Source organism: Pristiophorus japonicus, unplaced genomic scaffold (assembly GCF_044704955.1).
Source record: "Pristiophorus japonicus isolate sPriJap1 unplaced genomic scaffold, sPriJap1.hap1 HAP1_SCAFFOLD_785, whole genome shotgun sequence".
In the NCBI taxonomy this organism is placed as follows: Eukaryota; Metazoa; Chordata; class Chondrichthyes; family Pristiophoridae; genus Pristiophorus; species Pristiophorus japonicus.
Window position 1 is genome coordinate 53,753 of NW_027254702.1, and position 72,089 is coordinate 125,841.

General features: G+C 47.0%; 1 protein-coding gene and 1 pseudogene across 4 annotated transcripts; one reads left to right on the plus strand and one right to left on the minus strand.

Moving 5' to 3' along the window:
• Nucleotides 1-23,879: 23,879 nt before the first annotated feature.
• Nucleotides 23,880-45,905, minus strand: LOC139256824 (zinc finger protein 436-like). Of its 4 annotated transcripts, XM_070874330.1 has the most exons (4): nt 45,795-45,905; nt 44,675-44,905; nt 38,599-38,702; nt 23,880-25,817 (listed from the first exon to the last, which is right to left on the minus strand). In XM_070874330.1, exon 4 carries the CDS (start codon nt 25,460-25,462, stop codon nt 24,536-24,538), a length of 927 nt encoding a protein of 308 aa, XP_070730431.1. In that variant the 5' UTR covers nt 25,463-25,817; nt 38,599-38,702; nt 44,675-44,905; nt 45,795-45,905; the 3' UTR covers nt 23,880-24,535. The 4 variants fall into 4 exon arrangements, with proteins under 4 accessions (XP_070730431.1, XP_070730430.1, XP_070730432.1 ...); XM_070874329.1 differs by lacking the exon at nt 38,599-38,702 and having other exon boundaries at nt 45,795-45,904; XM_070874331.1 differs by lacking the exons at nt 38,599-38,702; nt 44,675-44,905; nt 45,795-45,905 and adding an exon at nt 44,222-44,668.
• A 21,354-nt stretch (nt 45,906-67,259) lies between these two features.
• Nucleotides 67,260-72,089, plus strand: part of LOC139256825 (zinc finger protein 229-like) — a 17,789-nt pseudogene continuing 12,959 nt past the window's right edge.

Below are 72,089 nucleotides of genomic sequence, written 5' to 3' on the forward strand. Positions count from 1 at the left end.
ACTATGGGATATGAGTGTGTGTTTTACACTGTATTGTTCAGACTATGGGATATGAGTGTGGGTTTTACACTGTATAGTTCAGACTATGGGATGTGAGTGTGGGTTTTACACTGTATTGTTCAGACTATGGGATGTGAGTGTGTGTTAATTTTTATATGAATGGAAAAGCAGAATGTTTAAAAGAGAGACTAGTAAATGTAGTTATTCAGCGGGATTTGAGTGACATTGTACACGGATCACATATAGTTAACTTGCAGCTACTGCAAGCAATTAGGAAGGTAAAGTATATGTTGGCCTTTATTACAAGGGGTTTGGAGTATAAGAGTAAAGAAGTGTGGCTGCAATTATGTCGGGCTTTGGTGAGACCACACCTGGATTACTGGGCACAGTTTTGGTCTCATTGCCCAAGGAAGGATATTAGAGGGGGTGCAACATTGAATCCTGGGATAGGGAGATTGAGTGAAATGCACCTATACACTCTGGAGTTTAGGAGAGCTGAGCTCATTGAAACCTAAAAAAAAATCTTAGAAGGCTTGGCAGGGTAGATGCTGTGAGGATGTTTCCCTTTGCTGGATAGTCTAGATCTAGGGGTCATAGTCTCAGGATAAGGGATCAGACACTTCGGACTGAGATGAGGAGAAATGTATTCACTCAGAGGGATGTGAATCTTTGGAATTCTATACACATAGGTCTGAGACACTCAGTCAATGAGTATATTTAAGACAGAGAACAAAGGGAATCAAGGAAAATGGGTATCAGGCAGGAGTTCAGGGTGAAGTTCAGCCATGAATGTAATTAATTGTGGAGCAGGCTCAAGGGGTCTTATGGCCTGCTTCTATTTCTTATTCTCTTCCAGCTGTCAGTATCTGATACGTGAGTGTTGTTCTTTCTTCAATTTTTGGTGTGCGAAAGTGGGTTTTATTATACACTATGTCAGCTTCTAGAATGTGACTGCGAGTTCCACTCTGTTTTTGCCTGTCTCCGGGATGTGAGTGTGGATTTTACTCTGTATCTGTCTGTCTCTGGTATGTCAATGTGGGTATTACCCTGTACCTGTCAGTTTCTCGTATGTGGTTGGGGATTTATTCAGAACGTGTCAGTTTCTGTTATGTGAGTTTTATTCTGTACTTGTCATTTTCTAAATTTGTAACATGGGTTTTCCTCTGTACCTGCCAGTTTCTGGGATGTGAGTGTGATTTTTTTGCATGTACCTGTCTGTTTCCAGTATGGGAATGTAGGTAAAACTCTGTAGTTCTCAGTCTCTGGGATGTGAGTGTGCGTTTTACTCTGTATCTGTCAGACTCTGGTATGTGAGTGGGGTTTTATTCTGTATCTGTCATTTTCTGGTATGTTAATGTGGGCTTTAATCAGTACCTGCCAGTTTCTGATATGCGAGAGTGGATTTTAGCCTATATATGTCAGTTTATGATATGAGAGAGTGAGTATCTCTATTTGTCTTTTATGTAAGTGTAAGTTTTACTCTGTATAGCTTAGTCTCTGGTATGGGAGTGTGGATTTTGCTCTATAGCTGTCTGTCTGTGTGATGCAAGTGTGGATTTTACTCTGTATCTGTTCGTCTCTGATGTGAGAGTGTGAGTTTTACTCTGTATCTGTCAGTTTCTGGTATGCAAGTGTGGTTTTCCTCTATCATTCAGGCTCTGGGATGAAAGTGTGAGTTTTACTCTGTATGTTAATATCTGCGACGTGAGTCTGGGTTGTACGCTGTAACTTTCATTTTCTCAAATCTGAGTTGGGTTTTATTTTGTACCTGTCAGTTTCTAGTATATGAATAGGGGGTTTTAATCTGTACCTGTCAGTTTCTGCTGTGATAGTGCTGCATTTGTGCTGTATCTATTAGTTTCTGATGTGTGAGTCTGTTTTAATCAGTACCTGTTCGGCTGTGGGATGTGAGCGTGTGTTTGACTCTGCATCGGTCAGTGTCTTTTATGTGGCTGTTGATTTTACTCTGTAGCTGTCGCTCTCTGGGATGTGAACGTGGGTTTGACTCTGTATCTGTCATTTTCTCATGTGTGAGTGTGTTATAGACTGTATGTGTCACTCTCTGTGGTGTCAGTGTGGGCTTTATTCTGTATCTGTCAGTCTTTGGAATGTGAGTTTGGTTTTAATCTTTACCTGTCAGTTTCTGGTATTTGTCTGTTGTTGTTACTGTCCAATTGTTAGTTTCCAGTATGTGATTGTATATTTTAATCAGTACCTGCCAGTTTATTGTACAGGAGTGTGGATATTAGTCATATCTTCCAGTCTCTGGTATGTGAATGTGTGTTTTACTTTATAGCTGTCTGACTCTGGAATGCAAGTGTGTATTTTATTCTGTATCTATTGGTTTACAGAATGTGTTAACAAAAACTGAGAGGTACAGAATAAAAGTTATGTGAATATCCATTTTACTCTGTACCAGTCACTTTCTGATATGTGAGTATGGATTTTAACCTATATCTGCCAGTCAGTCAGTCTGTTACCATATGTGATTGTGATTCAATCTCAATCTGTCATTCAGTGTGCCCGAGAGTATGTATCATTCTGTCTCTCTCAGTCCCTGGCACTGCGTGTGGGTGTGGGGTCCATTCTGTGTGTCTCAGTCTCTGGCACTGTGTGGGTGTATCTCAGTCCATGGCACTGTGTGTGGGTGTGGGGTTCATTCTGTGTGTCTCAGTCTCTGGCACTGTGTGTGGGTGTGGGGTTCATTCTGTGTGGCTCAGTCTCTGGCACTGTGTGGGTGTGGGGTTCATTCTGTGTCTCTCAGTCCATGGCACTGTGTGTGGGTGTGGGGTCCATTCTGTGTGTCTCAGTCTCTGGCACTGTGTGGGTGTGGGGTTCATTCTGTGTCTCTCAGTCCATGGCACTGTTTGTGGGTGTGGGGTTCATTCTGTAGCTGTCAGTTTCTGCTACTGTTTGAGAGTGTGAGATTCACTCTGCCTCTGTTAAAATGGTGATGTGTGAGAGTGCGAGATTCATTATGTAATTGACAGTCTCTTGTACGTGCTATTCTTGCTCTGTGTGACTGTTGGATTCTGTTCCTTCTTTAGGCCTATGCTAGTTTGCGATTATCTGTGATTGTCTCAGGAGGAGGTTTGGTTCAGTCCATTACCTCCGTTTCTCTGCTCTTGTATGTTAGTTGCTGGGTTTGAGAGTCAGTGTACCGACACCAGTGTGGATTGACACCGTGTCAGTCAGTCCTTGTGTGTGAGTAAGGGGGTGAAAATGGATCTGCCTCTCAGAGCGATATGTTTGGACTTATTGTACTGTTCCAAGTGACTGTAAGATTCATAATGTAACTTTGGGATTTGGATCACTGTGGGACTGACAGCTTCTGCTGCCTGTGACAATATGATTGAGGTCAGTTCTGTGTCTCTGCGCGCTGTGAGTGATAATGTACTTACTGTGTGTGAGAAGGAGCTGCCTGCACTGTTCCTTGTGTTCCGGGTGGAGGAAAGATCACATTTATTCTGGGGGTGAAGTATTTTGCTCCAAGAATAATGAGAAAAATATTAGGTACAAGTCATGGACAGGTGCCCTTAGACTATAACAATAAAGTTATAATTAATGTATATTTTTATAATAAAGTAAAGTATCTGGAGAGAGGAATGCGCGATACAAACAGTGACATTGTCTGACCTCACTGCAGTGCAGCGGCACTCAGATTCTCTCATCATCATCATCATAGGCAGTCCCTCGAACTAGGATGACTTGCTTCCACGTGAGTTCACAGATGTTTCAATGAAGGACCCGATATTCCAGTCCTGAACTCCATTTGAAAGGGTGGAAGATGCCTGTGCGTGGATTTTTTTTAACGTGTGGTGACCATTACACATCAGCCACCACACGGGCTTGACAGAGCTAGGACTTTATCCAGTGGCAAGGGTTGACCAGGACTGGCCTGTGCTGCCCCTGGGCCCTCGGCTCTTCTGGGCCCTGTACCCTCATTCTCTGCACCTCCGCCATGATCTCTCAGCGCTCCTCCGCCACAAAACACTCGCCGCACCTTCGCCATGATCTCCCACCGCACATCCACACCAAACATTCGTCGAACCTCCGCCACGATCACCCACCGAATCTCAGCCATGATCCCTCAATGTCCCTCCGCCTCGATCACTCACCACACCTCCGCCACGACCATGAGCAGAGGAGCGGGACGGTTGTGGCGGAGGTGCAGCGAGTGATCAGATTCCCCACACCAGCTGTGTCAGACGGTTCGATAGTAAGTTATCAGCATCCAGACACAACCCAAACCCAGCACTGGTCCATGAATGGGAACACCCGATTGGCACAGTCCAGGTTTATATCTCCCACTCACATGGGACAATCTGTAAAATTCTGAATCGCTTCCTGGATTATAAGCACAGGTACCTGGGCTGTACAACAATTGTTTTCAGTCTAATGAAACAGAGCTGAGAGCCTGTACAGTTAACAGAATGTCACAGATATATCTGAGGGAGCGACAATGTATCTCTCGATCAGCTGCAACATGGTTCTAGAGAATTCAACACACCAAAACAAAATAACCCATTTTTGAAATGTCTCCTGTCACACTCCTATCCTGGTGCCTGCAATAGATGCACTTTGTGACACTCCTCACATCCTCACTGTCAGGCTGTGTTTCCACTGTTCACTATCCAAGAACAACAGGAACATCCACTACTGATTTGGGGAAAGAAAGCAGCACTGATTTGAAAGAGCGAGGTGATTTACTTTCTCTGTTACCTTACACCGTACACACACAGCCCGAGAATGGCCTCTCCCTTCTCCCACTCACTCCATGTTCCGGAACTAGTTCCTGCTCCACTCTGCCCCTTACAAACAGCCCCCGACTGCCGCTGAACTTACCCCGACTCAAAGCCCATCTGCGGACACAGTCCCAATGTGATGAGCTGCTGTAAGGAGGCTGCTGTTTGCTCTCTTACTCTGGCCCGGGATATTTCTGCTCCCTGATGTGTTCAACGATCATCAGCCCAGCACAGAGGAAACTGCAGCCACTGACAGAGCTGGATGAGGGGAGCTCGCCTGGGCCCTTCCCGTCGGTTTAAACACTGGGCGGGGATGGGAGGAGCGGAGCAGCATGTATTTAGCGCATGCTCAGACATCTTTTTGTCACATCTAAATCAGCAAAAATGGGATTGTTTCATAAGTTGATTTTATCTCTAATTAAATAGGCCACATTGAGAGGATTTTAATTATAATCCGAATTACCAACAAAATGATTCGGTGAGCCAGACACTGGAGTGGGATTTCCTAAAGAGTTTTACTCTTTCCGTTAGTCTCTGGTGTGTGAGTGTGCCCCTGTCATTTCCGATAGGGGACTATGGGTTTTACTTGCTGCATATTATTGTTCTGATAACTGGGTGTGGGTTTTATTCTGTACCTGTCAGTCTCTGCTATGGGAATGTGGGTTTTACTCTACCTGTCAGTTTCTAGTATGCGAGTGTGGTTTTTTTATCCTTAGTTTATGGTGGGAGAGTGTGGGTTTTACTCTGTACCTGTCAGTTTCTAATATGTGAGTGTAGGTTTTGTTTCAGTACCTGTCAATCTCTGGAATGTGAGTTTGGGTTTATTCTATTTTAACCTGGCTATGAACCCTGCTCCCTCGCGGCATAGGTGTTCTCTGGAAATACACTCAGCAGATCATCTTGCCAATTATTCAAAAGTTTCAGATAAATGCACAAAATGACCAAACTGCTTCAAAAACAGACACAGGCTGTCAAAAATAATGAAAAACAAGGCCCAGTAGATTGAGAGAGAGAGAGCTCGGGCTGGTGGGAATCCATCACTGGATCGTTCACACAAGCCGAGTGGATTAATTTGGTGATAGTACGAATTCACTGGTAGGTATTCGTTGAATAAGGTAAATAGTCACTAGATTGGAATTTAGCTTTTGTCTTGTAACATCACAGATAAGTGGATCACAAGCAGGGTGGAGGAATGTGGTGATAGTAGGAATTCATTGCAAATTATTGACCTGGTTAGGAAATTGACTGAGCTGTAGGAGACAGAGGGTAGGGACAAAGGTTGGTTCTCAAGTTGGCAGGATGTGGTGTCCCACAGGGATCTGTGTTGGGGCTTCAACTATCTTCAGTATTTATCAATGACTTAGGTGATGGCATAGAAAGTCATATATCAAAATTTGCCCCTGACAAAAGATAGGCGGCATTGCAGGCAGTGTAGTTGAAAGCATCAAATTACAAAGGGATAGCGATAGCGATAGATTAAGTTAATGGGCAAAACTGCATCAAATCGATTTCAATGTAGACACTTTGGACCTAAAAAGGATACAAGAGGGTACTTAGTAAATGATGAAAAGCTAAAAACAGTGGAGGTCCACAGAGACTTGGGAGTCCAGGTACATAGATCATTAAAATGTCATGAACAAGTACAGAAAATAATCAGAAAGGCTGATGGAATGCTGGTTTTTACATCGAGAGCACTAGAATACTAGGGGGTAGAGGTTATGCTGCAGCTATACAAAGCCCTGGTTAGCCAACACCTGGAGCATTGAGAGCAGTTCTGGGCACCATGCCTTAGGAAGGTTATATTGGCCTTGGAGGGAGTGCAGCGTAGATTTACCAGAATGATACTCGGACTCGAAAGTTTAAGATATGAGGAAAAATTACACAAATTAGAGCTGTATCCCCTAGAATTTAGGTTAAGGGCTGATCTGATCGAAGTTTAAGATATTAAGCGGAACAGATGGGGTAGATAGAGAGAAACTATTTCCCTTGGGGATTCTCGGACTCGGGGCATAGTCTAAAAATTAGAGCCAGAACTTTTAGCAGTGAAATGAGGAAACACATTTATACATAATAGGTGGTAGAAGTTTGGAACTCGCTTCTTCAAACACCAATTGATGCTAGGTCAGTTGTTAATTTTAAATCGGAGATTGATAGCTGTTTGTTGACTAAAAGTATTAAAGGATCTGGCCAAAGGTGGGTATATGGAGTAAGGTCATAGATCAGCCATCATCTCATTGAATGGGGGAACAGGCTCGAGGGGCTCAATGGCCTACTCCTGTTCAGTCCTGGCAACTGCTCCATAGGGTGAACTAATCCAAATAGAGATTCATTTGCTGAGACTCTGGAACAGTTGTTTTCTGCTGTTAAATACCAGAATCAAATTGATTAGAATGCACCAATTGAAACAGAAAATTCAGCACTTTCTGGGGAGGTGAATGGCCGAGACACATTGATACTAAACTGTATTTAGTGACCAATAGAACAAGGAGGAAGAGACAATCTCACACAGACACATACACACATGTAGAGACATACCCACAGAAGCACATACACATTCATATATCAAAATATATACATAAACACATACACAGCCACAAAGATAGACACATATACACTTCTCTAACTGGCGAGAAGCTCGGAGCTGTGGATGAACAGATTTTTCGGGGCAGGGGTATAAAAGGATACGGAGATAAAGCAGGTAGAAGGAGTTAAGAGACAGATCAGCCCTGATCTCACTGAATGGGGGAACAGGCTCGAGGAGCTGAATGGCCTGTTCCTGTTCCGATGTTCCTTCCTCCACTTTATCTCCAGTGTCACCATCAAGCACTCCCAGGGCACATACAATACTGAGCACATTCTCATTACCTTGGCATTACTACTGTCACTCTGTCCCCAGCCCTACTCTAAACCATTTCTGTTCCTGAATTTATAAACTAGGAAAACTTAGAAACGATAAATCTTCGGGACTGGATGAATTGCATCCGCGCAAACTAAACCATGCAAAGGAAGAGGTCATCGAGAGAATTGTGTTCAGTTCTGGACCTCACGAATGATGTATTAGCTTTGGCGGGGGTGCAGCACAGATTCAGCAGATTGATACCGGGGCTTTGAGGGTTAAATTATGAGGGCAGGTGGCATAGACAAGTCTTTTACTTCCTTGAAGATAGAAAATGAAGGATGATATTATTGACATGTTTATGATGATAGAGAGAGAGAGAGAGATACTATTTCATCTGGTGGAAGAGTCCAGAACAAGGAATAAACTTAAAATGAAAGCGAGACCATTCAGGGGTGTGGCCAGGATGCACTTCTTCACACAAACGTCAGTCGCAATCTGGAAATCTCTCCCCCAAAAAGCTGGAGCTCAACTGAAGCGTTCAAGACTCAGACTGACTGATTTTTGTTAGGTTGGGTTCTGTGTCTGTATATTGACACACAAAGACAAACACACACATGCACAGACATGCTGAAACACACACATGGGTTAAGGGTTTAAGCAGACTTTTAAAGGCACTTGTTCGTCAGTCTGTCTGCTGATTTCGGGCTTGGTTTGGTACAAATCTCACCAAGGACTGTGTTTGAACTCCCCACATTCATTTTACACATCCTTCAGATTGGTAGGGGTGAAAGGTCAGTGTTTTGACCCTCTGTGACACCCAGCCGACTGCTGAAGATTGTTTCGAATGCTGTAACACGTCTTTTCAGAATTCACTAGAGAATTACATAGTATTTACTGCACAGAAACAAGCCATTCCTCCCAACATGTCCATGACGGTGTTTATGCTCCACACGAGCATTCTCTCACCTTAGTTCACCTCACCCTATCATATCCTTCCATTCCTTTCTCCCTCATGTACGTATCTAGCTTCCCCTTAAAGGCACTCTGCTATTCACCTTAACTCCATGTGCTAGCAAGCTCTACATTCTAACCACTCTCTGGGTAAAGAGGTTTCTCCTGAATTCCTGATTGGATTTATTAGTGACTATCTTATATTTAGTTCCTAGTTTTGGACTCCCCACAAGTGGTAACATCTTCTCTACATTGACCCTAACAAACAGCAACATAATTATAAAGATCTCTATGAGCCTTCTCTTTTCTAGAGAAAGAGCCCCAGCATGTTCAGCCATTCTGGATACTTATAACCTCTTACTTCTGGTGTCATCCTTGGAAATCTTTTTTGCAACAGCCACAGTGCCTGTATATCTTTTTCATAATATGAGACCAAAACTGAACACAGTATTCCAAGTGTGGTCCAACCAAGTTCTATATACGTTTAACAAAACTTCGCTACTTTGCAATTCTCTTACTCTAGAAATGAGATCCAGTGCTTTATTTACATTTCCATTGCCTTGTTAACCTGCTTTTAATGATTTGTGCATCTGTCCCCCTCGATCAGTGGTGGGCAAAATACGGCCCATGGACCATTTCCGGCCTGCCAAGACATTCCATCCGGCCCGCTGGATGGGACAGAAATAGAAAGCGAGCCGGATCTCGAGCTGCACATTCGTCTATCCACTTTCACTTCTCATGAGTCAGAGACAGACCCGAACTGCAGCCAAAGAAAAAACATAGTAATACTTCATTCAAATTAATAATTCGCCAAAGCGATTCTCTCTGGCCCGATCTTAAAAGGATCCGTTCCGTAATTCTAGACGCCAATGGCAGACATCAGTACCCAGAATGCACTGCGTATTAGAATATGCCGTATCCAATTTAGAGTGGAGTCATGACTGCTGATCTCCACAAATCTTTTACCGAACACAGTGACTGGCTCTGCATCTTTCTTCTCCCGGTACAATGGCAGGGGAGTTCTCATCTCGCACCAATTGGGACGGCATTAGTAATCTTTGCAGAGGGACATAATGATGACTGAGGTGGGAAAATGATGCTGACACAGGCTCTAAAGGGGCTACAGTTCTATTTCACAGCACTGATTTAGAGAGACCAGAAGATACCACAACATTTTCAACTTTTATCTTTGATTCGGTCCAAGTCAGCATGGATTTATGAAAGGGAAATCATGCTTGACAAATCTTCTAGAATTGTTTGAGGATGTAACTAGTAGAGTGGACAAGAGGGAGCCAGTGGATGTGGTGTATTTAGACTTTCAAAAGTCTTTTGACAAGGTCCCACTCAAGAGATTGGTGTGCAAAATTAAAGCACATGGTATTGGGGTTAATGTACTGACGTGGATAGAGAACTGGTTGGCAGACAGGAAGCAAAGAGTAGGAATAAACAGGTCCTTTTCAGAATGGCAGACAGTGACTAGTGGGGTAACGCAAAGTTCAGTGCTGGGACCCCAGCTATTTACAATATACATTAATGATTTAGACGAAGGAATTGAATGTAATATCTCCAAGTTTGCAGATGACACTAAACTGGGTGGCAGTGTGAGCTGTGAGGAGGATGCTAAGAGGCTGCAGGGTGACTTGGACAGGTTAGGTGAGTGGGAAAATACATGGCAGATGCGGTATAATGCAGATAAATGTGAGCTTATTCACTTTGGTGGTAAAAACAGGAAGGCAGATTATCTGAATGGTGAAAGGTTAGTAAAAGGGGAGTGCAACGAGACCTGGGTGTCATGGTACATCAGTCATTGAAAGTTGACATGCAGGTACAGCAGGCGGTGAAGGCGACAAATGACATGTTGGCCTTCATAGAGAGAGGATTTGTGTATAGGAGCAGGGAGGTCTTACTACAGTTGTTCAGGGCCTTGGTGAGGCCACACCTTGAATATTGTGTACAGTTTTGGTCTCCTAATCTGAGGAAGGACATTCTTGCTATTAAGGGAGTGCAGCGAAGGTTCACCAGACTGATTCCTGGGATGACAGGACTGACATATGAAGAAAGACTGGATTGACTAGGCTTATATTCAACAAAATTTAGAAGAATGAGAGGGGATCGCATAGAAATAAATAAAATTCTGACGGGATTGGACAGGTTAGATGCAGGAAGAATCTTCCCGATGTTGGGGAAATCCAGAACCAGGGGTCACAGTCTAAGGATAACGGGTAAGCCATTTAGGACCGAGATGAGAAGAAACTTCTTCACTCAGAGTTGTGAGCATGTGGAATTCTCTACCACAGAAAGTTGTTGAGGCCAGTTCGTTAGATATATTCAAAAGGGAGTGAGATGTGGCCCTTTCGGCTAAAGGGATCAAGGGATATGGAGAGAAAGCAGGAATGGGGTACTGAAGTGCATGATCAGCCATGATCATATTCTATGGTGGTGCAGGCTCGAAGGGTCGAATAGCCTACTCCTGCACCTATTTTCTATGTTTCATTTCTAAGCAGTACCAGATACAAGTTGTGTATGTAAGATAGCATCTGACTACTACATAAATTTATGTTTATGCAATGTTCTAATTTTTTTTGCGCACGGTCCCTTTAAATTTGCTGCACAGCCGGGCATGATGCAGCTGCACATGCGCAGTGTCTCTTCCAGTGGCAGGAGCTGGGGATCGGTCTGCGCGGGACCCAGCGATTGGTGGAATATTGGTGGGCGGCACTCAACAGCTCACCAAAACTTTGTTAAATGGCCCTCCAGCCCAAATAATTGCCCCCCCTGCCCTCGATCTCTTTGCTCCTCAACACCATTTAGACACTTTTTTCCCAAAAATGGAAGACTTGCATTTATATTGCACCTTTCACCACCACCACACATCTCAAAACAAAGCTTTAAAGCAAATGAAGTACTTTTGGAGTGTAGTCATTGTTGTAGTGTGGGAAACGCAGCACCAATTTGCGCACAGCAAGCTCCCATAAACAGCAATGTGATGAGAAGATAAGAAATCGGAGCAGGAGTAGGCCATTCGGCCCATTGAGCCTGCTCCGCCATTCAATAAGATCATGGCTGTTCTGATCATGGACTCAGCTCCACTTCCCTGCCCGCTCCCTATAACCCTGTATTCCTTTATCACTCAAAAATCTGTCTATCTCCGCCTTAAGGATATTCAAAGACCCAGTCTCCACAGCTCTCTGGGGCAGAGAATGCCACAGATTTACAACCCTCAGAAAAAGTTCCTCCTCATCTCAGTTTTAAATGGGCGGTCCCCTTATTCTGAGACTATGTCCCCTAGTTTTAGTTCCCCTATGAGTGGATATATCCTTTGTGCATCCACCTTATCAAGCCCCCTCATTATCTTGTATGTTTCAATATGATCACCTCTCATTCTTCTGAACTCCAACGTGTATAGGCCCAACCTACTCAACCCATCTTCATAAGTCAGCTCCGGAATCAACCTAGTGAACCTTCTCTGAACAGCCTCTAATGAAAGTATATCCTTCCTTAAATAGAGACCAAAACTGTATGCAGTACTCCAGGTGTGGCCTCACCAATACCCTGTACAGTTGTAGCATGACTTCTCTGCTTTTATACTCTATCCCCTTGCGATAAAAGCCAACATTCCATTTGCCTTCCTGATTACGTGCTGTACCTGCATACTAACTTTTTGTGTTTCGTGCACAAGGATCCCCAGATCCCCCTGTACTGCAACACTTAGCAATTTTTCTCCATTTAAATTGTAATTTGCTTTTCTATTTTTACTGCCAAAGTGGGTCAATGTGAGGATAACCTCACATTTTGCCACATTATACTCCATCTGCCAGATTTTTGTCCACTCACTTAGCCTGTCTATATTCCTCTGCAGATTTTTTTGTGTCCTCCTCACAACTTGCTTTCCCACCCATCTTTGTATCATCAGAAAACTTGGCTACATTACACTCGGTCCCTTCATCAAGTCATTAATATACATTGTAAATAGTTGAGGACCTAGCACCCTGCGACACCCCACCATTCACTGTTGGCCAACCGGAAAATGACCCATTTATCCCGACTCTCTGTTTTCTGTTAGTTAGCCAATCCTTTACCCATGCTAATATATTACCCCCTACCCCGTGAACTTTTATCTTGTGCAATAACCTTTTATGTGGCACCTTATCGAATGCCTTCTGGAAATCCAATTAAACCACATCCACTGGTTCCCCCTTATCCACCCTACTCGTTACATCCTCAAAGAGCTCCAGCAAATTTGTCAAACATGATTTCCCTTTCATAAAACTATGCTGACTCTGCTTGATTGAATTATGCTTTTCCAAATGTCCCGCTACTGCTTCCTTAATAATGGACTCCAGCATTTTCCCCAACGACAGATGTTAGGCTAACTGGTCTATAGTTTCCTGCTTTTTGTCTGCCTCCTTTTTTAAATAGAGGCGTTACATTTGCGGTTTTCCAATCCACTGGGATCGTCCCAGAATCCAGGGAATTTTGGTATATTACAATCAATGCATTCACTATCTCTGTAGCCATCTCTTTTAAGACCCTAAGATGTAAGTCATCAGGTCCTGGGGACTTGTCTGCCTTTAGTCCCATTATTTTACCGAGTACGACTTCATTAGTGATAGTGTTAAGTTCCTCCCTCCATATAGCCCCTTGATTATCCACTATTGGGATGTTTTTAGTGCCTTCTACCGTGAAGACCGATGCAAAATATTTGTTCAACATCTCTGTGATTTCCCTGTTCTCCATTATTAATTCCCCATCTCATCCTCTAGGGGATAACGACCAGACAATCTGTTTTTGTAATGTTGAAGGATAAATACGGGCCAGGAGACTGGGAATAACTCCTCTGCTCTTCCTCGAAATAGTGTCATGGGACCTTTTACATGCACCTGAGGGAGCAGACGGGGCTGCGGTTTAACGTCGCTTCTGAAAGACGGCACCTGATAGTGCAGCACTCCCTCAGCACTGCACTGGATTGTCAGCCTAGATTTTTGTGCTCAAATCCCTGGTGTGGGAATTGTACCCACAATCTTATAACTCAGAGGTTAGAGTGCTACTCACTGAGCCACACCTGACACAGAGTACGTGGCCTCCTATTCCACCTACCAAAATGCACCACGTCACAGCTATTTATATTGGAAGTAGAATCATACAAGTTTACAGCACAGAAGGAGGTCATTTTGGCCCATTGTGCCCGTGCCGGCCAACAAGAGGCTATCCAGCTGTAACCCTGCAGGTTACAACACTTCAAGTGCACATCCAAGTATTTTTTTAATGTGGGTGAGGGTTTCTATCTCTACCACCCTTTCAGGCAGTGAGTTCCAGACCCCCACAACCCTCTGCGTGAAGAAATTTCCCCTCAAATCCCCTCTAAATCTTCTACCAATTATTTTAATTTATGCTCCCTGGTTGTTGAACCCTCTGCTAAGGGAAATAAGCCCTTTCTATCCCCTTTATATCTAGGCCCTTATAATTTTATACACCTCAATGAGGTCTCCTCTCAGCCTCCTCTGTTCCAGGGAAAACAAATCCAGCCTATCCAATCTGTCCTCATAGCTAAGATTCTCCACTCCTGGCAACATCCTTATAAATCTCCTCTGTACCCTCTCCAGTGCAATCATGTCCTTCCTGTAATGTGGTGACCAGAACTGCACGCAGTACTCCAGCTATTTTTTTTGAAACAGTTCAAGCATAACCCCCTGCTCTTGTATTTTGTGCCTCGGCTAATAAAGGAAAGCATTCCGTATGCATTCTTAACCACCTTATCTATCTGTACTGCTACTATCAGGGATCTGTGGACATGCACTCCAAGGTCCCTTTGTTCCTCTACACTTCTCAGTGTCCTACCATTTAATGTGTATTCCCTTTCCTTGTTAGCCCTCCTCACATGCATTACCTCACACTTCTCTGGATTAAATTCCATTTGCCACTGTTTTGACCAGTTGATTGATATCTTCCTGCAGTCCGCAGCTTTCTTCATTATCAACCACGCAGCTTAGTATCATCTGCAAACTTCCTAATCATACCCCCTATATTCAAGTCTATATTCAAGTATATTACAAAAAGCAAGGGGCCTAGTACTGAGCCCTGCGGAACCCCACTGGAAACATCCTTCCAGTCAGTCACAAAAACATCCATCAACCATTACCCTTTGCGTCCTGTCTCTGAGCCAATTTTGGATCCAACTTGCCACTTTGCCCTGGATCGCATGGGCTTTTACTTTCGTGACCAATCTGCCATGTGGGACCTTATCAAAAGCTTTGTAAAATCTATATACACTACATCATACGCTTGGCCCTCATCCACCCTCCTGGTTACCTCCTCGAAAAATTCAATCAAGTTAGTTAGACACGACCTTCTCTTAACAAATCTGTGCTGACTGTCCTTGATTAATCCGTATCTTTCTAAGTGAAGGTTTATCCTGTCCTTCAGGATTTTTTCCAATAATTTTCCTACCACTGAGGTTGGGCTGACTGGTTTGTAATTACTCGGTCTATCCCTTTCACCCTTCTTAAACAAAAGTACCACATTAGTAGTCCTCCAGCACCATATCTAAAGCCAGAGAGGATTGGAAAATGGTGGTTGAGCAGTTATAATGAGGGATGTTCAAGAGGCCAGAATTTGAGGAGCAAGATATCTTGTGGGGTTGTGAGGCTGAAAAAGATTACAGAGATAGGGAGGAGCAAGACCATGGAGTGATTTGTAAACAAGGATGAGAATTTTGAAATCGAGGCTTTGTTTAACTGGGAGCCAATGTAGGTCAGAAAGCACAGGAGTGACGGGTGATCTTGACTTGATGCGGTGGGTTAGTACATGGGGGGCTGCTGAGATTTGGATGACTTCAAGTTTACATAGTGAGGAATGTGGGAGACCGGCCAGGAGTGAGTTGGAGTAGTCAAGTCTAGAGGTAACAAAGGCATGAGTGAGGGTTTCAGCAGCACAAGAGCTGAGGCAGGGGCGGAGGTGGGTAATGTTACGGAGGTGGAACAAGGCGGTTTTAGTTATGCCACGGATATGTAGCTGGAAACTAATTTCAGGGTCAAATATGACACCTAGGTTGCAAGCAATCTTGTTCTCCCTCAGGTTGATGCTAGGGAGAGGGATGGAGTCAGTGGTTAGGGAATGCAGTTCGTGGCGGGGACCAAAGATAATGGCTTCGGCCCAATATTTAATTGTAGAAAATTTCTGCTCATCCAGTACTGGATGTCGGACAAGCAATCTGACAATTTAGATACCAAGCATGGGTCGAGACAAGTGGTGGAGAGGTCGAGCTGGGTGTCCTCAGCATACATACAGAAACTGATTTCGTGTTTTTGGATGATATCGCCAAGGGGCAGTATATAGATGAGAAATAAGAGGGAAACAAGGAGTGGGAAGAGAAGCCATTGCACGATATTTTCTGGCTACAATTAGATAGGTAAGAATGGAACCAGGCGAGTGCAGTCCCACCTAGCTGGACATTGGTGGAGAGGCACTGGAGGAGGATGGAGTAGTCAACTGTGTCAGAGGTGCAGCAGAGGTTAGAACCTAAAGCAAGTTTTCCACTAGATTAACAGTGACTCCAATCCACTTATGTTACGTTATAAGAACATAAAAAAATAGGAGCAGGCCATTCGGCCCCTCGAGCCTGATCCACCATTCAAGAATATCATAGCTGATCTTCTACCTCAACTCCACTTCCCTCATATCCCTTCACCCCTTAATATTCAAAAATGTATCAACCTGTCTTGAATATACTCAAAGACTGAGCATCCATAGCCCTTTGGGGTAGAGACTTCCAAAGAGTCACCATCTTCTGAGAGAAGAAATTTATCTTCATCTCAGTCCTAAATGGCTGACCATTTAATCTGAGATTGTGACTCCTGGTTCCAGACTCCCAGCCAGAGGAAATATCCTTCCTGCATCTACCCTGTCAAGCCCTTTAAGAATTGTGTATTTTTCAATTAGATCACCTCTCATTCTTCTAAACTACAGAGAATGTAGGCCTAATCCACTCAATCTCTCCTCATAGGACAATCCCCTCATCCCAGGAATCAGTCTGGTGAACCTTCATTCCTCAATGGCAAGGAGACCAAAACTGTACACAATACTTCAAATGTGGTCTCACCAGGGCAGTATGTAATTGCTGTAAGATATCTTTACTCTTATACTCAAATCCTCTTATAATAAAGGTCAACATACCATTTGCTGTCTTAATTGCTTCCTGTACCTGCATGTTAACTTTCAGTGATTCATATACATGGACACCCAGGACCCTCTGAACAACAGCATTTTCCAATCTTTCAACATTTATAAACTACTTTGCTTTTCTATTTTTCCTATCAAAGTGGATAACTTCACATTATATTCCATTTTCCATCTTCTTGCCCACCTATATCCCTTTGAAGTTTCTTTGCATTTTGCATCATCCTCACAACTTACATTCCCACCTAGCTTTGTATCATCAGCAAACTTGGATATCATCCAAATCATTGATATATATATTGTGAATAGCTGGGGCCCAAGCCCTGATCCTTACCGTACCACTCCACTAGTTACAGCCTGCCAACCCGAAAATTACCCGTTTATTTCGACTCTGTTTTCTGTCCGTTAATCAATCCTCAATCCATGCTCGTGTCCACAGTAAATGACACAAGGTCAGCCCGCTGGATGGAACCTCGGGCACCCTGAGCTTGATCTCAGGTGTCTCCAGTCCCGATTGCCCCCTTACATCAGTCTCCCCTCACTTTTATATCCTGCAGTGATCCATCTCTGGCACCTGACTCTTCTTTGTCTTCTCTGCTGGGTTTTGGCAGGAAGCTGGGAAAAGACAGCTGGAACTTCTCTAATCTGTGATTTACAAGGACACTTTCCCTGGTTCCCAGCAGTTACTTTTCTTCAGTAATTTTCCAATTATCCCTAAACTCCCCTGCCTGCTGTTAGTTGTTGTATCTTATTAGTTTCATAATTATAGGTATAAACATCACACATTATAATCTAACCTATTCTATTACTTACTCTGGTTTAAGCTTATATTGTCCTGTACTATTTTATGATTTTATAAACAATCCTCAATCCATGCGAGTATATTACCCCCAATCCTATGAGCTCTAATTTTGTTTAATTATCTCTTGTCGAATGCCTTCTGAAAATCCAAATACACCATATCCACTGGTTCCCCCCTTATCTATTCTGCTAGTTACCACCTCAAAAAACGCTAACAGGTTTGTCAAACATGATTTCAGTTTTATAAATCCGTATTGACTCTGCCCAATCCTATTATTATTTTTAATAGTGCCCTGTTACCACATCCTTATAATAGATTCTAGCATTTTCCTTACTACTGATGTCAGACTAACTGGTCTGTGGTTCCTTGTTTTCTCTCTCCCTCCTTTCTTAAATAGTGGGGTTATATTTGGTACCTTCCAATCCGCACGAAGGGAGAGAGAGCGAATGAGTGAGAGGAAGATTGACACGGAAGGGAGAGAGAGCTGGACAGAGTGAGATCAAACAGACAGCAAAGTAAGTGAGACAGAGAGACTTAAATCCAAAAGGGGGAGTGGGAGAGACAGAATGAGGCAGAGAAAGAGAGGAAAGGAAGAGAAGATATTGGTCGGGATGGCAAGAGAGAAGAGAATAAGGCAGAGAGAAGAGAGAGGGATGAACGAGGTGGAGAGAGGTAGACTGAGAACATAGCAGAAAGAGGGACAGAGAAGCAGAGAAGAGAAAGGTGGAAAGAGTGAGAGACAGTGAGGCAGAGAGAAATGAGAGAGGTAGAGATCTTATTGAATGGCGGAGTACACTCGAGGGGCCAAATGACCTGCTCCTGCTCCTATTTCTTATGTTCTTAATAGAGCAAATGTGAATTAGAGAGAGAGAGAGAGAGAAGGTGGGGGAAGAGAGAGAAATTGAGAAAGAAACAGGTGGAGATATGAGAGTGCTTCTTCGGCAGCCCCTCCCAAACCCTCGACCTCTACCATCTAGAAGGACAAGGGCAGCAAGCACATGGGAACACCACCACCAGCACGTTCCCCTCCAAGTCACACACCATCCTGATATGTAAGAATATCACCGTTCCTTCGTCGCTGGGTCAAAATCCTGGCACTCCCTCCCTCACCATCATCATAGGCAGTCCCTCGAATCGAGGATGACTTGCTTCCACGTCAAAAAGTTCACAGGTGTTTCAATGAAGGACCTAAAATTCCAGGTCCCGTACTACATGTTGAAGGGTGGAAGATGCCTGTGCGTGGATTTCTTTTAACGTATGGAGACCGTTGCACACCAGCCACCACACGGGCTTGACAGAGCTAGGTCTTGGTCCAGTGGCAAGGATTAACCAAAACGACTGGAGACCAGCTCTGCTGCACGGACCTAATGCGCACGTATATCGCAGTGTGGACGGCCCGTGCTGCCCCTGGGCTCTCGCCTCTTCTGGTCCCCAAACTCACACCTCTCCTAGGTCCCGATCATGTCCCTCTACAATCTCTCGCCGCTCCTTCGCCCTGACCGCACCGCTCCACCACACGGACTGCAGCGGTTCAAGAAAGTGGCTCACGACCATCTTCTCAAGGGCAATTAGAGATGGGTAATAAATGCTGGCCTTGCCAGCGAAGCCCACATCCCATGAACGAATTAAAACAAAAGTCATCTTCTCTTTTCAAGAGGAAGAGACCCAGCCTGTTCATCCTTTCCTAATAGGCATAACCTCGCATTTCTGGTATCATAATTGTAAACCTAATTTCCACCCTCGCCAATGCCTCTATATCCTTTTTATAATATGGAGATCACAATTGTACACAGTACTCCAAATGTGGTCTAACCGAGGTTCGATACAAGTTCAACATAACTTAGCTACTTTTTAATTCAATCCCCCTGGAAATAAACCCGAGTGCTTGGTTTGCTCTTTTTAACGGCCTTATTAACCTACGTTGCTACTTTGGTGATTTTTGCATTTGTATTCCGAGATCACTTTGCTCTTCTGCCCCATTTAGATTCTGGTTTTCCAACTAATATGTGACCTCCTTATTTCTGTTACCAAAATGCAATATCTCACATTTATCAGTGTTGAAATTCATTATATGCCAATTCTGCAAATATATTAATGTAATAAGACATGTAGTACAGCAGGGATTAGATACAGAGTAAAGCTCCCTCCACATTGACCCTTCAAACACTCCCAGGGCATAGACAACACGGGTTAGTGACAGAGTAATGCTCCCTCTGTACTGTCCCATCAAACATTCCCAGGTCATATTTAGCACGGGCAAGGTACAGAGTTAAGTTCCCTCTACATATATATATAGTAAAGCTCCCTCTATACTCCCCATCAAACACTCCCAGGCCAACTACAGCCTGGTTTAGATACAGAGTAAATCTCCTTCTCCACCCTCCCAGGGCAGTTTCCAGTGGGCTTCTGCAGGGCTCAGTACTTGGTCCCTTGCTTTTTGTGATATATATATAATCAATGATTTGGACTTGAATATAAGAGGTATTATTAAGAAGTTTGCAGATGATACAAAAATTGGCCCTGTGCTTGATAATGAAGAAGCAGTAGACTGCAGGAAGGTATCAATGGACTGGTCAGGTGGGCAGAACAATGCCAAATGGAACTCAATCCGGAGAGATGTGAGGTAATGCATTTGGGGAGGGCTAATAAGGAAATGGAATACACAATAAATGGTAGGACACTGAGAAGTGTAGAGGGACAAAGCGGGGTGGTTAAGAAGACATACAGGATACTTGCCTTTATTAGCCGAGGCATAGAATAGAAGAGTAGGGAGATTATGCTTGAACTGTATAAAAAACTACTTAGGCCACAGTTAGAGTACTGCGTGCAGTTCTGGTCACCACAGTACAGGAAAGATGTGACTGCCCCAGAGAAGTTAGAGGAAATTTACGAGGATGATGCCTGGACTGGAGAATTTTAGCTATGAGGAAAGATTGGATAGGCTGGGGTTGTTTTCTTTGGAACAGAGGAGGCTTAGGAGACCTAATTGAGGTGTATAAAATTATGAGGGTCCTAGATAGAGCAGATAGGAAGGACCTATTTCCCTCAGCAGAGGGTTGAATAACCATGGGGCATAGATTTCAAGTAAGTGGTAGGAGGTTTAGAGGGGATTTGAGGAGAAATATTTTCACCAAGGTTGGTGGGGGTCTGAAACTCACTGCCTGAAAGGGTGGTCGAGGCAGAAACCCTCATAGCATTTATAAAATTACTTGGATATGCACTTGAAGTGTCGTAACCTACAAGGCTACGATCCAAGAGCTGGAAAGTGGGATCAGGCTGGAAAGCTCTTTGTCAGCAAGCACGGACATGATGGGCCGAATGGCCCTCTTCTGTGCTGTAAATTTCTATGATTCTCTGATCGCAAGGCTAGGAGAGGCACTCTTGAAGGTATGGGGAGCTCGGACTTGCCCGTGGGAGTAACAGACGGCAAGAGAACTCAAATAATCCCGAGCAATGCGGTGTTAGTTGTGGCTCAGTGGTAGTCTCTGAGTCAGTAGGTTGTGGGTTCAAGTCCACCCCCAGAGCATGGAGCATAAAATCATTCCAATGCAGTGCAGAGGGAGCGCTGCACTGTCGGGGGTGCCTTCTTTCACATGAGACCCCATAAAAGCAGAAGAAATAGGAGCAGGAGTAGGCCATTTGGCCCCTCGAGTCTGCTCCGTCATTCAATAAGATGGCTGATCTGATCTGATCTTGCCTTCAACTCCACTTCCCTGCTCGCTCCTCATAACCCTCGACTCCCTTATCGTTCAAAAATCTGTCTATCTCCACCTTAAATATATTTAATGACCCAGCTTCCACAGCTCTCTGGGGCAGAGAATTCCAAAGGTTCATGGTCCTCAGAGAAGAAATTCCTCCTCATCTCCATTTTAAATAGGCGACCCCTTATTCTGAAACTATGCCCCCTAGTTTTAAATTCCTCCACAGGGGAGAGCATCCTCTCTGCGTCTACCCTGTCAAGCCCCCTCAGAATCTTATATGTTTCAATAAGATCACCTCTCATTCTAAACTCCAATGAATATAGGCCCAAACTGCTCAACCTTTCTTCATAAGACAACCCTTTCATCTCAGGAATCAACCTCGTGAACCTTCTCTGAACTGCCCCCAATGCAAGTATATCCCTCCTTAAATAAGGAGACCAAAACTGTACGCAGTACTCCAGGTGTGGTCTCACCAACAGTGTAGTTGTAGCAGGACTTCCCTACTTTTATACGCATCCCCCTTGCAATAAAGGCCAACATTCCATTTGCCTTCTTAATTACGCTGTACCTGCATGCTAACTTTTTGTGCATCATGTACAAGGACCGCAGATTCCTCGGTGTTGCAGCATTTTCTAATCTCTCCCCATTTAAATAATAATTTGCTTTTTTATTTTTCCTACCAAAGTGGATTACCTCACATTTTCCCACATTATACTCCATCTGCCAAACTTTTGCCCACTCACTAAGCTGATCTATATCCCTTTGTAGATTATTTGAGTTTTCCTCACAACTTGCTTTCCCACTTATCTTTGTATCATCAGCAAGTTTAGCTACATTCACTCGATCCCTTCATCCAAGTCATTAATATAGATTGTAAATAGTTGAGGCCCCAGCACTGATCCCTGTGGAGGCACCCCACTAGTTACAGTTTGCCAGCCTGAAAATGACCCATTTATCCCTACTCTCTGTTTTCTGTTAGTTAGCCAATCCTCTATCCATGCTAATATATTACCCCCAATCCCGTGAGCTCTTCTCTTGCGCAGTAACCTTTTATGTGGCATCTTATCGAATGCCTTCTGGAAATCCAAATACATGACATCTACTGGTTCCCCTTTATCCACCCTGTTCATTACATCCTCAAAGAACGCCATCAAATTTGTCAAACATGATTTCCCTTTCATAAAACCATGCTGACTCTGCTTGACTGCATTATGATTTTCTAAATAATGGACTCCAGCATTTTCCCAATAACATGTTAGTCTAACTGGTCTGCAGTTTCCCGCTTTCTGTCTCCCTCCATTCTTAAATAGGGGAATTACATCTGCTGGGATCTCTCCAGAATCCAGGGATTTTTGGTAGATTACAACCAATGTGGCCACCATCTCTGCAGCCATTTCTTTTAAGACCCGAGGATTCAGGCTATTAGGACCAGGGGACTTGTCCACCTTTAGTCCCATTAGTTTGCCTAGTACCTTTTCTCCCTAGCAATAGTGATTGTTTTAAGTTCTCCCCTCCCAATAGCCCCTTGATTATCAATTATTGGGATGCTTTCAGTGTCTTCTGCAGTGAAGACCGATACAAAATATTTATTCAAATTCTCTGCCATTTCCTTGTTTCCCATTATTAATTCCCCAGTCTCCTCTTCTAAGGGACCAACTTAGCTACTCGCTTCCTTTTTATATACCTGTAGAAGCTTGTACTGTCTGTTTTTATATTTCTTGCTAGTTTATTCTCAATTTATTCCCTTTTTTTTCGTCGTCCTTTGCTATTTTCTAAAAAGTTCCCAATCTTCTGGCCTTCATTAATCTTCACAACATTGTATGCCTTTGTTTTCAATTTGATACCACCCTTTACTTCTTAGTTAGCCATGGATGGTTCATCCTTCTTAGAGTCTTTCTTTCTCATTGGAATATATCTTTGCTGAGTTATGAAATATCTCCTTAAATATCTGCCACTCCTTATCTACTGTCTTACCCTTCCTTTGTAATTGCCTTTATTTTTCAGGACACTATTTTGAGACCCAAGTTTCTCACCCTCAAACCGAATTTGGAATTCTACCATACTATAATCACTCTTCCCAAGAGGATCCTTTACTATGAGATCATGAATTAATCCCAGTCTCATTACACATTACCAATTCTAAAATAGTCTGCTCCCTGGTTGGTTCCACAGCGCATTGTTCTAAGAAAACATCCCGAATACACTCTATGAACTTTTCCTCAAGGCTACCTAATCTTTATTTTGATATATCCAATCAATATAAAGATTTAAATCGTCTATGCTTATTGCAGTACCTTTCTTATAAGCCTCCATTATTTCTTGATTTAGATGCTGTCCTGCAGTGTAGCTATTGATAGGGAGCCCATAGACTACTCCCACCAGTGACTTCTTTCCCTTATTATTTCTTATCTCCACCCAAACTGATTCTACATCTTGATCTTCTGAGAATCAGAACCATCTGACCTCTCAAGTGGGCATAAAAGATTCCATGACGTTATTTTGAAGAAATCTCTCTGGTGTCCTGGCTAACATTTATCCCTCAACCAACATCACTAAAACAGAGGCCGTGAATGGCACTTTATAAATACAAAAGGAGAAAAGGAACAGTCGGTAACAGGACATCAATTAGTCTCCTCTTGGAGAAATCAAGGAATCGACTCACTGTATGTAGGAAACAAAGCTGATTTATTTCATCGTTGTTTGACAGAGGGTGCAGAAAAGATTTACAAGAATGATTCCAGGGATGAGGGACTTCAGTTACATGGATAGACTGGTGAAGCTGGGGTTGTTCTTCTTAGAACAGAGAAGTTTGAGAGGAGATTTGATGGAGGTGCTCTAAAATCATGAGGGGTCTGGACAGAGTAGAGAGAAAATATTCCCATTGGCGGAAGGATTGAGAACCAGAGGACACAGATTCAAGGTGATTGGCAAAAGAACCAAAGGCGACATGAGAAAAAACTTTTCTTTAAGCAGCGAGTGGTTAGGATGTGGAATGCACTGCCTGAAAGGGTGGTGGAGGCAGATTCAATCGTGGCTTTCAAAAAGGGAAGTGGATAAGTACCGGAAATAAAACATTTGCAGGGCCACGGGGAAAGGGCGGGGAGTGGGACTTGCAGAGAGCCGGCACGGGCTCGACGGTCCGAAAGGCCTCCTTCTGTGCTGTAACTATTCTATGATTCTATGATATCCAGAAAATTAAACTCCAGCCCAGTTAGAGGGATTAATTACACCAGCAGCAACAAACTCCAACTGTCCGAGTGAACATGGTTCAGTCCTGGATGTGATTAACGGCAACAATAAAAGCAGAATCCAACCCCTGCAGTCACTTGTGAACTCGCTGGTGTGACTGAAGGTTGGATAAACGAGTGAAGCCCTTCCCACACTCGGAGCAGATGAATGGCCTCTCCCCAGTGTGAATGCGTTGGTGTGTCAGCAGGTTGGAAGAAAGAGTGAAGCCCTTCCCACACTCGGAGCAGATGAACGGCCTCTCCCCAGTGTGAGTGCGTTGGTGTTTCATCAGATCATTTCTGCTTTTATAGCTCTTTTCACAGTCAGAACATTTAAACGGTCTCTTACTGGTGTGAACAAGTTGGTGTTCAGTGAGGTGGGATGAACGAGTGAATGCCTTCCCACACACAGAACAGGTAAAAGGTCTCTCCCCGGTATGAATACGCTGGTGAGCATGAAGATCGAATGAATTAGTGAATCCCTTTCCACACACAGAGCAGATGAACGGCCTCTCTCCTGTGTGAGCTCGCTGGTGACTCAGATGATGAGATGATTTAGCAAACCGTTTCCCACATACGGGACAGACGAACGGTCTCTCCCCAGTGTGAACTCGCTTGTGTTCAATGAGGTGTGAAGATGCAGTGAATTTCTTCCCACACACGGGACAGGTAAACGGCCTCTCCCCAGTGTGAACACGCTGGTGTCTCACCAGGCTGGATGAACAAGTGAATCCTTTCTCACACACGGAGCAGGTGAACGGTCTCTCCCCAGTGTGAATTCGCTTGTGTGCCAGCAGGCTGGATGAATAAGTGAATCCCTTCCCACACACAGTGCAGGTGAACGGCCTCTCCCCAGTGTGAACTCGCTGGTGTTCAGTGAGGTGGGATGAACGAGTGAATCCCTTCCCACACGCAGGGCAGGTGAACGGCCTCTCCCTGGTGTGACTGCGTCGATGAGTTTCCAGTGCAGAGGGGCAATTGAATCCCTTCCCACAGTCCCCACATTTCCATGGATTCTCCATGGTGCAGGTGTCCTTGTGTCTCTCCAGGTTTGACGATCAGTTGAAGCCTCGTCCACACACAGAACACGTGTACGGTTTCTCCCCGCTGTGAATGATGCAATGTTTTTTCAGGCTGTGTAACTGGTTGAAGCTCTTTCCACAATCAGGGCACTGGAACACTCTCACTCGGGTGTGTGTGTCTCGGTGCTTTTCCAGTCACATTGATGTTTGAAATCTTTTCCCACAGACAGAGCAGACAAACGTTTCTCCTTTCACATTCAAAGGCTGATGATATTCAAGTGAATCGAGTGACTCTGTCAGATCTTGATATGATTGGTTCGAGTTTCCCATCTGTAAATCCTCCTCTTCTAATATCCTGTAAAAGGTGTTTACGAAAGTCAGCACTGGAAGTGCAGGATAGAAATTGAGGACAGACAATCCTACTTTTTATGGAGCATTCTTTCGTCTCTTGTTCCCCAAAGCTGTAAATTCCCATCCCACACACTCTCCCTCCACCCTGTGGTGAAATCCAAACTCATCGCACCACCTCCATCATTTCTTTCTTCCATCTGCAGTTTTCTCACTCCCTCTTCTCTGGTTGGGTTCAGTTCTGCATCCCGTGTGTGCAGACTGAGAATAAATGAGGAAATGATTTTCTCTCGAGGTCACTGGGACCCTAAAGCCCCGCCTGCCCTCTGCTCCTGTACCAAGATGGCCACACAGACGCCCTGATCCTGTCCAAGAATTCAGCTAGTTACCCCGAGCGGTCGGGTCTATCATCGCAGGTCAAACATGGAGCCTGCGGGCTCATATTTGGGGCCTGAGGCCTACACCAGTATTTATGAAGCTGCCCAGCCCACCCAGGGGTCTAATTCCTCCGCTGAGCCCACAAGCTCCTACCAACTCGCAGAATGTCTCTTCCGCCTCAGACCACCTCCAACATTGGCACTGCGCCTGCTCAGAGCACAGCCCGGTCCCGTGCGCAGGGGGATTCTAGCTACAGAAGTAAACGTTGCAACATTTGGTAGTGAAATGGATTCATTCAGGATAGACAGCAGGGATTATTGCAGGAAATAACAAAGTGCAGCGAGAAAGGAAATGCAATGGATGTTGTGTAGATGGATTGTCAAAAGATGTTTGATAAGGTGCCGGATAGGAGGCTTGTTGATCAAATTAAGGCTCATGGTATTAAAGGGAGTGGGGTTGCGTGGAGAGGAAGTTGGGTAAAGGGCAGAAAACAGAGAGTAGTGGTTAATGGATGTTCTTCAGACTGGAGGGATGTAAACAGTGGTGTCCCCAGGGTCAGTGTTGGGACCATTGCTCTTAATATAGAGACAGGGTCTGGGCTAGGGTATAAGCACATAAGAATTAGAAGCAGGAGTAGGCCCTTTGTCCCCTCGAGCCTGCTCCACCATTCAATAAGATCATATTGATTCATCAATTGATCCACCGCTACGAAAAACAATAATAAGAATAAAACCGGACGGACCACTCGGCATCGACCTCCGCACCGGCTATGGACCCGACAATGGCCCACCCAGCCCAGTCTTTCTCACCAACATCTGGGGACTTGTGCCAAAATTGGGAGAGATGGCCCAGACTAGTCAAGCAACAGCCTGACATCGTTATACTCACAGAATTATACCTTTCAGCCAATGTCCTAGATTCCTCCATCACCTCCCTGGGTATGTCCTGTCCCACCGGTGGCGGTACAGTAGTATACAGTCGGGAGGGTGTGGCCCGGAGTCCTCAACACTGACTCAGGACCCCATGAGGTCTCGTGACTTCAGGTTAAGCATAGACAAGGAAACCTCCTGCTGATTACCACCTACTGCCCTCCTTCAGCTGATGAATCAGTACTCCTCCATGTTGAACACCACGTGGAAGAAGCACTGAGAGTAGCAAGCTGCACCGAATGTACTCTGGGTGGGGGACTTCAATGTCCATCAAGACTGGCTCGGTAGCACCACTACTGACCAGGTGGTGAGAGAAACAACACGAGGGAAAAAACCTACTTATGCCCATCCCTTCGGAAAGGGCGCGAGAGTGGGAGCAGTGGTAAGCCTACAAAGGGCGTGAGTCAGCCGAGCAGACAGCCGAATGAGCACCAAGTGACCTGGGAGGATAAGAAATAAAAAGATTCAAAGTGTGGCATCACAGGAAAGCAGGGAAGTGATTGGTTGGTCAGTTTTTCTCTCTTTTCTTGGCATTGGTTTAAATTAAGAGCTGGGATTAAAAATCTAAACTTTCAAAACGTGAAAACTTAACTAAATACATTCGAGATGGCAGGGCAGGCGATGTGTTACTGCTGCTGCATGTGGGAGCTGGTTGACCCCATTGAGGTCCACGGTGACCACATCTGCAGTAAGTGTTGGCTGCTCGAGGAACTTCAGCTCCACGTTGATGAGCTGGAGTCCGAGCTGCAGACACTGCGACACATCAGGGAGGGGGAGAGTTACCTGGACCCTGTGTTCCAGGAGGCAGTCACACCCCTTAGATTAATTAATTCAACTTTGGCCCATGGTCAGGGACAGGAGGGTGTGACTACGAGCGAGGCAGCTGTGGGGATGCAGGGGGTAGTGATGGAGGATCCTCAGCCCTTGCAATTGTCCAACAGGTACGAGATTCGTGCTCCCTGCTTGGACACAGGCAGGGACTGCAGGGAGGATGAACAAACTGACCACAGTGCCGTGGTACAGGAGGCCATTCAAGGGGGGTGGGGGGGGAGTAAAAAGAAATGCTGTAGTGGTAGGAAACAGTATAGTTTTCTGCAGCCATGAGCGGGAGTCCTGAAGGCTGTGATGCCTGCGCAGTTCCAAGGTTCAGGACATCTCCTCTGGGCTGGAGAGGAACTTGGAGTGGGAGGGGGAAGATCCAGTTGTCGTGGGCCACGTAGGTACCAATGACATAGGTAGAACAAAGAAAGAGGTTCTGCTGAGGGATTTTGAGCAGTTAGGGGCTAAATTAAAAAGCAGAACCCAGACAGCAATCTCTGGGTTACTACCCGAGCCACGTGCAAATGTGCATAGGGTAAATATGATCAGAGAGATGAATACGTGGCTCAAAGACCGGTGTGGGAGAAATGGGTTTCGATTCATGGGGCACTGGCACTGGCACCAGTACTGGGACAAGAGGGAGCTGCTCCGTTGGGACAGGCTTCACTTGAACCAGGCTTGTGCTTGTGTCCTGGCGAAGCGAATAACTAGGGCTGTAAAGAGGCCTTTAAACTAAATAGTGGGGGGGGGGGGTTGGGGGGTGGGAGGGTTCAGGTGAGCGTAAATTTAAAAAGTCAAAGAGCAAGGAGAAGGCAATAGAGCAGGGTAGCGGTGGGGGAAATGATAACCAGAGTGTAACAGGAAGGGACAGAATGTATAAAAATAAGAGTGGAACAGACCGTGGGGTCAAAGCAGCGAAAAATGGTAAAAAGACAAAATGAAAAGCTCTTTATCTGAATGCACGGAGCATTCGTAACAAGATAGAAGAGTTAACGGCACAATGAGTATGATCGGAAAGCTATTACAAAGACGTGGTTGCAAGGTGACCAAGGCTGGGAACTGAATATTCAGGGGTATTTGACAATTTGGAATGATAGACAAAGGAAAAGGAGGTGGGGTAACTCTGTTAATAAACGATGAGATCAGTGCAGTGGTGAGAAATGATATTGGCTCAGAAGATCAAGATGTAGAATCAGTTTGGGTGGAGATAAGAAATAATAAGGGGAAGAAGTCACTGGTGGGTGTAGTCTATAGGCCCCCTAACAGTAGCTACACTGTTGGATGGAGTATAAATCAAGCAATAATCGATGCTTGTAAGAAAGGTACGGCAATAATCATGGGCGATTTTAATCTTCATATTCATTAGACAAATCAAATTGACCAACAGTTCATAGAGTGTTTCTGAGATGGTTTCCTTGAACAGTACGTTGCGGAACCAGCCATGGAGCAGGCTATCTTAGATCTGGTAGTGTAATGAGACAGGATTAATAAATGATCTCGTAGTTAAGGATCCTCTTGGAAAAAGTGAACATAACATGGTTGAATTTCAAATTCAGTTGGAGGGTGAGAACGTCAGATCTCAACCCAGTGTTCTGATTCTAAATAAAGGCGACTACAAAGGTATGAAAACAGAACTAGGAATGTTCACTGATGACTGCACAGTGTTCAGTTCCATTTGCAACTCCTCAGATAATGGAGCAGTCCATGCCTGCTTACAGCAAGACCTGGACAACATTCAGGCTTGGGCTGATAAGTGGCAAGTAACATTCGCGCCACACAAGTGCCAGGAAATGACTATCTCCAACAAGCGAGAGTCTAACCACCGCCCCATAACATTCAAAGGCATTACCCTCGCCGAATCCCCTCTTCTTCGGCGGTCCCTCGAATCGAGGATGACTTGCTTCAACGCCAAAAAGGGATGAGTTCAATGATTTCACAGGTGTTTCAATCAAGGCCCTAATATTGCAGGTCCCAAACTATATATTGAAGGGTGGAAGATGTCTGTGCGTGGATTTTTTTTTAAACATGTGGTGGCCGTTGCACACCAGCCACCACACGGGCTTGACAGAGCTTGGTCTTGGCCCAGTGGCAAGGGTTATCCAAGACGACTGGAGACCAGCTCTGCTGCACGGACCGAGCGCGCACACATATAGCAGTGTGGGCTGGCCCGTGCTGCCCCTGGACCCTCGACCCTTTTAGGTCCCAAACTCACGCCTCTCCTGGGCCCCGGTCACTTCCTTCGACAAACTCTTGCTCCTTCACCCCTCTTGCTGTGCCTGCCCGCACTGCAATGAGCGACCTGACTTCGCAGCCAACGCCATGTACAGTTGTAGCAGGACTTCTCTACTTTTATACTCCATCCCCCTTGCAACAAAGGCCAACATTCCATTTGCCTTCCAAATTAATTGCTGTACCTGAATGCTAACTTTTTGTGTTTCATGTTACAAGGACCCACAGATCCCTCTGTACTACTGCATTTTGTAATCACTCCCCATTTAAATAATAATTTCCTGTTTTATTTTTCCTACCAAATTGGATAACTTCATATTTTTTTAACATTATACTCCATCTGCCAATTTTTTGCCCACCTGTCTATATCCCTTTGTAGATTTTTTGAGTCCTCCTCACTACTTGCCCAGTTAGCACAGGTTCGGTACACGGTAAATCTCCGTCTACATTATCCCATCAAACACTTGCAGAGCAAGTACAACACGGGTTAGATACAGCGTAAAACTCCCTCTACATTGTCCCATCAAAGACTGCCAGGGCAGGTACAGTACGAGTTAGACACAAAGTAAAGCTCCCTCTACAATATCCTAGTAATTATTCACAGGGCAGGTACAGGACGGGCAGGAGCAGTGGTCTATAAAGGCCCAGCAGTGGTCCCAGGTCAGCGGTAGTTTGGGGAGGACCGAGCAGCAGCCTATAAAGGCCCAGCAGCGGTCCCAGGTTGGCAGCAGTTTGGGGAGGAGCAGTGGCCTATAAAGGCCCAGCGGAGGTCCCAGGTCGGCGGCAGTTCAGGGAGGAGCGAACGAGGACCGAGCAGCGGCCTATAAAGGCCCAGCAGCGGTCCCAGGTTGGCAGCAGTTCGGGGAGGAGTGAGCAGCGACCTATAAAGGCCCAGCGGGGTCCCAGGTCAGCGGCAGTTCGGGGAGGAGCAGCGAGCTGCAGCTGCCGCAGGGTCAAAAGTAAGAAAGAAGTAAAAAGGAATCGTAGTGTGATGTCACAGCCAAGAGGGTAAGGGATTGGCTGGTTGATTGGTGAGTAGTTTTTCTTTTTCTTCATCTTTTTTCTTTTTCTGATCAGTCAGAAACCTTTGGCATTGTTACCAATTAAGTTAATCTAAGGGTTAAGCCCAGACCAGTGTCATGCTCCTCCTGGGCTATTTGGGAAATCAGGGACACGACAACTACATGTGCAGGAAGTGTATCCAGCTGCAGCTCCTGACAGACCGCATTGCGGCACTGGAGCTGCGCATGGATTCACTCTGGAGCATCCGCGATGCTGAGGATGTCGTGAATGGCAAGTTTAGTGAGTTGGACCACAGGTAAAGGTTACACAGCCAGGTAGGGAATGGGTGACCATCAGGCAGAGCAGTGGAAGGAAGGTAGTGCAGGGGTCCTCTGCGGTCATCTCCCTCCAAAACGGATACACCACTTTGTGATAGAGTATTCAAACAGGCTCATTTAGACAGACTGTGAAAATTCACAGACCCCCCAAGTCAAGACTGCTACATGCAGTTCGGCATGTTGCATTAACTCATCAATCAACTTGACATTTTCGGACCTTGGGTAGCGAGCCAATTAAAAGACTTTCAATTGAGCCAATAAGGTCAAAGAAAGCGAGTTCTTTTCTGTAAATTGATCCAGGTATAAAATACAGCCATTTTGACCATGTGTCTCAGTAAGACAAAGAAACTGGCAATTAGCCAGCAGTTTGTTGCTCTCTGCCAAGATTAAAAAGTTAAAACTACCATCGGAGTTCGTATTTCATTGGAAATTAAGAGATCTAACAATTTTGGCGCTGCGAGCAGGATCGCTGAGGAAAGAAACTGAATTTTGGACATCGGACCTATATATTGAGGTAAGGACTCCTCTTTTTTTAAAAAAAAGTCCTCGGTCAAAAGTCTAAATTTGCCTCTCCTTCTATGCGATTCCGAAAACCTCCGGTTTGCGAACTCTCCGGTTGGTAGTCGGCTCGAGGTCCCATAGACGTCTAAACTTCGGCGGTGTGTTAGTTAATTAATCACCGACCTATTGATCGGCTAGCAGGCCTACAACTCGAGACCCCAGTAAAGAACTCAGTAAAGAAATGGCAGCAGGAGATAAGGGCAAAGAATTGCCTACAACTGTTAAAGGTGGGCAGGCACCACCTGAAGTTTCTTTAGATTTAATTCTTGAACAGTTGAAAGAATACATAGAGCAACAATTCAACTTATCTAAAACCTGTATTAAGATCGAACAAAAGTACGGAACCTCCAAAGGACAATGGTCCTTGGACGAGATTAAAAGGGTCTGGGGAAAAACGACCCATATGAAAAATAAAGAGCGAACTAGATGGTCCCTAGCGGTTATGGGACAGATTCGAAACTGGAATGAAATTATAATGCGTTCCCAACATGATCGAGAACTGACCAGTACAAAGGATCAATTGCAAGCAGTTTGTGCACAGCTGCGACAGAAAAAGCTTGAACTTGAAAAGCTGGAAGCGGAAGTTAAAGATCTTAAAGGTGAAATTAAAGAATGGAAAAAATCATTAGGTCAAGAGACAGTAATAGGAAAAGGAAAATGTATTGATCAATTCCCAGGGTACCCATGTTTGGATAAATTAAAAGCGCAAACCCGAAGACACGACCGAGGAATAGATACGGTTTCTGAATCCTCCGACAATACAGTGTCGGAGGATGATGAAGAATTAGGGGTGCGCTTTGCCCCATTTAAAAAAAGACGAGTTGTAGTCAAATCAGAAGAGACTGCGGATGAGGGCGGAACCAAAAAAACAAAGAGAAGGGTGTACGAAGAATACTTAGTTCATGATCCGGCAGACCCAGAGAAAATTGATAAATGGTCCAAGGAATTGCCCAATCCAAAGAAAGGGGGAGTAAAAACGTGGGACCAATTGGACCGCTTAAGAAATATATATCAACTTCATCCCTGGGACGGAGTGCAAATTTTGACCATAATGGTGCCAAAAACACAGGGAAGAAAATTGCACGACAAGGTAGATGAAGCTTTGGGGCAGAATGAGCAAGAATTAGATGCAGGATGGGAGACGATTAAACACTGGCTGCAAGCCTTCAGTCCAGCTAAGACAGACTGGGGAAAAATTGCAGCCTGCCAACAGAAAGGAACAGAGGAGGTCCTGGAGTATGACGAGCGGTTTAGATGCACGTGGCTAGAACATTCGGGTATGAATAATACGGATGAGGAAATGGATGAACAAGCGTTTGGACCCCTGAAAGCAGCTTTCGTGGCAGGTCTAAAGCCAGAACTGTCCAAAATGCTTAAGGTAGTGTTACCGGACTGGGAAGGTAGAGGAACTACCTTTGCAGCATTGGTGGATCGATGTAACCAATTAGATCGGGATATGGGAGCTGAAGTCCGAGCTGCACAGGCTATGGGATGGAAATCCCAGGATTCCGATAAACAGTTATGAGGAAAATTACCCTGAAAATGTCATTATTGTGGGAAAGAAGGTCATTGGGCCAAGACGTGCAGGGCAAAACAGAAAGGTCGTGGCTGGGGAAGAGGTCGCAGCCAGGGATACAATTCAGCCAACAAGCCAGGCTTGTCACAAGATAACGACCTCATAGAAGCATTTAAGCGACTGACAATACAACAACAGAAGGAGTTACTTGGGATAGCAAAAAACGATTAGAGCCCACCCTGGCCCCCCTCCTCGCACTAATACAACAGAGAGGAGATGGGATATATATAACTGTGAGGGTGGGCGATAAGGATGTGGACTGTCTTTTAGACAGAGGGGCGGAATTAACATGCTTACCCCAACAATATGTAGACGATATCCTGCTAGCTTCAAACACGGAAGTACAGCATGAACAAGATTTACGAGCTTTGCTGGATCACCTTCGGCTGAAAGGACATAAAGCCAGCATCGACAAAGCACAAATCACAAAGGAGGATAACCATGGCCCCAGGCACTACCAATAGTGCTATGTAGCATTAGGGCAACCCCGAACAGAACTACAGGTCTAAGCCCATTTGAAATTATAACAGGAAGACCCATGCCGCTGCCAGGAACCAACGATTTATGGAAAGCTGATGTTCACTTAATGAGTGACACTTTGTTATCATACTGTCAGAACTTAACCAATGCTATTAGTTCCGTTTCCAGACAGGTATCGGCAGCTTGGGGTAATCCACCCGAAGGAGGACACGACATCATCCCGGGAGTCTTGGTGTATGTGAAAAAGTTGCATAAAAAACCTTTGGGTGCCAAGTGGGAGGGACCTTATCAAGTGTTATTGACCACCCAGGCAGCTGTTAAAGTCCAAGGAAAGAAAGCCTGGATCCGTTAAACGAGCACCCGTAACTGAAGCTGAAATCTAATTATTGATTGTAGGTATTATAGGCATAGGCCTACTTCTTACTAGCCGACCCTCTGCACCAAAGGGAAATAGTAGGGTAGCAAGGGAATTACATGTAAATACCTTTTTATATACGTCATACATTTATGCCAAACAAGGTAACATTTCTAGTTGTTGGGTGTGTGCACATATTCCTATTCACTCAAAGGGAGGGATTCCCTTGAGGCCAGTTCCCTTGAATATCTCGGAAATGGCTGAGTGGATAATTAATTAAAATAAAACAGGCAATGCGTTTCAGGATACGGAAAACTGGGCACGTAAATGGAAGTCAGCAGGTTACAATCTGACTACCTTTGAAGGGGGGTACCAACCGTGCTACAATAATTCCAAACGGCCCCCATTTTTTGTTATCACTAATACAACGGGACTAGGAAGACCGGGGAAATCGGTCTGTCTGATTAGAAACATCAAAGGAGGCCAAAATATGGGGTATAGTAACTGCTCCCGGAATTATAATATAATCAAGCCACGGAACCGTCCAAACTGGGCCGATGTGGGAATTTTTAACGTAACGGGGATTCTGAATAAAACAAATGGAAAAGCCTGGACAGGCCCCGGAGTGTTGCTGACAAAGAAACAGCTAACATTCATTGCATATAATGGCACCTATTGGGTGTGTGGCCATAGGCCTACCCTTGGCTGCCCCAGAATTGGATGGGATCCTGCTATTTAGCCTACATTGTGCCTTATATGTATCATATAAAGTTACTGTCGGAACATTTACACCGTCCTAAGAGAGCTATCACAGAAACAGAGAGGTTCTTTGCCATCCTGATCCCTGGGTATGGGACCGCCAAACTGGCAAGGGAATCCATTAACATGGCATCCGTTGTGGAACGAGTAGCCAATGATACCTCGGAGGCCCTAGTTAAAATCAATGTAGAAATGGTAGCAATCCGCACAGTAGCCCTACAGAATAGACTGGCCCTTGATTACATCCTGGCTGAAAAGGGAGGTACTTGCACCCTACTCGGAACTGAGTGTTGCACATATATCCCAGATAGCTCCGAAGAAATTACCCACTTAGCGGAGCATATCCAATAGGAGGTAGAAAAACTTAAGCAACCCCCATCATTCACTTTGTGGAGTGGAGCCACTGAATGGCTAGGTTCAATAGGAACTTCATTGGTGGAAGGTTTAATTCTATTTGTTGTAATTGTTTTACTTTTATATTGTTTGTTTATGTTGATTAAATGTTGTTGCGCCAGGCGGCTGTAGCTGCTGTCCCGCAGGTAAGACACCTTGAAGGTCCCAGCAGACCATCTGTATGTGGCACAGGAGTATGTTATGCTTAAGGAAAGGTTGTTTACTGGTTGAATTAAAATATTGATTTGGATTAAATTGGAATAAGGTTAATTAACCTATTAAAACCAGACTTCCATTGTGGCCACGATGGAACTCGGGTTGGTGTAAATTTGTGTGGAAGCTACTAATCCGGACATGTGGCGAAACACATCAACAAATTTTAGAAGGAAACTCTATTAACATGTATGAAATTATTTTGTAGAATGTTTAACCAGTGATACCTGATGTTTTATGATTCAGTTTGTGAAAGAATCAAAGGGGGGATTGATAGAGTATTCAAACAGGCTCATTAAGACAGACTGTGAAAATTCACAGACCTCCAAGTCAAGGCTGCTACGCAGTTCGGCATGTTGCATTAACTCATCAATCAACTTGACATTTTCGGACCTTGGGTAGCGAGCTAATTAAAACGTTAAAAGACTTTCGATTGAGCCAATAAGGTCAAAGAAGGCGAGTTCTTTTCTGTAAATTGATCCAGGTATAAAATACAGCCATTTTGACCATGTGTCTCAGTAAGACAAAGAAACTGGCAATCAGCCAGCAGTTTGTTGCTCTCTGCTAAGATTAAAAAGTTAAAACTACCATCGGAGTTCGTATTTCATTGGAAATTAAGAGATCTAACACTTTGGGTACTGTTGGGGGAGATGACTCATCAGGGGAAGGCAGCAGTAGCCAAGTCCATGGCACCAGGGCTGGCTCTGCTGCACAGGAGGGCAGAAAAAGAGTGGGGGAGCTATAGTGATAGGGTATTCGATTGTAAGGGGTATAGATAGGTGTTTTTGCGGCCACAAACGAGATTCCAGATGGTATTTTGCCTCCCTAGTGCAAGGGTCAAGGATGTCTTGGAGCGGCTGCAGCGCATTCTGGAGGGGGAGGGTGAACAGCCAGCTGCCGTGGTACATATAGGCATCAACGATATAGCTAAAAAACGGGATGAGGTCCTACAAGCTGAATTTAGGGAGCTAGGAGTTAAATTAAAAAGTAGGATCTCAAAAGTAGTAATCTCAGGATTGCTACCAGTGCCACGTGCTAGTCAAGAGTAGGAATTTCAGGATAGCTCAGATGAATACGTGGCTTGAGGAATGGTGCAAGGGGGAGAGATTCAAATTCCTGGGACATTGGAACCGGTTCTGGGGGAGGTGGGACCAGTACAAACTGGGCGTTTTGCAACTGGCCAGGAACAAAACCGATGTCCTCTGTGGAGTGTTTGCTAATACCGTTGGGGAGGGTTTAAACTAAAATGGCAGGGGGATGGGAATCTATGCAGGGAGACAGAGGGAAGGAAAAAGGGGGCAGAAGCAAAAAGTAGGAAGGAGAAAAGCAAGAGTGGAGGGCAGAGAAATCGAGGGCAAAACTCAAAAAGGGCCACATTACAACATAATTTAAAAAGGACAAAGAGTGTTAAAAAAACAAGCGTGAAGGCTTTGAGTCTCAAAGCGAGGAGCATTCGTAATAAGGTGGATGAACTGACTGCGCAGATAGCTGTTAACGGGTATGATGCAATTGGGATTACGGAGACATGGCTCCAAAGTAACCAAGGTTGGGAACTGAACATCCAGAGGAATTCAATATTCAGGAAGGACGGACAGGAAGGAAAAGGAGGTGGGATAGCGTTACTGGTTAAAGAGGAGATTAACGCAACAGCAAGGAAGGACATTAGCGTGAATGATGTGGAATCTATATGGGTAGAGCTGCGAAATACCAAAGGGCAGAAAACGTTAGTGGGAGTTGTGTACAGACCACCAAACAGTAGTAGGGAGATTGGGGATGGCATCAAACAGGAAATTAGGGACTGCAATAAGGGTACAGCAGTTATCATGGGTGACTTTAATCTACATATTGATTGGGCTAACCAAACTGGTAGCAATACGATGGAGGAGGCTTTCCTGGAGTGTATTAGGGATGGTTTTCGAGACCAATATGTCGAGGAACCAACTAGAGAGCAGGCCATCCTAGACTGGGTCTTGTGTAACGAGAGAGGATTAATTAGCAATCTTGACGTGTGGGGCCCGTTGGGGAAGAGTGACCATAATATGGTAGAATTCTTCATTAAGATGGAGAATGACACAATTAATTCAAAGACTAGGGTCCTGAACCTAAAGAAAAGAAACTTCAACGGTATGAGACGTGAATTGGCTAGGATAGACTAGAGAATGACACTTAATATGGCAGGGGGATGGGAACCTATGCAGGGAGACAGAGGGAAGCAGAATGGGGGCAGAAGCAAAAGATAGAAAGAAGAAAAGTAAAAGTGGAGGGCCACATTGCAGCAAAATTCTAAAGGGGCAAAGTGTGTTAAAAAGACAAGCCTGAAGGCTCTGTGCCTCAATGCGAGGAGTATTCGTAATAAGGTGGACGAATTAACTGCACAGGCAGCAATTAATGAATATGATATAATTGGCATCACGGAGACATGGCTCCAGGGTGACCAAGGCTGGGAACTCAACAACCAGAGGTATTCAACATTCAGGAAGGATAGACAGAAAGGAAAAGGAGGTGGGATAGCGTTGCTGGTTAAAGAGGAAATTAACGCAATAGTAAGGAAGGACATTAGCTTGGATGATGTGGAATCTGTATGGGTGGAGCTGCGGAATACCAAAGGGCAGAAAACGCTAGTGGGAGTTGTGTATAGACCACCAAACAGTAGAAGTGAGGTTGGGGACAGCATCAAACAAGAAATTATGGAAGCATGCAATAAAGGTACAGCAGTTACCATGGGCAAGTTTAATCTACATGGAGATTGGACTTACCAAACTGGTAGCAATGCGGTGGAGAAGGATTTCCTGGAGTGTATTAGGGATGCTTTTCTAGACCAATATGTTGAGGAACCATCTAGAGGGCTGGCCATCCTAGACTGGATGATGTGTAATGAGAAAGGACTAATTAGCAATCCTGTTGTGCGAGGCCCCTTGGGGAAGAGTGACCATAATATGGTAGAATTCTTTATTAAGATGGAGTGACACAGTTAATTCAGAGACTAGAGTCTTGAACTTAAGGAAAGTTAACTTCGATGGTATGAGACGTAAATTGGCTAGAATAGACTGACAAATGATGCTTAAAGGGTTGACGGTGGATAAGCAATGGCAAACATTTAAAGATCACATGGATGAACTTCAACAATTGTACATCTCTATCTGGAGTAAAAATAAAACAGGGAAGGTGGCTCAACCATGGCGAACAAGGGAAATTAAGGATAGTGTTAAAACCAAGCAAGAGGCATATAAATTGGCCAGAAAAAGCAGCAAACCTGAGGACTGGGAGAAATTTAGAATTCAGCAGAGGATGACAAAAGGTTTAATTAGGAGGGGGAAAATAGAGTATCAGAGGAAGCTTGCCAAGAACATAAAAACTGACTGCAAAAGCTTCTGTAGATATATGAAGAGAAAAAGATTAGTGAAGACAAACGTAGCTCCCTCGCAGTCAGATTCAGGTGAATTTATAATGGGGAACAAAGAAATAGCAGACCAGTTGAACAAATACTTTGGTTCTGTCTTCACAAATGAAGACACAAATAACCTTCCGGAAATGCAAGGGGACCGAGAGTCTCATGGGAAGAGGAACCGAAGGAAATCCTTATTAGGCGGGAAATTGTGTTAGGGAAATTGATGGGATTGAAGGTCGATAAATCCCCGGGGCCTGATAGTCTGCATCCCAGAGTATTTAAATAAGTGGCCATAGAAATAGTGGATGCATTGGTGATCATTTTCTAACAGTCTATCGACTGTGGATCAGTTCCTATGGACTGGAGGATAACTAATGTAACACCACTGTTTAAAAAAGGAGGAAGAGAAAAAAACGGGTAATTATAGACCGATTAGCCTGACATCAGTAGTGGGGAAAACGTTGCAATCAATCATTAAAGATGAAATAGCAGCGCATTTGGAAAGCAGTGACAGGATCGGTCCAAGTCAGCATGGATTTATGAAAGAGAAATCATGCTTGACAAATCTTCTGGAATTTTTTGAAGATGTAACTAGTAGAGTGGACAATGGAGAACCAGTGGATGTGGTGTATTTGGACTTTCAAAAGGCTTTTGACAAGGTCCCACACAAGAGATTAGTGTGCAAAATTAAAGCTCATGGTATTGGGGGTAATGTACTGAAGTGGATGGAGAACTCGTTGGCAGACAGGAAGCAGAGAGTCGGGATAAATGGGTCCTTTTCAGAATGGCAGTGACTAGTGGGGTGCCGCAGGGCTCAGTGCTGGGACCCCAGCTATTTACAATATACATTAATGATTTAGATGAAGGAATTGAGTGTTATATCTCCAAGTTTGCAGATGACACTAAGCTGGGTGCCTGTGTGAGCTGTGAGGAGGACGCTAAGAGGCTGCAGGGTGACTTGGATAAGTTAGGTGAGTGGGCAAATGCATGGCAGATGCAGTATAATGTGGATAAATGTGAGGTTATCTACTTTGGGGGCAAAAACAGGAAGGCAGATTATTATCTGGTGACAGTTTTGAAAAAAGGGGAGGTGCAAAGAGACCTGGGTGTCATGGTGCATCAGTCATTGAAGGTAGGCATGCAGGTACAGCAGGCAGTAAAGAAAGCAAATAGCATGCTGGCCTTCATAGCGAGGGGATTCGAATATAGGAGCAGGGACGTTTTACTGCAGTTGTACAGAGCCTTGGTGAGACCACACCTTGAGTATTGTGTGCAGTTTTGGTCTCCTGTTCTGAGGAAGGACGTGCTTGTTATTGAGGGAGTGCAGCGAAGGTTCACCAGACTGATTCCCAGGATGGCAGGACTGACATAGGAGGAAAGACTGGATCGGCTAGGCTTATACTCACTGGAATTTAGAAGAATGAGAGGGGATCTCATAGAAACTTATAAAATTCTGATGGGACTGGACAGGTTAGATACAGGTAGAATGTTCCCGATGTTGGGGACGTCCAGAACCAGGGATCACAGTCTAAAGATAAGGGGCTAGCCATATAGGACCGAGATGAGAAGTAACTTTTTCACCCAGAGAGTTGTGAACCTGTGGAATTCTCTGCCACAGAAAGTTGTTGAGTCCAGTTCGTTGGACATATTCAAAAGGGAGTTAGATGTGGCCCTTATGGCTAAAGGGATCAGGGAGTATGGAGAGAAGGCAGGGTGGGGTACTCAGGTTGCATGATCAGCCATGATCATATTGAATGGCGGTGCAGGCTCGAAGGGTCGAATGGCCTGCTCCTGCACCTATTTTTTATGTTTCTGTAAGAAAGAGTGTAAAGTTTCCTCTACACTACCCCATCAAACACTTGCAGGGCAGGTACAGCAATGATTAGACACAGAGTAAAGCTCCATCTACACTATCCCACAAGATACACCCAGGGCAGTTACGACACTGGTTAGATACAGAGTAAAGCTACCTCTACACTGTCCCTTCAAACAATGCCAGGGCAGGTAGTGTACGGGTTAGATACAGAGAAAAGCTTCCCCTACAACAACCCATCAAACGCTCACAGGGCAGGGAGAGCATGGATTACATACAGAGCAAAGCTCCATCTGCAGTGTCCCATCAATCACTCACAAGGCAGGTACAGCACAGGTTATGCAGAGAGTAAAGCTCTCTCTACACTGTCCCATCAAACACTCCCAGGGCAGGTACAGCACGGGTTAGATAGAGGAAAGCTCCCTGTACAGTGCCCCATCAAACACTCTCAGGGCAGGTATAGCACCGGTTAGATACAGAGTAAACCTCACTCTACACTGTCCCATCAAAGACTGCGAGGGCAGGTACAGGGTGAGTTAGATACAGAATAAAATTCCCTCTACATTGCTCCGTCCAAAATTCCCAGGGCAGGTACAGCATGGGTTAGGCAGAGAGTGAAGCTCCCTCTACACTATCCCATCAAAAGCTCCCAGGGCACGTACAGCACAAGTTAGATAAACATGTAAATCTCAGTCTACCTTATCCGATCAAACACTCCCAGTGCAGGCACAGCACGGGTTTAGATACAGAGTAAATCTCCTTTATTACAACAGTGACTACAATCCAAAAGTACTTCATTGGCTGTAAAACGCTTTGAGAGGTCCGATGGTCTTGAAAAGCACTAAATAAATCCAAGTCTTTCTCTCTCGACATTGTCCCATCAGACACTGCCAGCCCATAATGAGCAAGGCTCAGGGAGGTTGGTTGCTAGGCACTGCAGTGATGTCATAAAGCAGGCCATTTAGCCCAGGTGGTCCTCTCCGTGTCCCTTTAAAGGTGGAGAGCTGGGACATCCTGTCTCAATACAAATCCCCCTGTTCATACTGAGAATCCCCGGGGAAGGCCCAAGGCCCTGAGTGTGGAACACAATCAAGGGGGAAAAGAGGAGGAGAGCTGGGATATCCTGTCTCAATACACATCCCCCTGTTCATACTGAGAATCCCCAGGGAAGGCCCAAGGCCCAGAGTGTGGAACACAACCAAGGGGGAAAGAGGAGGAGACATGGTACAGTGTGGGAGATGAGGGAGGAGTCTGCTCATTCCCAGGGGCAGATCAGACAAAGTGCTTTTGAGTGGTGGGTCCAGCAATGAAACTGAAACGAAACCGAAACGAAACCATAGGAATAAATAAAGATCCAATCCAAGGGAACAAGCAATGGGTCACTGGGCAGAAATCACAACCAGCCCAAAATTATTCAATGGGCAAGCATCGATTGCTTATTGTGGGAAGTTCCACACTTCAACCATCCATTGAGTGAAGAAGGGTTTCCTAACATCTCTCCTGAATGGCCTGGCTCTGATTTTAAGGTTATGTTCCCTCGTCCTAGACACCCCAAGCAGAATAACTTTCTCTCTATCTACCCAAGCAATTGCTTTCAAAATCCCACTAAATTCCCAGAGACTAGGTGGAGTATGGGTTAGATACAGAGTAAAGTTTCCTCTACACTGCTGCAGGGCAAACTTCAGTGTCCGCCTCGACCGTGCTGAGCAGCTTATCAATTAAAATTCAGCAGCAGTACGATCTGCCACTGCACTGAAAACTTTCCACCCGCAGCTCCTGATCAGCTTCAGGTTAAAGCTCCCTCTAAACTGTCCCATCAAGCACTCCCAGGGCAGGAACAGCACGAATTAGATACACAGTAAATCTGTGTCAGAGGAAACTGTACCCCAGTGACAGTCAGTGCCAGAGGAAACTGTACCCCAGTGAGAGTCAGTGCCAGAGGAAACTGTACCCCAGTGAGAGTCAGTGCCAGAGGAAACTGTACCCCAGTGAGAGTCAGTGCCAGAGGAAACTGAACCCCAGTGAGAGTCAGTGCCAGAGGAAACTGTACCCCAGTGAGAGTCAGTGCCAGAGGAAACTGTACCCCAGTGAGAGTCATTACAATTCGAAATATCTTCAGTTATCAGCAACAAATTGCTTTAATATGGTGCCTTAAATGTCGTAAAATGTCCCAAGGCACTTCACAGCACCTTATCAAACAAAAATTTGACACCCAATCATGTAAAGAAATATTAGCACAAGTGACTAAATGCTTGTTCAAAAGGATAGGTATTAAGGAGTATTGTAGAGACGTTTAGGGAGGGAATTCCAGAGCTTATGGCCTCAGCTGCTGAAGGTACGGCCACCAATATTGGAGGGATGAAAATTGGGGCTGCTCAAGAGGCCAGAATTGGAGGAATGGAAAGATCTCTGAGGGTTGTAGGGCTGGAGGAGGTTACAGCAATAGGGAGGGGCAAGGTCCTGGACGGATTTCAAAACAAGGATGAGCATTTTGAAATCGAGGCATTGATGGAGCAGGGGCCAATGTAGTTCAGCGAGCTCAGGGGTGATGGGTGAAAGGAAATTGGTACAAGTTGGGATGAGAGGGCTGAGGACAGATTGCGTAGAATAGGCCTATATTCTCTGGAGTTTAGAAGAATGGAAGGTGATATAATTGAAACATATAAAATTCTTAGAAGGATTGACAAGGGCTGGATAGTCTCGAACTTTATTAGGATAAGAGATCTGCCATTTAAAACTGAGATGTGATATTCTTCACTTTTGTGAGTCTTTGAAAATCTCTATCGAATAGAGATCTTACTGAATGGTGGAGCAGATGGGAGGGGCTATACGGCCTATGCTTGCTGCTATTTCTTGTGTTCTTGAATAAGGATACGGGCAGGAGTGTTTTTGATGAACTTAAATTTACGGAGAGTGCATGGTGTGAGGCCGATCAGAAAAGCACTGGAGTAGTCCAATGTGGTGGTAAAAGAGGCATGGATGAGGGTTTGAGCGGATGAGGGTTTGAGCAGATGAGCTGAGGAAAGGGTAGAGACCACTGGTGTTAGAGGTGGAAGTAAACGTACTTGGTGATTGAGGGAATACGGGTTCAGAAGCTCATCCCGAGGTCAAGTACAATGCCAATCAATAAATTGCAACTCTCCATATCTGTGTTTCAGTATATTAGAATACTACATACCTCGAGTGATCAATACTTCAATATTCGTAGTTATCAATATATTTACTTATAATTCTAAATGTTCATGAATGAATAATTGATTCTATCGGTGATAGGTCGTGCTGGTATTTCAGATTGGTCTGTGCATCGTGATCAGTGAATTGACAACGTGCTTCCGGTTCAATCTTTCCAATGGCTTTCTCACCAGATGGGAAATATTTGAACATTGAGATCTGATGGTGTCGGTGTGAGTTCAGTCCCACCTAATGTACAGAGACCGGTCCATCTGCTGGGCTCTGCCTCAAACTGGAGTCACCTCTTAGATCAAAGCTCTTTACTCTAAAACACACACAAGATTCACTGTGACTGTGTGTTGAGAGACAGAAACTGATCTCACTTCACATCCCATTGCACGGCCTCATGCTGGATAATTGTGCTCGGTGGTCACTCTCCCAGTCTCATTTCCTGCCTTACCTTGTAACCTGTGTGTACTGTCTACAGGACCGGTGTGTATCTGAGTAAATGGCACTTTCTCTTATCTTTCTCCCCAGTCGATCTATTGAAGCGCTTTCAATCAGAAGGGGCTCACTGGTTGGTGCTCTCAAAATCCTGTGCTGGTTCACCTGCTGTTGTTTCTCAGTCCACAATTCCTGTTTCCTTCCAGCTGTGGAACTTTCTCAATTACTCCGCCATTTACCGGGAGATCTAATTATGGCAGGGCAGAAAATTAGAAAAATATTAATGTTGTGAAGTGGAATGCAGTATGAAGTGTTTTTACAATGTTTCAGAAAAGTATATGTCCAGTATTTCTGTTTGATTTTGTCCTTTTCCTCAGATCTCTGTCCCGCTCATCTGGACTCTCAGAAAATCACCAGAATTCTCCCCGGGTTACACACTGTCTGATCTCACTGGGTCCATCCTTTCCGGGTTACACGCTGTCTGATCTCACTGGGCCCCCGGGTTACACACTGTCTGATCTCACTGGGCCCCCGGGGTTACACACTATCTGATCTCACTGGGCCCCCGGGTTACAAACTGTCTGATCCCACTGGGCCCCCGGGTTACACACTGTCTGATCTCACCGGGCGCCTGGATTACACACTGTCTGATCGCACTGGTCCCCCGGGTTACACACTGTCTGATCCCACTGGGCCCCCTGGGTTACACACTGTCTGATCCCACTGGGTCCCCCGGGGTTACACACTGTCTGATCTCACTGGGCCCCCGGGTTACACACTGTCTGATCTCACTGGGCCCCCGGGTTACACACTGTCTGATCTCACTGGGCCCCCGGGGTTACAAACTGTCTGATCCCACTGGGCCCCCGGGTTACACACTGTCTGATCGCACTGGTCCCCCGGGTTACACACTGTCTGATCTCACTGGTCCCCCGGGTTACACACTGTCTGATCTCACTGGGCCCCCGCACTGGGCCCCGGGTTACACACTGTCTGAGCTCACTCTATCTCCCGCATGTCCCCAAACCCTGAGCTCCGGGGCTGTGTTCAGTTCGGTATTTTCCCTCACAGACGAACCGCACCCTCCCCGCCCGCCGGCCGAACGCTCTGCCCCAGCCCCAGCCCCAGCCGCCCACCATCAGTCCGGTTCCCTGCGGCCCCCCGTTCCCCACATTGTCCAACCGCTGGTTACAGCAAACTGCGCCGCATCCGGGGACTGGGGGTGTGGAGGCACCGAGCATGCGCACTGCGGCCACAGAGCGCGTTCCTGCAAAAATTAATGACTCTCAGAGCATCCGGACCGTCTATTAGCTGCACGCAGCAGATTGCCAGCCACTCCCACCAATAGGAGCCGGCAGCGCCACAGTGCCCCTGTGATGAAGGCGCGCTGGGCAGCTCGGGGGTCACGTGGCTCCTGATTTCAAAAATTGCTGCCGTTCAACCGTTGCCAGGAAACGTCATAGCCCCGCCCACAACCCACGTGACATCACATGTGGCGGTCGGTGCTGAGAGGCGGGACCGCTCGTAGTGCGCCTGCGCCGGACTCCCAGCTCACTCAATCGCACACTCCTGAAGTATTAATAATAACTTTTCTGTATAGAGCGTCTTTAACGGAGTAAAACGTCCCAAGGCGCTTCACAGCAGTGTTACAGGACACAACACATACATTTGACACCGAGCCACATAAGAACAAATTACAGCAGATGACCAAAACCTTGGTCCAAGAGGTAGGTTTTAAGGCGAGTCTTAAAGGAGGAAAGAAATATCCAGATGCAGAGAGGTTCAGGGAGGGAGTTCCACAGCTTGGGGCCCAGCAGCTGAAGGCACATCCACCGATGATTGAACAGTTCTGATCAGGAATGTTCAAGAGGGCAGATTTTGAGGAACGCAGATATCATGTGGCATTGTGAGGCTGAAAGAGATTAGAGATAGGGAGGGGCGAGGCCATGGAGGGATTTGTAAACAAGGATGAGAATTTTGAAATTGAGGCGTTGCTTAACCGGGAGCCAATGTAGGTCAGTGAGCAAAGGGGTGATCAGTGATCGAGACTCGGTGCGAGCTAGGACATGGGCTGCTGAGTTTTGGATGATCTCAAGTTTACGTAGGTTAGAATGTGGGAGGCCATTCAGAAGTGCGTTGGAGTAGTCAAGACGAGAGGTAACAAAGGCATGGATGAGGGTTTCAGCAGCAGATGAGCTGAGGCAGGGGCAGATGCGGGCAATGTTACAGAGGTGGAAACAGACAGATTTAGTTATAGAAACATAGAAAATAGGTGCAGGAGTAGGCCATTCGGCCCTTCGAGCCTGCACCGCCATTCAATAAGATCATGGCTGATCATTCCTTCAGTACCCCTTTTCTGCTTTCTCTCTATACCCCTTGATCCCCTTAACCGTAAGGGCCATATCTAACTCCCTCTTGAATATATCCAATGAACTGGCATCAACTCTCTGCGGTAGGGAATTTCCACAGGTCAACAACTCTGAGTGAAGAAGTTTCTCCTCAACTCAGTCCTAAATGGCCTACCCCTTATCCTAAGACTATGTCCCCTGGTTCTGGACCGCCCCAACATCGAGAACATTCTTCCCGCATCTAACCTGTGCAGTCCCGTCAGAATCTTATATGTTTCTATGCGATCCCCTCTCATTCTTCAAAATGCCAGTGAATAAAGGCCCAGTTGATCCAGTCTCTCCTCATATGACAGCCCAGTCATCCCTGGAATCAGTCTGGTGAACCTTCGCTGCACTCCCTCAATAGCAAGAACATCCTTCCTCAGACTAGGAGACCAAAACTGAACACAGTATTCCAGGTGAGGCCTCACTAATGTCCTGTACAACTGCGGTAAGACCTCCCTGCTCCTATATTCAAATCCCTTAGCTGTGAAGGCCAACATACCATTTGCCTTCTTCACCGCCTGCTGTACCTGCGTGCCCACTTTCAGTGACTGATGAACCATGACACCCAGCTCTCGTTGCATCTCCCCTTTTTCTAGTCTGCCGCCATTCAGATAATATTCTGCCTTCGTGTTTTTGCCCCCAAAATGGATAACCTCATATTTATCCACATTGTACTGTTATGCCGTGGATATGTGGCCAGAAGCTAATTTCAAGGTCAAATATGATGCCTAGGTTGCTTACATGTCTGGTTTAGCCTCAAATAGATGCTAGGAAAAGGGATGGAGTCAGTGGCTGAAGAACACAGTTTGTGGCGTGGACCAAAGACAATGGATTCGGTTTTCCCAATATTTAATTGAAGAACGTTTCTGTTCATCCAGTACTGGATGTTAGACAAGCAGTCTGACAATTTAGAGACCATGGGAGGGGTTGAGAGAAATGGTGGCGAGGTAGAGCTGGGTGTCATCAGCGTACATGTGGAACCTGACTCCGTGTTTTTGGATGACATCACCAAGGGGCAGCATATCGATGAGAAATAGGAAGGGGCCAAGGATAGATCCTTAGGGGAACACCAGGGGTAACAATGCGGAGGTGGGAGGAGCAGCCATTGCAGGAGATTTTCTGGTTAAGATTAGATAGATCAGAATGGAACCAGGTTAGTGCAGTCACACCCAACTGGACGATGGTGAAGAGACGTTGGAGAAGGATGGAGTAGTCAACTGTGTCAAAGGCTGCAGGAGGACGAGGAGGGATAGTTTACCTTTGTCACAGTCACAAAGAATGTCATTTGTGACATTGATGAGAGCAGTTTCAGTACTGTGGCTAGGGCAGAAATCAGATTGAAGGGATTCAAACATAGAATTCCGGGAATTTAGGAGGAGGCAACACATTCAAGGACTTTGGAGAGGAAAGGGAGTTAGAGATGGGGCGGTAGCTGGCAAACACGGTGGGGACAAGGGTTGTTTTTTTGAGAGAGGGGTGATGACCGCAGATTTGAAAGAGAGAGGGACAGTTCTTCTTCGGCAGTCCCTCGGAGTCGAGGATGACTTGCTTCCACTTAATGAGTTCGCAGGTGACTGAAGTCCAATGCAGGACCTACAGTCTCTATCATAGGTGGAGCAGATATTGGTTGAAGGGACGGGTGGGTGGGTGGAGTGCTTGGGTTGTCGTCACTCCTTCCGCTGTTTGCGTTGGCTTCCGCGTGCTCCCAGCGTGGAGACTCAAGGTATTCAGTGCCTTCCCGGATGTTTCTCCTCCACTTTGAGTAGTCTTGGGCCAGGGATTCCCAGGTGTTAGTGGGGATGTTGCACCTTTTCAAGGAGGTTTTGAGGGTTTCCCTGCAGTGTTTCCTCTGCCCACCTGGGGCTTGCAGAGCTCCGAGTAGAGTGCTTGTTTTGGAGTCTGTCCACATGCTCGATACTAATGTGCCCGTCCATCGGAGTTGATTGAGCGTGGTCAATGCCTCGATGCTGGGGATGATGTCCTGAGCAAGAACACTGATGTTGGTACGCCTTTCCTGCCAATGGATTTGCAGGATCTTGCGGAGGCAGCGTTGGTACTTCTCCGGTGCTTTGAGGTGCCTGCTGTACGTGTTCCATGTCTCTGAAGCATATAGGAGGCAGCTTTATCTACTGCTCTGTGGACCATAAAGGAGACAATACCTGAGGAGAGAGAACCGATAACAATGTCAGCTAACATGGAAACCAGAAAGGGAAGTTGTGTGGTCAGCAGTTTAGTGGGAATAGGGTCAAGGGAGCAGGAAGTGGGTCTCACAGACAAGATGAGCGTGGAGAGGTCAAGAGGGGAGATCAGAGCGAAATTAGAGAAAGATGCGAGTTTAGAATTAGGGCAAGGGGGCACTTCAGAGGAACTTTGGGCTCGGGGAAGGAAGGGAACTGGAAGAAGCAGATGATTGAATGGTCTCAATCTTTGAGACAAGGAAGTCCATGAGCTCCTCACACGTTGTTGGTGAGTGTGATGGAGACAGGGGAGAGGGGTTTAAGGAGATGGTTAGCAGTAGAGAATAGTAGCCGGGGTTTATCTTTGCATTCCAGAATGATTCTGGAACAGTGAGCAGTTTTTGCAGACAAGAGTAGGACCCGAGAATGCTTTATGTGGTCGAGCCAGATCTGGAGGTGAATGACTAAACCACTTATCCATCACATCCGTTCAAGTCTGCGCCCCTTGGACTTGAGGGAGCGAAGATAAGGGCTGTACCAGGGGGAACGGCCAGGGTGAGAGAGAGTAATAATAGGGACTGGGGCATCAAAGGTGGTAGTGAGGGTGTGGGTGAGCAGATCGGTGGCTGCGGAAATGTCGGTGAAAGGAGGGCCAAAGGCTGGACAGTTTGGAGTTGGTAAGTGCAGTTGTAAGAGAGTTTGAAGAAAGTGTTTTCCAGGGGGGGGATGCAGAAGGAAGTAGATTTTGGTGGGGGGACGGGGGATGTGGGTGGAGAGCGATACAAGGAAATGGTCAGAGATGGCCTTATCTTTAATTGACACGGTAGGAATATCGAGGCCACGAGAGATGGCAAGGTCAAGGGGGAGGGTGTGAGTATGGGTTGAGGAGTTCACTTGAATTGAGATGGAGGTTGAAATCACCGAGGATGAGAAGTCACTCGGTGCAGAGGCTGAGGGAGGAGAGCAGTGAGGATATATCCACGATAACATTTTAATCTTACTTGGGAGGGCGATAGAGAACGAGAATTTTAAATGAGGTGAGAGGGGTGGAATAAGGTGAGATGTTCAAAGGAGGAGAAAGTGCCGGAGGAGTAGGGGACTGACCAAGGTATGATTTGATGATGAGAGCCACACCGCCACCACAGTGGTCTGGGCGGGGCAAGTGGTGGAAGGTATAGCCGGGAGGAGAGGCTTCATTTCAAGGTAATGTGTCATCATCCCTCAGCCAAGTTTCTGTCAGGGCCATGATGTCGATGCAATCATCCACGATAAGCTCATGGATGACAAGGGTCTTTTTTGCAAGTGAACGGACATTCTGCAAGGAGATGCATAGAGCATCGATGATGGCTGACCCACTGCAGCATCCACAGGGTCAGGGATTGGAGGGGTGAGTTGGATGGGAAGAAGATTGGCAAGGTTAGCCCCCCGCCCCCCCCCCCCCCCGGGCAAGCTGAGTGGCAATGTCGGTGAGAGGAGGATGGGACAGTTGGGGTTGCTGGTCGTTAGCAGACAGTGACGAGTGCCATGGTGGGCCCTTCGGCAGATGCCAAGAGAGGCACAGAGGGAAGCTGGAGGTTTGTCTCAAAGGGGGTCGAGCCTGGGATGGCGGCAGGAGAGTAGGGAGGTCGGAGAGTAATGAAGGGTTGGGATAGGGATTTGGGAGGGCAGAGTATCCGAGAGAGGAGAGCTGAAAGGCGACATGACGACAGGATCGGTCCAAGTCAGCATGGATTTATGAAAGGGAAATCATGCTTGACAAATCTTCTGGAATTTTTTGAGGATGTAACTAGCAGAGTGGACAACAGAGAACCAGTGGATGTGGTGTATTTGGACTTTCAAAAGGCTTTTGACAAGGTCCCGCACAAGAGATTAATGTGCAAAATCAAAGCACATGGTATTGAGGGTAATGTACTGACGTGGTTAGAGAACTGGTTGGCAGACAGGAAGCAGGCAGACAGGATTAACGGGTCCTTTTCAGAATGGCAGGCAGTGACTAGTGGAGTGCCGCAGGGCTCAGTGCTGGGACCTCAGCTCTTTACAATATACATTAACGATTTGGATGAAGGAATAGAGTGTAATATCTCCAAGTTTGCAGATGACACTAAACTGGGTGGCAGTGTGAGCTGTGAGGAGGACGCTAAGAGGCTGCAGGGTGACTTGGACAGGTTAGGTGAGTGGCCAAATGCATGGCAGATGCAGTATAATGTGGATAAATGTGAGGTTATCCATTTTGGGGGCAAAAACACGAAGGCAGAATATTATCTAAATGGCGGCAGATTCGGAAAAGGGGAGGTGCAACGAGACCTGGGTGTCATGGTTCATCAGGCACTGAAAGTGGGCACGCAGGTACAGCAGGCAGTGAAGAAGGAAAATGGTATGTTGGCCTTCATAGCTAGGGGATTTGAATATAGGAGCAGGGAGGTCTTACTACAGTTGTACAGGACATTAGTGAGGCCTCACCTGGAATATTGTGTTCAGTTTTGTTCTCCTAATCTGAGGAAGGATGTTCTTGCTATTGAGGGAGTGCAGTGAAGGTTCACCAGACTGATTCCCGGGATGTTCGAGCAGCGCGAGTCCGGGGTGCGTGGTGAGGCCTATAAAGGCCCAATGTCGGAGGAGGAGCGGCAGTTCGAGCAGCGCGTCCGGGGTGCGTGGTGAGGCCTATAAAGGCCCAACGTCGGAGGAGGAGCAGCAGTTCGAGCAGCGCGAGTCCGGGGTGCGTGGTGAGGCCTATAAAGGCCCAACTTGTGCAGCTCCAGCCGAGAGAAAAAGCAAAAAATAAGTAGAAAGAAATCAAAAGGTGACGTCACAGCCAAAGGGGTAAGTGATTGGCTGGTGATTGGTGAGTAGCTTTTCTTTTTCTTTTTTATATCAGTAAGTAAGCCGTTAACATTGTTGTCGCCAAATTAAGTGTATCTAAGGGTTAAGTCATGGCAGGAGGGCTTGGTCACGTGATATACTCCTCCTGTACCATGTGGAAACTCAGGGACACTTCCGGTGTCCCTGACGACTACATGTGTGGGAAGTGTATCTGCCTCCAGCTCCTGACGGACTGTGCTGCGGATTTGGAGCTGAGGGTGGATTCACACTGGAGCATCCACGATGCTGTGAATGATGTGAGTAGCACGTGTAACGAGTTGGTCTTCCCGCAGGTGAAGGGTTCACAGCCAGCTAGGGAAGGGAAGACCAGCAGGAAGAGCAGTGCAAGGAAGGTAGTGCAGAGGTCCCCTGCGCTCATCCCCTCCAAAACAGATACACTGCTTTGAGTACTGTTGAGGGGGATGAATCATCAGGGGAAGGCAGCAGCAGCCAAGTTCATCGCACCGTGGCTGGCTCTGCTGCACAGGAGGGCAGGAAAAAGAGTGGGAGAGCGATAGTGATAGGGGATTCAATAGTAAGGGGAATAGATAGGCGTTTCTGCGGCCGCAACCGAGACTCCAGGATGGTATGTTGCCTCCCTGGTGCAAGGGTCAAGGATGTATCAGAGCGGGTGCAGGACATTCTGAAAAGGGAGGGAGAACAGCCAGTTGTCGTGGTGCACATTGGCACCAACGACACAGGTTAAAAAAAGGGATGAGGTCCTACGAGACGAATTTAAGCAGCTAGGAGCTAAATTAAAACGTAGGACCTCAAAAGTAGTAATCTCTGGATTGCTACCAGTGCCACGTGCTAGTCAGAATAGAAATCGCAGGATAGCTCAGATGAATACGTGGCTTGAGCAGTGGTGCAGCATGGAGGGATTCAAATTCCTGGGGCATTGGAACCGGTTCTGGGGGAGGTGGGACCAGTACAAACCGGACGGTCTGCACCTGGGCAGGACTGGAACCAATGTCCAAGGGGCAGTGTTTGCTAGTGCTGTTTGGGAGGAGTTAAACTAATTTGGCAGGGGGATGGGAACTAATGCAGGGAGACAGAGGGAAACAAAATGGAGACAGAAGCAAAAGACAGAAAGGAGATGAGTAAAAGTGAAGGGCAGAGGAACCCAAGGCAAAAAACAAAAAGGGCCAATTTACAGCAAAATTCTAAAGGGTCAAAGTGTAATAAAAAGGCAAGCCTGAAAGCTCGGTGCCTCAATGCGAAGAGTATTCGGAACCCAGGAGAGGGCTCTGAGCTAGTTAGAGTGGGTGAGAGCGCAGATGAACAGGACCCCAAGAAAGAATACAAAAGGCAGGAGGCAACAGAGCAGAGTAGCACTGGGGTAAGTGTAAACCACAAGGTGATAGGAAGGGACAATATGTATGAATATAAAGGGGCTGCAGGAGGGGTCAAAACAAAGAATCATGGTTTAAAAACTAGTATTAAAACACTTTACCTCAATGCACGCAGCATTCGAAATAAAGTAAATGAGTTGACGGCACAAATCATTACAAATGGGTATGATTTGGTGGCCATTACAGAAACGTGGTTGCAGGGTGGCCAAGACTGGGAATTAAACATACATGGGTATCTGAAAATTCGGAAGGATAAACAAGAAGGGAAAGGAGGTGGGGTAGCTCTGTTAATAAAGGATGATATCAGGGCAGTTGTGAGAGATGATATTGGCTCTAATGAACAAAATATTGAATCATTGTGGGTGGAGATTAGAGATAGTAAGGGGAAAAAGGTCACTGGTGGGCGTAGTTTATCGGCCCCCAAATAATAACTTCTCGGTGGGGCGGACAATAATCAAGGGAATAATAAAGGCATGTGAAAAAGGAATGGCAGTAATCATGGGGGGTTTTAACCTACATATCGATTGGTCAACTCAAATCGCACGGGGTAGCCTGGAGGAGCAATTCATTGAATGCATACGGGATTGTTTCTTAGAACAGTATGAAACAGAACCTACAAGGGAGCAAGCTATCTTAAATCTGGTCCTGTGTAATGAGACAGGAATAATAAACGATCTCCGAGTAAAAGATCCTCTCAGAATGAGTGATCACAGTATGGTTGAATTTGTAATATAGATTGAGGCTGAGGAAGTAGTGTCTCAAACGAGCATACTATGCTTAAACAAAGGGGACTACAGTGGAATGAGGGCAGAGTTAGCTCATGTAGACTGGGAACACAGACTAAACGGTGGCACAATTGAGGAACAGTGGAGGACTTTTAAGGAGCTCTTTCATAGTGCTCAACAAAATATATTCCAGTGAAAAAGAAGGTCGGTAAGAGAAGGGATAACCAGCCGTGGATAACCAAGGAAATAAAGGAGAGTATCAAATTAAAAACCAATGCCTATAATGTGGCCAAGGTTAGTGGGAAACTAGAAGATTGGGAAAATTTTAAATGACAGCAAAGAATGACTAAGAAAGCAATAAAGAAAGGCAAGATAGATTACGAAAGTAAACTTGCACAAAAGATATAAACAGATAGTAAAAGCTTTTACAGATATATAAAATGGAAGAGAGTGACTAAAGTAAATGTTGGTCCTTCAAAGATGAGAAGGGGGATTTAATAATGGGAAATGTGGAAATGGCTGAGACCTTAAACAATTATTTTGCTTCGGTCTTCACAGTGGAAGACACAAAAACCATGCCAAAAATTGCTGGACATTGGAATATGGGAAGAGAGGACCTTGAGACAATCACTATCACTAGGGAGGTAGTGCTGGACAGGCTAATGGGACTCAAGGTGGACAAGTCCCCTGGTCCTGATGAAATACATCCCAGGGTATTAAAAGAGATGGCGGAAGTTATAGCAGATGCATTTGTTATAATCTACCAAAATTCTCTGCAATCTGGGGAGGTACCAGCAGATTGGAAAGCAGCTAATGTAACACCTCTGTTTTTAAAAAAAAAAGAGGGCAGACAAAAGGCAGATAACTATAGGCCGGTTAGTTGAACAGCTGTAGTGGGGAAAATGCTTGAAGCTATCATTAAGGAAGAAATAGAGGGACATCTGGATAGGAATAGTGCAATCAAGCAGACGCAACATTGATTCATGAAGGGGAAATCATGTTTAACTAATTTACTGGAATTCTTTGAGGATATAACGAGCATGGTGGATAGAGGTATACCGACGGATGTGGTGTGTTTAGATTTCCAAAAGGCATTCGATAAGGTGCCACACAAAAGGTTACTGCAGAAGATAAAGGTACGCGGAGTCAGAGGAAATGTATTAGCATGGGTCGAGAATTGGCTGGCTAACAGAAAGCAGAGAGTCGGGATAAATGGGTCCTTTTCGGGTTGGAAATCGGTGGTTAGTGGTGTGCCACAGGGATCAGTGCTGGGACCACAACTGTTTACAATATACATAGATGACCTGGAAGAGGGGACCGAGAGTAGTGCAACAAAATTTGCAGATGACACAAAGATTAGTTGGAAAGCGGGTTGTGTAGAGGACACAGAGAGGCTGCAAAGAGATTTAGATAGGTTAAGTGAATGGGCTAAGGTTTGGCAGATGGAATACAATGTCGGAAAATGTGAGGTCATCCACCTTGGGGGAAAAAAAAACAGTAAAAGGGAATATTATTTGAATGGGGAGAAATTACAACATGCTGCGGTGCAGAGGGACCTGGGGGTCCTTGTGCATGAAACTCTTTTGGAGTTTACCTGTAACACATAAACATTAAATGGTGCCACCCGACCTGGATGACACACCAGATATTTACAAGGCCCTTTTTTTCTTTTTTTGTGTTTTTTTTTTTGTGTTTTTCTTTTTTTTGGTTTTTTTTTTTGGGGCGCTAAAATCACATTTTTTCCAGTGCCCCCTATAAAAGGGGAGGGGTCCTTGTGCATGAAACTCTTTTTGGAGTTCACCTGCAAAACATAAAACATTAAATGGTGCCACCCGACCTGGGTGACACTCCAGACATTTACAAGGCCCTTTTTTTTTTCCCCCCTTTTTTTTGTTTTTTTTTGTGTTTTTCTTTTTTTGGTTTTTTTTTTGGGCACTAAAATCACAATTTTCCCCAGTGCCCCCTATAAAAGGGAAGGAGGACACTAAAAGCACCGGCAATTAAAACAAATTAAACTTAAAAACGTAAAATCAAATTAAAATTTGGTTGCCGGGCGTGATGATGCACTCCAGTCCCTCCGGTGCCCACCTCTCGCGGAAGGCCGCGAGCGTACCGGTGGACACCGCGTGCTCCATCTCCAAGGACACCCTGGACCGGATGTAAGAGCGGAAGAGAGGCAGGCAGTCAGGTTGAACGACCCCCTCGACCGCCCGCTGCCTGGACCGGCTGATGGCACCCTTGGCCGTGCCCAGGAGCAGTCCTACGAGGAGGCCTTCGGACCTACCCGCTCCCCTCCGCACAGGGTGCCCAAAGATCAGGAGAGTGGGACTGAAGTGCAGCCAGAATTTCAGGAGCAGCCCCTTCAAATAATGGAACAGGGGCTGCAACCTCGTGCACTCAATAAAAACATGGAACACGGACTCCTCCAGACCGCAGAAATTGCAGGCGGCCTGGGAGTCCGTGAACCGGCTTAAAAATTTGTTGCACGGCACTGCTCCGTGCACCACCCTCCAGGCCAAGTCCCCGATGAATAGTGGGAGGACCCCTGCGTAGAGTGCCCTCCATCGGGGACCCCCGCCTCCTCCGGACGGCAAGATGGTACGCCATGGCGTGTCCGGACGGCCGGCGAGGATGGCAAAGTTGAGGGTGTGCAGGAGCAGCCCGTACAGGAAACCCCTCCGCGCGGAACTGAAAGGCACGGAGGGGATTTCCCCGAGGCGGCTCAAGTTGTGAGGCGCCGGCCCCCGAGGGAGGTTCCGGGGTTTGGCGCCGATGAGGAATTCCGTCCGGACAGGGGTCAGTTCGGACGGGATCTCCCCACGTGCTTGAGCCTCCTCAATGCACCTAACGGAGTCAGGGCCCAGAGCTGTTTTTAGCGACTCGATGGCATCGGCCGCGTGGCGGACGTTGGCAGAGTTTAGGCGCCGCGCCAGCATGTCTGGCGCCATCCAGCCCGCTCCTCCGCCATCGAGCAGGTCCCTGACCCTGGTCACCTCACCAGCCACAGCCCTCTCTTCCGACCGCCACATGAAACCTCGGCCGTGGAGGTACGGATTCCCGAGCAGCGGCTCCTGCAGGACGGCCGCCACTCCAGCCGGCGGAGAGCTGCACTTGGTGGAGACTTTGTTCCAGACCCTGATGAGTTCCCTGTAAAAGACAGGCAGCTCCCGGAGGGCGGTCCTGGCACCCCCCAAGTTCACAAACAGGAGCTGCGTGTCATAATTGAGGTCGTGCTGCTGGCGGAAGAAATACGTCGCCAGAGCACACCACCTAGGAGGGGGCTCGACGTAAAGGTATCTCTGCAGGGTCTGAAGACGGAAAGTCGCGAGCTGGGCGCTGACGCACACCAACGACTGACCGCCCTCCTCAAGCGGGAGACTCAAGACCGCGGCAGAGACCCAGTGCTTCCTGTTGTTCCAGAAGAAGTCCACAAGCTTCTTCTGTATCTTGGCGACAAACGCAGGGGGAGGGGTCAAAGTGACCAGCCGGTACCACAGCATTGCGGCCACCAGCTGGTTTATGACTAGCGCTCGACCCCTGTAGGACAGCACTCGGAGCAGTCCTGTCCAGCACCCTCGGCGAGCGGCGACCTTGGCCTCCAGCTCCTGCCAGTTCGCCGGCCAGGCTCCCTCGTCGGGGCTAAGGTAGACTCCCAGATAGAGGAGATGGGTCGTGCTCCAGGCAAAAGGCCTGAGCTCCTCCGGCAGGGAGTCCACCCGCCACTGACCCACCAGGAGTCCGGAACATTTCTCCCAGTTGATCCTAGCGGAGGACGCGGCCGAGTAAATCTCCTGGCACTCACGCATCCTCCGCAGGTCAGCGGGATCCTCTACCGCGAGGAGCACGTCATCGGCGTAAGCCGAGAGGACGACCTCCACGCCCGGCCCTTGCAGAGCCAGTCCCGTCAACCTCGTCCGCAAGAGGCGCAGGAAAGGCTCCACGCAAACGGCGTATAACTGGCCGGACATGGGGCATCCCTGGCGCACCCCTCTCCTAAAGCGAAGGGGCGCCGTCAAGGACCCGTTAACCTTAATCAGACACTCCGCGGCGGCGTACAAAAGTCGGATCCGGGCGACGAAATGCGTCCCGAACCCGAAAGCGCGCAGAGTTCCGAGCAGATAGTCGTAATCCACCCTGTCGAACGCCTTCTCTTGGTCGAGGGATAGGAAGGCGACCGACAGACCAGCCTCCTGGGAACAATGGATGAGGTCCCGGACCAGATGGATGTTATCGTGGATTGTCCGGCCCGGGACCGTGTAGGACTGGTCGGGGTGGATCATGTGGTCCAGCACGGCACCAAGGCGAGCAGACATCGCCCTGGCGAAGATTTTGTAGTCCGTGCTGAGGAGGGAGACCGGGCGCCAGTTCTTAAGGAGGCGGAGATCGCCCTTCTTAGGCAGCAGGACGATGACTGCCCTGCGCCAAGAGAGGGGCATCTCCCCGGTCGCCAGACTTTCCCCGAGGACCCGCGCGTAGTCGCTCCCCAGGACGTCCCAGAACGCCCTGTGGAACTCCACGGTCAGCCCGTCCAGCCCCGGGGATTTTCCCCTCGAGAGCCGGGCGAGAGCACCGGTCAGCTCCGCCAGGCTTAGCGGAGCTTCCAGATTTTCGGCGCCCTCCGGGCTGACCTTCGGCAGGTCCTCCCACAAAACTCTACGCGCTTCCTCGCTGGACGGATCCGGAGAGAACAGAGCCCCGTAATATTCACGGGCCCTGTTGTTGACGCCCTCCGGATCCGAGACGAGAGAGCCGTTGTCGGCCAGCAGCGTCAAGAGCTGCTTACGGACACTCTGCCTTTTTTCCAGCGAGTAGAAGAAGGGAGGAGCCGCGGTCCAGATCCCGCAGGAACCGGATCCGCGACCTCACGAACGCGCCTCGGGACCCGACGAGCTGCAGGTCCTTCAGCGCGGCCTTCTTCGCTTCGTACACCGTCCGCAGGGCCGGGTCCTGGACGACTTGACCGAGACGGGCTTCCAGGTCGAGCACCTCTTTTTCTAGGCGCCCGACTCTGGCCGCCCGCCTCTTGGTCGACCCCCTCGCGTACTCTTGACAGAAGACGCGGACGTGAGCCTTGCCCACGTCCCACCATAGCCTCAAGGAGGGGAAGCCCCCCTGCTTCCTTCTCCAGTCGGACCAGAATCGACGGAACGAGTCCTGGAACCGCACGTCCTCCAGCAGCCGGTTGTTAAAGTGCCAGTACGCGGACCCCGTCCTCGCGCGGAGCGAAGCGAGCTCCGCCCACACCAGGTGGTGGTCCGAACACGGCACCGGCCGCATGGAGGCCGCCGGGACGCAGGAAACGTACGCCCGAGACACGTAAAGGCGGTCGACTCTAGACCATCCTACTCCAGGCCTCACCCAAGTAAAGGCGCTGGAGTCGGGGTGGAGATTTCGCCAGACGTCCACCAAGTCGAAGGACCCGACCAGGTCCCTCAACTTCTCCATCGCCATCATGCACTGCGGGGCACCGGAGCGGTCCCTCGCCTCGAGGGTGCAGTTAAAATCCCCCCCGAGGACAATGCAGTCGCCGACGTCGACGGAGCCAAGAAGAGCGGACACCTCTTCAAAGAAGCGCGTTTGCTGCGGGCCGGGCTGAGGGGCATACACGTTCACGAGATGGAGCGGCACGTCCCCCAGGCGAACCGTTACGTGCAGCAAGCGGCCTGGCACGGGCTCCTCGACCCCCAAGATCTCCGGCTGAAAATGCGGGCCCAGCAAGATGGCCACCCCACTAGAAATGGCGGTGAGGTGGCTCATGCGGACCTCTCCTTGCCATTCCAGGAGCCACGTGGCTTCGTCTCCCGGAACGGTGTGGGTTTCTTGCAGGAAGCACACCGCATATTTCCCCTCCCGCAGGAGCGAAAAATTGTCAAATCTACGGCGTGCCCCTCTGCCGCCGTTGATGTTGAGGCTGGCTATGGTTATCTTCATGGCAAAAGCATAGTGCAACCTCTACCTTAACCTATTGTGGGGGAGGGAGCGGAGTCTTTTGTTGAACTCCGCTCCCTCCGCAGCCCAGCGAGGAGTCCCTCGAGCTCGCGCAGCTCAAGGTGTTGCGCCTTTGTCAAGGGCCCGCCCGCGGCCAAGGTTTTGACGGCGACGCGGACGGACCCCTTGATCAGCTCTGGCTCGGACCATTTTTCCAGGGCCAGTCGGGCTTGGTTGCAGCGACCCCGGCTCTGGGCCAAAAAGTCCCGGAGTTCCTTTGCAGGAATGAGGATGGTCTCGGCGGCGGCCGCGAGCAGATCCACCGCCTCGCTGGCGGTGGTCTCTAGGTCTTCACCTGCATCCCCCACCGAGTCCCCGTCCTCCTCCGGGAGGTGGCCGCCAGCAGCCGGCCCATCGACCGCACAAGGTACGGCAAATGAACCGGCCGCTCCAACCGGCCCTGGCTCTGCCCCGATCCCACTCCCAGGATCGTCGGCAGAGGAGTCCCCACTGGGCTCTTTTAAAAAATGGTGCTGGGTCGGGAAATGACAGCGGAAGGGGTTCCCCCTCTGCCCCAGGAACCGGGGAACAAGGAGAGACCCGGCCATAGGAAATCCCCAGGCTCTCCAAGTGCTCCAGCTCCACAGCAAGAGGCGAGGGTGGGTGTTCCTCCTCCTCCCCGCTGCCACCCCCCGGCCCAGCATCTACAGTGTCATAATTAACATTTGTTTCGGTTTCTGCCGGGTCGAGCGACTCCCGGGGGAAGTTGGGTATTGGCTGGGCGGGCTCAGGTTCGGCCTTTTCGGCCCCGCCCGCCTCAGTCCCCGGGGCGCCCGGCCCGGCGGCAATGCATTCCTCCGCGGTCCCCACGCCCCCCCCGACAGGCAGATCTTCCACGCCATCCCCGGGAGGCAGAGGCTGGGCAGCCTCGACTGTCTCACCCTCCCCGGGGACAGACTCCTCCCGCCTACGGCGCTGCTTGGGGGCGCTGGTGGGGGACGCGGGACACGCGGCGGGCACCGACTCCTCCGCGGAGGGATGTTGTTCCCCCTCCGCCTCAACGGAGCGGCGCCTCCTTTTGTTGCTGGAGGTGCGCTGAGGCAGGGAGACCTCCATGTCTGCCGAGGCCTCCCGCTCCGCCCCCCCCTTTTTCTTTTCTTGCCCGCGCCCGGGCCCCTCTGTGGTGTTGTTCAAGGGCTCGGGCACGGGCTCGGGGCACCCCGCGCTCGCCGGTGACTGGGTTGGGCCGAGCGCGGTAAACAAATTGTCTGGCGCACCGAGGGGACCCGCCTCTAGATGTTTCTCCTTGTTCCGCGCCTTCTTACCGTTCGGACGCTCTCCCTCCCCCCCGCCGGAGGCCCTGAAAACAAAGGCCTCCGACGATGCCCGCGCACCTATGGCTCCCGGCACGCGGACGCAACTAGGGGGAGGGGTGGCGGCGGCGCCGGCCTTGGAGGCGGGGCAGTTCTTGCGAACGTGCCCCACCTCTCTGCAGGCATGGCACCCCACGCCGTCCGACGTCCAGAAGACGCGGTAGGCAGTCCCCTCGTGCACCACATTAAAGTGCCCTTCTGTCATGTCCTCCCGCGCCAGCCGGACAAAGAGCTGGCGGCGGAAGGAGAACACGTGGCGCAGGCTGTTCTCCCTGAGGCCGAGCGGTATGGGGTTGATCCCTGACCTTACCTCCCCCAGTTGGTGTAGGTGAGGGAGGAGGAGCTCAGCGGAAACAAAGGGCGGGACGTTTGACACGATGACCCTCTGCGCGGTGGCCTCGAGAGGGTCCACCGGCAGGAACGTCCCGCCCACCGTGAGCCCCTTTTCAAGGGCCAGGGACACCGCCCGCTCCGACCCCAGGAAGAAAACAGCCTTCCCAGACATCTTGGAGGCCGCGACAATGGCCGAGGGGCCGACTACCCCAGCCATCGCCCGCACGCACTCCTCAATGCTCATTGTGGGGTGAGTGTAGCTCTTGACCCCGTGTTTCCTGGTTATAAGTTGAAAAGGTGGCAGGGCAGCGGGTGGCGCAGGAGGTGCCGTGGAAGCGGTTGCCACCTGCGCATACGTCTTCGCTGGCCCTGCCACCGGCGTGGATGGGGTCGCCATCACGGGGTCCCTTTAAGGGCTACACCCACCCCAAAGTCACAGGCCTTAATGGTCTTTATTGGCCTTGTATATTTAACTGAGCAGAGGAGCCCTTAACGAGGCACCACTCCCCTAGTTGGCAATTGGGGAGGGGCCTTGCTCCCTCTGCTCAGTTGTCTCAATTGCTTTTTTTTAAATTAGGATAAAGGGGCCTCAGAGAGAGAGGGGAGAAACAGAGTAACAGAGAAAGAGAGAGGGGGGTGGGAAGGGGGGGGGAACTGCGAGGGCAGGTCTCCCCTCGCAGCTGTGGGTGGGTGCAATCCCCAGATGGCAAAACACAAAGTCTTTGGGGTGGTCTTCAGGTGAGGGAAGAAGATGTCTTCACCTGGGGCAGCTAGAGCCACCAGGCACACACTCCCAACGATGTTTAATTAGGGTGATTAAGGAAATTCTTGAGCCTGGTAGCTCCATCCAGGCTAGGCAATTGGGGGGGGGGGTCAAATGTGTGTGGGGCCTAGTTGCAAGCAAGGCCCCCACACACACTTTCCACACACACACACCCCCCGCGATGTTCCGGCCCTCGGTGGTCTTCTTTCCTCCCCCCACCGATTCAACAAAGTCTTTTTGGGACTGCACCAACACCCACCTGTAGAATTGTAGAGTCTCCCTCCTTCCACACTGGATGTTGTTGTTGTTGGTCTTTTCCCCCTCTCTCCAACTCTTTGCAGAATGGTAAAAAGTTGTTCAAAGTTTTCTGTTCTCCTCCTCTCCCTCTGGGTGAAAGTTGGTGGTGAAGCCCCTTCCTTCCTTCTCTTCCTGGGCTGGTCTCAGGGCTCTCCAGGCAGGAGCAAAAGTTGATAGCTGCTCTCCTCTCTCTGCAGCTCAGCTCCTACTGTGCAGGACACGCCTCCAATCTCCTTGTGCATGAATCCCAAAAAAAAGTTAGTTTGCAGGTGCAGCAGGTAATCAGGAAGGCAAATGGAATGTTGGCCTTCATTGCGAGAGGGATGGAGTACAAAAGCAGGGAGGTCCTTCTGCAACTGTATAGGGTATTGGTGAGGCCGTACCTGGAGTACTGCGTGCAGTTTTGGTCACCTTACTTAAGGAAGGATATACTAGCCTTGGAGGGGGTACAGAGATGATTCACTAGGCTGATTTCGGAGATGAGGGGGTTACCTTATGATGATAGATTGAGTAGACTGGGTCTTTACTCGATTGAGTTCAGAAGGATGAGGGGTGATCTTATAGAAACATTTAAAAGATAATGAAAGGGATAGACAAGATAGAGGCAGAGAGGTTGTTTCCACTGGTCGGGGAGACTAGAACTAGGGGGCACACCTCAAAAAATACAGAGGAGCCAATTTAAAACCGAGTTGAGAAGGAATTTCTTCTCCCAGAGGGTTGTGAATTTGTGGAATTCTCTGCCCAAGGAAGCAGTTGAGGCTAGCTCATTGAATGTATTCAAATCACAGATAGATAGATTTTTAACCAATAAGGGAATTAAGGGTTACGGGGAGCGGGCGGGTAAGTGGAGCTGAGTCCACGGCCAGATCAGCCATGATATTTTTGAATGGCGGAGCAGGCTCGAGGGGCTAGATGGTCTACTCCTGTTCCTAATTCTTCTGTTCTTATGTATGAGAGACTGAATCAATTGGGTCTTTATTCACTGGAGTTTAGAAGGATGAGAGGGGATCTCATAGAAACATATAAGATTCTGATGGGACTGGACAGGTTAGATGCGGGTAGAATGTTCCCGATGTTGGGGAAGTCCAGAACCAGGGGACATTGTCTTAGGATAAGGGGTTGGCCATTTAGGACTGAGATGAGAAGAAACTTCTTCACTCGGAGAGTTGTTAACCTGTGGAATTCCCTACCGCAGAGAGTTGTTGATGCCAGTTCATTGGATATATTCAAGAGGGAGTTAGATATGGCCCTTATGGTTAAGGTGATCAAGGGTATGGAGAGAAAGCAGGAAAGGGGTGCTGAGGGAATGATCAGCCATGATCTTGTTGAATGATGGTGCAGGCTCGAAGGGCCGAATGGCCTACTCCTGCACCTATTTTCTATGTTTCTATGACAGGAAAGACTGGTCAGGGAGGGATAGCTAGAAAAGAAAAAGTGGGAGAAGGAAGTGGAATAGAAGGGAAATGGCTCTGGTCCGAAGTGGCAGCAAATAGACACAGGAAAAAAAAACTCAGTTTACACAGTGACTTGGGAATACTACAATAGGGATTCTACAATAGTGCAATCAGTATAATCAAGATCAATTATATTGAAACAAAATTGATTAATATATAGATCAATTATAAATAAACTTAAAATCAGAATTTGAGTAATTGAAAAGTTGAATCAGTCTCGAGCTGTCTCATTAAATCAGTAAATCAATTCTCGGGTCGATCAAAAGGCACAATGACAAGTAATCATTGCAAAGACCGTTGATCCAACTTCTGTCCTGTGATTGTATGAACTGATGCTCTCCACTCTCTGTCCTGTGATTGTATGAACTGGTGCTCTCCACTCTCTGTCCTGTGATTATATGAACTGATGCTCCACTCTCTGTCCTGTGATTGTATGAACTGGTGCTCCCCACTCTCTGTCCTGTGATTGTATGAACTGATGCTCTCCACTCTCTGTCCTGTGATTGTATGAACTGATGCTCCCCACTCTCTGTCCTGTGATTGTATGAACTGATGCTCCACTCTCTGTCCTGTGATTGTATGAACTGGAGCTCTCCACTCTCTGTCCTGTGATTGTATGAACTGGTGCTCCACTCTCTGTCCTGTGATTGTCTGAACTGATGCTCTCCACTCTCTGTCCTGTGATTGTATGAACTGGTGCTCTCCACTCTCTGTCCTGTGATTGTATGAACTGGAGCTCTCCACTCTCTGTCCTGTGATTGTATGAACTGGTGCTCCACTCTCTGTTCTGTGATTGTCTGAACTGATGCTCTCCACTCTCTGTCCTGTGATTGTATGAACTGGTGCTCTCCACTCTCTGTCCTGTGATTGTATGAACTGGAGCTCTCCACTCTCTGTCCTGTGATTGTATGAACTGATGCTCCACTCTCTGTCCTGTGATTGTATGAACTGGAGCTCTCCACTCTCTGTCCTGTGATTGTATGAACTGATGCTCCACTCTCTGTCCTGTGATTGTATGAACTGATGCTCTCCACTCTCTGTCCTGTGATTGTATGAACTGGAGCTCTCCACTCTCTGTCCTGTGATTGTATAAACTGATGCTCTCCACTCTCTGTCCTGTGATTGTATGAACTGATGCTCCCCACTCTCTGTCCTGTGATTGTATGAACTGATGCTCTCCACTCTCTATCCTGTGATTGTATGAACTGGTGCTCTCCACTCTCTGTCCTGTGATTGTATGAACTGGTGCTCTCCACTCTCTGTCCTGTGATTGTATGAACTGGTGCTCTCCACTCTCTGTCCTGTGATTGTATGAATTGATGCTCTCCACTCTCTGTCCTGTGATTGTATGAACTGATGCTCCCCACTCTCTGTCCTGTGATTGTATGAACTGGTGCTCTCCACTCTCTGTCCTGTGATTGTATGAACTGATGCTCCCCACTCTCTGTCCTGTGACTGTATGAACTGGAGCTCTCCACTTTCTGTCCTGTGATTGTATGAACTGGTGCTCTCCACTCTCTGTCTTGTGAAAGTTTCAACTCATAATTTCTATATAGTTTCAGTTTAAAAAACAGAGGGAAGCTCTCTCTACAGTGTCCTATCAAACAGGTCCTTTTCTGCTCACTTTATTGTTTACACCGACACACACTTGCTCTGGGTAGTTTGATCCTGATCACTGCAAATCCCTTCAGCCTTCCCACTCTGCTCTCTCCAGATGTAATTGGCTACAAGTCAGCATGAAACAAACAGGAACGATGGATTTTAGGATTTTAGTTTTGAAATGAAGATTTGAGATGCTGTGGGTGGATTCTCTGTAGCGGGAGAGGTGGTTGTGGGCCGGTGGAGCGGAGGGCAGTAATGGTCCGACAGATGGACGGGAGGCTTCATAAACAATTGGTGTACGCCGCAAACCATGAATAATAACCTGAACTACCGGCGTTTGCAGCTTCGGGGCTTCATCGCCCTCTCTCCGTCCGTGCTAGACTCCAGCCACCACCTCGCTCGGCTCAATCTCACTCTCACTCCCTCCCTTTAAGTCTAATCTCCAAATCACCCCATCAGCAGCGGCTGCCTTCTATTCCCCCTTCACTGCGGTTGGATATATAGATATAGATTAATGGTGATGTGGATCAATAATTCTCTTTTATCAGCAGTAATTCAGTCATGATTGTGGGCCGGGTGTTGAGATGCCGATTTCAGGGGAGGGAGAGGGAGGGAAACCAGTGAGTGTAGAACTGAACACAGCCAGAGTCAGCACCTTCAGGGGAGAAGAGGGAGGGGAACCAGTGAGTGTAGAACTGAACCCAGTCAGAGTCAGCACCTTCAGGGGAGGAGAGGGAGGGGAACCAGTGAGTGTAGAACTGAACCCAGCCAGAATTGGTGGTGAAACCTGGGAGTGGAGGAGAAGCTGTCTTCAGACGTGCGATTGTGTTTGAATTTCAGGACAGAGAGTATGGAGAGGGTATGGGATGGTGATTTACAGCTTTGGAGGAACAAGAGGAAAGAATGTTCCATAGAATCTAGAATTGTCTGTTCTGAATTTCTGTCCTGTATTTGCAGTCATGGTTTTTGTAAACTCCTTTTCCAGGGTATTAAAGGCATGATTTGCAGAAGGGAAACTCAAACCAAACATCACGTCAAGGTCTGATGCAATCACTTGATTTATCAGGACCTGAATATCATCAGCCTTTGAATGTGAAAGGAGAAATGTTTGTCTGTTCTGTCTGTGGGAAAAGATTTCCAACATCAGTGTAACTGGAAGAGCACCATGACACACACACCCGAGTGCGAGTGTTCCAGTGCACTGCCTGTGGAAAGAGCTTTAACCAGTTACACAGCCTGAAAAAATATCACACCATTCAGAGCGGGGAGAAACCGTACACGTGTTGTGTGTAGATGAGGCTTCAACTGATCGTCCAACCTGGAGAGACACAAGGACACCCACACCATGGAGAAACCGTGGGAATGTGGGAACTGTGGGAAGAGATGCAATTCCCCATCTGTCCTTGAAATTAGTCAACACAGTCACAGTGGGGAGAGGCCATTCACCTGCTCTGAGTGTGGCAAGGGATTCATTTGTTCTTCCCATCTGCTGATACACCAGCGAGTTCATACTGGGGAGAGGCTGTTCACCTGCACTGTGTGTGGGAAAGGATTCACTACCTCATCCCACCTGCTGACACACCAACGAGCTCACACTGGGGAGAGGCCATTCACCTGCTCCATGTGTGGGAAGGGATTCACTACCTCCTCCCGACTGCTGACAAACCAGCGACTTCATACTGGGGAGAGACTGTTCACCTGCTCCGTGTGTAGGGAGGGATTCATTCAGTCATCCAACCTGCTGAGACACCAGCGAGTTCACAAGTGACTGCAGGGTTTGGTTCTGCTGGTACCTCAGACTGATTGTGTTTGTTCTGACCTGTTGGGGGTCTCTCTCTGCTGATTTTAATTTCCACTATAACTGGGCTGGAGTTTGATATTTGACCAATTAATACAAGATAAAAATAATGCTGATTGTGCTTGCATCCATACTTAACTCTTGAAAGGGCTTCAAATACTGAAAACTTCAAAAAATTGAGCTAAATGTTAAACAATTGAGAATAAAATGAATTGAATCTGCATGTTGGTTTTGGATTTCTCTGGGAGGGAAGGTACTTGATGTGCCTTGAAATACCGCCGGTGGCCAGTAGATGACGCTGTCCATCCAACTAACTTCGACTGAGAGGAGCGTGACTGCCCCCTAGAGCAGGAGGACTGAGGGCAGACCAGGGTCACTGAACATGCTGCACCTCACAGGGTCATCACACACGGCCCCCTCCATGGGGCAGATCAGAGTCAGACACTGAACATACTGCACCCCACAGGGACATCACACACTGGCCCCCTCCATGGGGCAGATCAGTGTCAGAACTTGGAGTGGGAAGGGGAGGATCCAATTGTCGTGGACCATGTAGGAACTAACGACATAGGTAGGACTAGGAATGAGGTTCAGCTGAAAGAGATGGAGGAGTTGGGGGTCCAAAAGAAAAAGTTGAACCTCAAAGGTAATAATCTCTGGATTGTTACCTGAGCCCCACACCAATTGTTACAGGAATAAGCAGATTAGAATGTTAAATGCGTGGCTCAAAGAGTGGTGTGGGAGGCAGGGGTTTTGCAGTACTGGGCAAATAGGGAGCTGTTTCGTTGGGACGGGTTCCACTTGAACTGGACAGGAACCAGTATCCTGGCGAATCGAATAACTAGAGCAGTAAACATGGCTTTAAATTAATGAAGGTGGGGGAGATTTAGGAAAGTGTACAGCATGGTTTAGATACTGAGAAAAAGCATCAAGAGACATGTCAAGGTTCTAGAGCAGAGCAGAGTTTTGGGTAAAAATAAGCAGAGTGGGTCAGGAAGGGACAGATGGAGTAACAAAGGTAATAGGGCATGACTGACTGAGGAGACATCAAGGAAAAATAGAAAAAAGTCAAAGCTAAAGGCACTATGAATACATGAAGTATTCACAATAAAATAAAATAATTAATAGCGCAGATAAAAATTAATTGGCTATTAGATCAAACCTTTGTGGAGATGAGGTTGCAAAGTGACCACGGTTGGGAACTAAACATTCCAGGAGACATAACTTTTAGAAGAAATAGCAAAATAGAAAAGAAAGAGGGGAAGCCCTGATAATAAAAGCTGGGATAAAGACAGTAGAGGGAAAGGATCTTAGTTCAGAAAATCAAGAAGTAGAATCAGTTTGGGTGGAGCTAAGAAACCGCAAGGGGCAGAAAACATTGGTGGGAGTTGTTTACAGGCCCCCCAAACCGTAGTGGTAATGTAGGGCACAGTATAAATCAGGAAATTAGAGGTGTATGTAACAAAGGTAATACAATAATCATGGACTTTAATCTGCATATAGACTGGGCAAACCAAATTTGCAGTAATAGTGTGGAGGATGAGTTCATAGAAGATATCCAAGTTGGTTTTCGAGATCAGTATGTTGAGTAACCAACTAGAGAACCAGTTATTTTAGATCTAGTATTGTGCAATAAGAAGTGGTTAGTTAATAACCTTATATTAAAGGGGCCCTTAAGAAAGAGTGACCATAATAAGAGAGAATGTTACATTAAATTTGAAAGTGATTTAGTTAAATCCGAAACTAGGGTCTGAAATCCAAAATAAAAGAAAACTATGTAGGAGAGTTGGCTAATGTAGATTGGGAACACAAGAACAAAAGAATTAGGAACAGGAGTAGGCCATCGAGCCCCTCGAGCCTGCTCCGCCATTCAATAAGATCACGGCTGATCTGGCCGTGGACTCAGCTCCACTTACCCGTCCTCTCCCCGTAATCCTTAATTCCCTTATTGGTTAAAAATCGATCTATCTGTGACTTGAATACATTCAATGAGCTAGCCTCAATTGCTTCCTTGGGCAGAGAATTCCACAGATTCACAACCCTCTGGGAGAAGAAATTTCTTCTCAACTCGGTTTTAAATTGGCTCCCCCGTATTTTGAGGCTGTGCCCCCTAGTTCTAGTCTCCCCGACCAGTGGAAACAACCTCTCTGCCTCGATCTTGTCTATCCCTTTCATGATTTTAAATGTTTCTATAAGATCACCCCTCATCCTTCTGAACTCCAATGAGTAAAGACCCAGTCTATTCAATCTATCATCATAAGGTAACCCCCTCATCTCCAGAATCAGCCTAGTGAATCGTCTCTGTACCCCCTCCAAAGCCAGTATATCCTTCCTTAGGTAAGGTGACCAAAACTGCATGCAGTACTCCAGGTGCGGCCTTACCAATACCCTATACAGTTGCAGAAGGACCTCCCTGCTTTTGTACTCCATCCCTCTCGCAATGAAGGCCAACATTCCATTCGCCTTCCTGATTACCTGCTGCACCTGCAAACTAACTTTTTGGGATACATGCACAAGGACCCCCAGGTCCCTCTGCACCTCAGCATGTTGTAATTTCTCCCCATTCAAATAATATTCCCTTTTACTGTTTTTTTTTCCCAAGGTGGATGACCTCACACTTTCCGACATTGTATTCCATCTGCCAAACCTTAGCCCATTCGCTTAACCTATCCAAATCTCTTTGCAGCCTCTCTGTGTCCTCTACACAACCCGTTTTCCCACTAATCTTAGTGTCATCTGCAAATTTTGTTACACTACACTCTGTCCCCTCTTCCAGGTCATCTATGTATATTGTAAACAGTTGTGGTCCCAGCACCGATCCCTGTGGCACACCACTAACCACCGATTTCCAACCCGAAAAGGACCCATTTATCCAGACTCTCTGCTTTCTGTTAGCCAGCCAATTCTCGATCCATGCTAATACATTTCCTCTGACTCCGCGTACCTTTATCTTCTGCAGTAAACTTTTGTGTGGCACCATATCGAATGCCTTTTGGAAATCTAAATACACCACATCCATCGGTACACCTCTATCCACCATGCTCATTATATCATCAAAGAATTCCAGTAAATTAGTTAAACATGATTTCCCCTTCATGAATCCATGCTGCAACTGCTTGATTGCACTATTCCTATCTAGATGTCCCTCTATTTCTTCCTTAATGATAGTTTCAAGCATTTTCCTCACTACAGATGTTAAACTAACTGCCCTATAGTTACCTGCCTTTTGTCTGCCCCCTTGTTTAAACAGAGGCGTTACATTAGCTCTTTCCAATCCGCTGGTACCTCCCCAGAGTCCAAAGAATTTTGGTAGATTATAACAAATGCATCTGCTATAACTTCCGCCATCTCTTTTAATACCCTGGGATGCATTTCATCAGGACCAGGGGACTTGTCTACCTTGAGTCCCATTAGCCTGTCCAGCACTAACCCCCTAGTGATAGTGATTGTCTCAAGGTCCTCCCTTCCCATATTCCTGTGACCAGCAATTTTTGGCATGGTTTTTGTGTCTTCCACTGTGAAGACCGAAGCAAAATAATTGTTTAAGGTCTCAGCCATTTCCACATTTCCCATTATTAAATCCCCCTTCTCATCTTCTAAGGGACCAACATTTACTTTAGTCACTCTTTTCCATTTTATATATCTGTAAAAGCTTTTACTATCTGTTTTTATGTTTTGCGCAAGTTTACCTTCGTAATCTATCTTTCCTTTCTTTATTGCTTTTTTTAGGCATTCTTTGCTGTTGTTTAAAATTTTCCCAATCCTCTAATTTCCCACTAACCTTGGCCACCTTATACGCATTGGTCTTTGATTTGATACTCTCCTTTATTTCCTTGGTTATCCATGGCGGGTTATCCCTTCTCTTACCGCCCTTCTTTTTCACTGGAATATATTTTTGTTGCGCACTATAGAAGAGCTCCTTAAAAGCCCTCCACTATTCCTCAATTGTGCCACCATTTAGTCTGTGTTTCCAGTCTACTTTAGCCAAATCTGGCCTCATCCCACTGTAGTCCCCTTTGTTTAAGCATAGTACGCTCATTTCTGACACAACTTCCTCACCCTCAATCTGTATTACAAATTTAACCATACTGTGATCACTCATTCCGAGAGGATCTTTTACTAGGAGATCGTTTGTTATTCCTGTCTGATTACACAGGACCAGATCTAAGATAGCTTGCTCCCTTGTAGGTTCTGTTACATACTGTTCTAAGAAACAATCCCGTATGCATTCTATGAATTACTCCACCAGGCTACCCTGTGCGATTTGAGTTGACCAATCAATATGTAGGTTAAAATCCCCCATGACCACTGCCATTCCTTTTTCACATCCCTCCATTATTCCCTTGATTATTGCCCACCCCACCGTGAAGTTATTAT

What these genes read in the sequence shown, in the direction of transcription:
- LOC139256824 (XM_070874330.1), bottom strand. Translation starts at nt 25,462, where the DNA reads ATGGAGAATCCATGGAAATGTGGGGACTGTGGGAAGGGATTCAATTGC.